This window comes from Haliotis rubra, unplaced genomic scaffold (assembly GCF_003918875.1).
Source record: "Haliotis rubra isolate DU_JTF1 unplaced genomic scaffold, ASM391887v1 Scf100, whole genome shotgun sequence".
NCBI classification, from domain to species: domain Eukaryota; kingdom Metazoa; phylum Mollusca; class Gastropoda; order Lepetellida; family Haliotidae; genus Haliotis; species Haliotis rubra.
The window spans coordinates 830228-902316 of record NW_025764893.1 but is presented as its reverse complement, the minus strand read 5'-3'; the positions used below and the strand labels follow the sequence as shown (position 1 = coordinate 902316).

At 38.5% G+C, this 72089-nt stretch overlaps 2 protein-coding genes and 2 long non-coding RNA genes across 4 annotated transcripts in view; 3 read left to right on the top strand and 1 right to left on the bottom strand.

The window, feature by feature from the left end:
- The first annotated feature begins 13681 nt into the window (after positions 1-13681).
- LOC124266896 (protein ZINC INDUCED FACILITATOR-LIKE 1-like) lies at positions 13682-49635 on the top strand. Its single transcript, XM_046701738.1, has 14 exons — positions 13682-13873; positions 19888-20102; positions 21059-21115; positions 26900-26982; positions 28882-29033; positions 30409-30531; positions 37437-37596; positions 39134-39313; positions 39711-39731; positions 42041-42147; positions 45336-45454; positions 46065-46138; positions 46934-47095; positions 48616-49635. The coding sequence occupies exons 1-14, from the start codon at positions 13828-13830 to the stop codon at positions 48797-48799; spliced, it is 1683 nt and encodes a 560-aa protein (XP_046557694.1). The 5' UTR covers positions 13682-13827; the 3' UTR covers positions 48800-49635.
- A 2652-nt stretch (positions 49636-52287) lies between these two features.
- LOC124266616 lies at positions 52288-53153 on the top strand. Its single transcript, XR_006895801.1, has 2 exons — positions 52288-52444; positions 52479-53153. It is a non-coding gene; the product is annotated as an uncharacterized LOC124266616 (long non-coding RNA).
- A 414-nt stretch (positions 53154-53567) lies between these two features.
- Positions 53568-66944, top strand: LOC124266621. The gene is made up of 3 exons (XR_006895802.1): positions 53568-54478; positions 59608-59610; positions 66935-66944. It is a non-coding gene; the product is annotated as an uncharacterized LOC124266621 (long non-coding RNA).
- A 3672-nt stretch (positions 66945-70616) lies between these two features.
- LOC124266887 (vicilin-like seed storage protein At2g18540) overlaps positions 70617-72089 on the bottom strand; it is a 28043-nt gene continuing 26570 nt past the window's right edge. Inside the window, exon 3 of the mRNA XM_046701725.1 lies at positions 70617-70774. Coding sequence (XP_046557681.1) covers positions 70617-70774 — 158 coding nt within the window. The remainder of the gene's footprint in view (positions 70775-72089) is intronic.

Genomic DNA, 72089 nt, shown 5'->3' with positions numbered 1-72089 from the left:
CCAAGTTGCGCGAACCTATTTCACTGCGCACGTGCTATGACCGCAGCCCAGCTGTTGAAACCACTTGAATTCCCCCCAAACGCTGGGGGGAAATTAGTGAATCTTTAGAACTACGATTTCGCGCGTTATTTTTCAACTTTATAAGTTGAATTTGCATTTTTGATGATTTGTTTCGGTAAGTCCATACCGAAAGGTATCAGAATCTGCAAAGTTGTGTTTTACGTTGCATGTGACCTTTAAGTCATTATTCAGTTTGAGAACTACATGGTATTATGTTAATGGCTAGGCGGCATTTGGGAGGCGATGGTCAGCCAACCTGCCTAGCCGCTGTCCGAGGGTCAAGTCCCGACTAACACAAGCATTCCCTCTTTATCCTCAAGGGGCGAATCCTAATCCTGATTTGTGACAGATGTCTTGTCAGCCTGCAGTATTTTTTACCTCATCCACAATGTCACGCTTCAGTGGTCAACCGCCATTGTCGAACTGATTAGAGGAAGCTCACCTGCAAATGACCCTGTGTTGGTGGCCATGATAATAACGGTCAAGCTGCGTTGATTTCAAATCTATTGATATGAAGGTGTAATCATTTAGAAAGATATAGTCAATTTACATATCCCAGAGAATATATTGTAATAACCTGATAAACCCTGCGCCAAAATGCCTACAATTACCTGGTTTGCTGAAGACCAATTGTAACCCGGATGTTCCCGGGTTGTTGCGGAATGACGTGCGCAGATATATATTTGTACAGAGAAGCTTGTAAAGGATTGCTCATGCCTGTGTCCGGAGACCAAAGTGACCGTATTGTCAGATCGGTGGCCAGTTTGGGATAAACCCGTGGCAGGAGATACGGCTGACATGGTTGTGACACAATTCTTGCCAGGTAATGATACTCAAACTAGGAAACTATTTCCAGTACAGTGAAGTGAGTCCGTTATATTGATTGACGTGTATGAAAGACCGATGCAACCAAGAATGCGTAATATCACGCGTACGTACGTGTGTGTGTGTGTGTGTGTGTGTGTGTGATCTGGGTAGCATGATGACGTCATTTCTTAATGACGTAACTCAAAATGCGTTTTTATCGCAAGATTAGGTACTGTCGGCGCCTTTGATCGCTTAGAGAAGCAACTTAGAATAATAAATAACCTTGTTGGAGAGCCAACTTTTCATATACTAATGAATTTATTACTGACCAAGATGGATGTTTTGTGTAAGACTACCAGGTGGTTTAATTCATCTAATTGTGTGTAAAACACACAGAAAGGCTTCAATTTGGCCAGTTTACTCTGATTTCATAATAAACGCGTTGTTTGTTTGTTTACAAACCAGAGACATTTCTAGATACATGACATATTAAGCCTGTGGCGGTGGTGTTGTGCTAAATAGAACCAAGGAGTGCTCAATCACCATTTTATATAAACATGTTGCTTGCAGGTCACGTGGTGGATTAAATCTTAACTATAATTCTGTCAAAAATCAATATTAAATGAAAATTCATTTATATTGTTGAAAAAGTAAAACCGCTAAAAATCTCCCTGTGTAAATTTAAAGTCGCGAAAGGCTTTCAACGTGATTGAATCTAAGTAGCTGCTGAAAAGAGGCAAAAACCGCAATGTTTCGAGTAATCATATCAGGTGTAGGATATTTTACGGCCGCTTTGCCACTCAGTAATGACAACAACAAAAATACAGTCATGGGACATAAGTATTCGTCAGGCGGCAAAATTCTCATAGACTTGTATGTTATTTTAGTGAAGCTGTAATGATTTTCATTAATTCAGTTTTCGTTATTTGGTTGTCAAATTTTGCAGGTTGTTAGGAAATCATCTTGGTCACGGATACATAATTTCCATGTAATGTTCCTTCAAGTGTTTTCCGCATCGTAGTTACATGAGCAACATTTATACAACATTGTGTATTCTTTCCCCATAGACCGCCATGTTAAAACTTGTCATAACCATGACACGCATCGAAGTGCAGTCATTCTTGAAATACTGAATGGAAAATAAAACGGAAATTATGTCTTTGCAGCTGAGATGATTCATGACACATGTGCAAAATATGAACAAGATCAAACGACAAATAAATTCAAGATAATTTTTCTAGCTGCACCAAATTAACATGTAAGTCTATGGAAATTATGCACAGTGACGAATACTTATGTCCAATGACTGTAGGTTGGGAGTGCTACCGCTAAACTGATTTCTTGCTTGGGAGGACAACAAAACAAGAGTTACCCCGCTTCAATCAGAGGTCGAAAGCGGTCTGGAAATGTACCCAGCTGCTGTTGGCTGACGAAATACAGCCAGCTGATTGAGTGTAGCGTACAAACTGATTCAATACAGGATGTGAGCGTTGTAATGAAAATGTACAGCAAGATCAGACGGGAAATCTTGGTGTGCTAACAACTTCACCAAAAGGAATTCTCCACCTACATCAGATCTACGTTTTTCGGAAAAATCCAAGAAATGTCAAAAGAAGGTGCGAAAATAATTCGCGTGGATGACGGTAGGAAATTTGAAAATTATTTATTAAATCTGTCCGTCCGCGCTGGTAGATATACAATACGGCAATGTTAGAAATATATACATATTGATGACTTGAGTCTTGACACAGCAACACGGTTAGTTTGATAGAAGTTTCATAATATCATGTGTCGATAAATAAACACCATTGTCATATGATCCGACATTGTTAAACAAGTATCCCATGAAAGAACACGACGATTTAAAATTGCATGTTTTATCATTAGAAAATACATTCATTTATGTAATGGGTTCTAACACCCACAAGGGGTATTAAAACAGAACCAACTAAAGAAGACTTCAAGAGGCAACACAATCTCCCAACTATAAGACTTAAAAACTTCATAATGTCTTTCAGTCAAGGATTGAATATGTAGACCTCTTTTATGTTGTTGATGCTGCTCAGGAAGTTGGCACTAATACAATTCATGCCGGCTAGAACAATGTTTCTAATTGAACAGCTATTTCGGTAATTCGTGGATATTTATCTTTACCTATGCTAGCACTGTTTTTGACATCTAACTCTCAGAAGCCATTGACAAAGAATATTCTTTGTTATAACCGCATGGGATAGAAAATAATATATTTTCAAGTGTCATCACTGCACCCATACAGATGTTCAGGTGTGGTTTAGAATTGTATTTTAAATTGAACTGTGTCCAGTTCAGTGAATGTCACTTCACTTCCCTGTCATATCTAACATAGGTTATGTTAGGCAATTGTACATGCCTCACTAAGAGAGCGTGAGTTGAAATTATTGCTAGTTACATTGGTATCAACCTGTTTCGTCTAATTTTTAAAACAGGTAAACAGTAGCAGTTAGACAGACAGACAGACAGACAGACAGGTTTATTATAGTCTCACTCGTAGTACATATAAAACATATATAACTTCATATATATATACATTATAAATAAAATATGCTATGACCAGTCGCTCAGCGACTTATGAGAGAAATCTTAAGCATTATTAAAATGAAATATTCATAAAAAATATATTTACAAAATACAGCTATATAAAATGGTCATGTAAATTAGCCATATAAAATTTCACGTCTTTTAACTAAAAGATAACTATATTAGACGACCCAGGCATAGTCAGGGTTGAGTGACTTTGCTTGTTAGACGAAGTGGGCATGTGTACCAGTCCATTTCAAACTTAACAGGGGTGTTACCACAAAATAAGAACAAAGACAACATAAATATATTTCATCGTACATTTTTATTATTTATTATTTTACAGTACTTATTTGCATATATCTCTCACACATATATAACATTCACAAATATATAGAAATATATTTTATCATATATTTTTACATATATTATAGTTAGTTGCACAAACATCTGCAACTCATCACCAAACACACATATATACAAATCATATATATTTCATTATTCAAATACATACATAAATATATTTTATCATATATTGACTTATATTATAGTTGCACCTTATTCATCTTATCACCACTTTTCACATGTAAATATCATATCACCACAGACAGTTTGCCCTCTTCTGTCACAAATTCATCAATTGTGAAAGATGATACCCTTATCAGTTTATGAATGTCCATTTATTTTTAATCACACTGTGTTTTGTATGTGAGGGAGATGTGATACATATAATGAATATAGGGTAATGATTACCATGACACATGTATTTTTACTTATATGTAGTGAAACAGTAGCAAAATAACTTTTTGACCTGTGTTAACCATGTGAGCATGTGTAGTCAAAATAGATATACAATAGTGATATAGTGTTTTCCTGCCTTAGATATATTCCTTTCTGCAGGGCGGTGGGGTAGCCTAGTGGTTAAAGCGTTGGCTTGTCACGCCGAAGACCCGGGTTCGATTCCCCACATGGGTAGAATGTGTGAAGCCCATTTCTGGTGTCCCCCGCCGTGATATTGCTGGAATATTGCTAAAAGCGGCGTAAAACTAAACTCAGTCAGTCAGTCCTTTCTGCATATTCCGCTTTGATAAATAACACCCAGATTCTAATAAAAACAAAAATCTTATACAATTCATGATTATTCAATGCTAGTGGTAGCAAATAGTTAATTCAATTCATGAAGGGATTAGGTTCGACTCACTGAATATGCGAGTGAATTGTAACAGCCTTTAGTAGACACAACTGCACCAGAATCATGACATCTTGAAATTGACTGGAAATAGCACCAAACAGAACTATTGTCACTCCATGTCAACCTATCAGTGATTTAACATATCAAAATGTTCTAAAATATCAGAATAAATTTTCTTTTATGTCACACCCTGTATGTATTCATTTTATTTACCTCAATATATTTGTATTCATTTTATTTACCGGGAAGGTAGGGTAGCCCAGTGTTTAAGCATTCGCTCGTCTTGCCAAAGACCTGGGTTTGATTCCCCACATGTGGCACAATTTGTGAAGCCCATTTCTGGTGTTCCCTGCCATGATATTGTTGGAATATTGCTAAAAGCGGAGTAAAACTGAATAAACTCACTCACTCACTCATTTTATTTACAACAATAATTTATGCATTCATTTCATATTTTATTTATTTATGTAATCATTTTATTTTAAAAAGTTATGTTCTTATTTAAAATATTCATCATATTTCAACCCATGAAGATCTGGGTTAGAATGAACCATCTATAACCCTTGCTCGTTGTAAGAGGCGACTAAAGGGATCAGGTGGTCAGGCTCGCTGGCTTGGTTGACACATGTCATCGGTTCCCAATTGGGCAGGTCGATGCTCAAGCTGTTGATCACTGGATTGTCTGGTCCAGACTCGATTATTTATAGACCGCCGCCATATAGCTGGAATATTGCTGAGTGCAGCATAAAACTAAACTCACTCACTCACTCACTCATCATATTTAAAACATTTATGTATATATTCATTTTATTTCACACTATACATGTTCATTTTATCATGTTTATTTCTCATAATAATGTATATATATAATCATTATTGTTCACATGGTAATCAGATACTGGTTACACTAACTGTATTTCACACAATAACGTGTGTATTCATTTTATTGCAAACAGTACAGTAAATATTCATATTATTTCACATAATAATCAGGTAAAGTAACCACTATTTCACAAAAAAATATTCATATTATTCCATGCAGGAATCAGATAATGTGTACATTCATTTTATTTCACAAACTTGTTTATTTATGCATTATATTTTACACGATTATTTATTATCCCCCGCAACACGTTTTGTAGGGGGTATTATTTTGGACTGTCCATCAGTGCATCCGTGCAAATTGTCTTTTCCGGAGCAGAACATAAAAACTGTTAGGGCTTCCACGGGTACTTGAGGACGAGTCGGGTTTAGCTGGACTCGAGTCCATTTTCTGGGACTCGAAAAGGGGAGATAACTCGAATTATTGGGTTACGTTGACAGACTGTCTGTCTGCCATGTGCTAAGCATGAGCGGCCGTTTACATAATAAAACTAACTCGATATAATACAATTAACCAGATAGGTAAAGAGGCTGAACTATCAAATCTAATGTTAGTTACCTTTTTGACAATCTGGCGCTCATAGATAAAGGGAATATACTTGAAAGACACTCCAGCAATTTTGCTGGCAGTATTAACAATTTTGATAATGTACAAAGTTTGTTTTTGTTGCGATCAGACAGACCCCCATACCAACATAGAAAATTGTTGGTCAACACACGTTGAACAAAGGTTTGATAAAAAAACTGTCATTACGGTTTGTCAATGCCTTGACGATAATAATGTTCAGAATCAGAAATTAGGCCAGTAACAGTGGCGTCATCTGCAAATTTCACAGTAAACACATCATTTAATGACAAGTAACAGTCATTGGTATACAAAACGAAGAGTACGGATGAAGGAACACAGCCCTGTGCAGCTCCAGTAGAGGTTGAGAGAAAAGAAGATTGATAGCCATTGACACTGACATACTGAGTTCTATCTACCCTGAATTCTTTAACCCATCTGATAATGTTTCTATTAACGCCTAGATTAAATAGTTTACTCCTCACAAGGTGTGGCTGTATGGTATTAGTTGTTACAAGTCTGCAGATGAGAGTAAATATTATACATCGTTTGAGATTTCACTTCTTAAAATGATTACATAACTATCTTAATAGACATGGAGAATGACATTAATCAAATGTATGGGCGTATCTTGATCTGGATAGTGAAAAGAGAAAAAATAACCAAATGCCGCCTGTGCGGTATATCACTGCGTTATGCAGTCAGTACAACCAGTATGATGAAAAAAACATTTGGCAAGTAAACATCCAAATACTGATTCTGACCAATAGGAAATGTTAGTCACACGACGATATGAAGTCGGAATGAAGTAAGTGTTCACTTGTGTGATCGGAACACATCTCATGCCGGTTACGCTATCGTTTGCTTGAAAGGTATGAATTTTTCGAGTAATCGGGTCCGAGTCGAGTACTCCTCGAGTCCAAGAAAATGGACTTGTTGAAGCCCTAAAAATTGTTCAATATTTCTTCACCACACTTGGCACAAGGATAGGTCTGGTTGTGGACTGGTGCCTTTTGATAGAGTTGGATTTCTGAAAAAAATAATATTTCCATGACAACAACTCTGACTTTAACTGAAATTGGTGGAAGTGCTCCTTTCTACAGCAGAACCTTAAAACCTTTAAATACTCTCCTTCCACTTTGTGGGTATTCAAGAACCTAATGACATAAATCAACAGTACCCCTATATTTCCAGTATCAACATTTCTGAGGAACCTCAAACAGAAGCGCTCAGGCAGTCTGTTGATGATACAAGCATGCTAGTAGTAGTATATGAATAGTTTATGTATACAAGCATGCTAGTAGTAGTATATGAATAGTTTATGTATACAAGCATGCCAGTAGTAGTATATGAATAGTTTATGTATACAAGCATGCCAGTAGTAGTATATGAATAGTTTATGGATACAAATTCGCTAGTAGTAGTATATGAATAGTTTATGTATACAAGCATGCTAGTAGTAGTATATGAATAGTTTATGTATACAAGCATGCCAGTAGTAGTATATGAATAGTTTATGTATACAAGCATGCCAGTAGTAGTATATGAATAGTTTATGTATACAAGCATGCCAGTAGTATATGAATATTTATGAATGCTGTCAGTTAGCGTATGTATACAAGCATGCTAGTAGTAGTATATGAATAGTTTATGTATACAAGCATGCTAGTAGTAGTATATGAATAGTTTATGTATACAAGCATGCTAGTAGTGGTATATGAATAGTTTATGTATACAAGCATGCCAGTAGTAGTATATGAATAGTTTATGTATACAAGCATGCCAGTAGTTTATGAATAGTTTATGCACAACAAGCATGCTAGTAGTAGTATATGAATAGTTTATGCATACAAGCATGCTAGTAGTAGTATATGAATAGTTTATGTATACAAGCATGCCAGTAGTAGTATATGAATAGTTTATGTATACAAGCATGCCAGTAGTAGTATATGAATAGTTTATGTACAAGCATGCCAGCAGTAGTATATGAATAGTGGTAGTATGAATAGTTTATGTATACAAGCATGCCAGTAGTAGTATATGAATAGTTTATGTATACAAGCATGCCAGTAGTAGTATATGAATAGTTTATGTATACAAGCATGCCAGTAGTAGTATATGAATAGTTTATGTATACAAGCATGCCAGTAGTAGTATATGAATAGTTTATGTATACAAGCATGCCAGTAGTAGTATATGAATAGTTTATGTATACAAGCATGCCAGTAGTAGTATATGAATAGTTTATGTATACAAGCATGCTAGTAGTAGTAGTATATGAATAGTTTATGTATACAAGCATGCCAGTAGTAGTATATGAATAGTTTATGTATACAAGCATGCTAGTAGTAGTATATGAATAGTTTATGTATACAAGCATGCTAGTAGTAGTATATGAATAGTTTATGTATACAAGCATGCTAGTAGTAGTATATGAATAGTTTATGTATACAAGCATGCCAGTAGTATATGAATAGTTTATGTATACAAGCATGCCAGTAGTAGTATATGAATAGTTTATGTATACATGTTTTCCTTACCAGACTGACTGAGTTTGGTTTTACGCCGCTTTTAGCAATATTCCAGCAACATCACGGCGGGGGACACCAGAAATGGGCTTCAGACATTGTACCCATGTGGGGATTCGAACCCGGGTCTTCGGCGTGACGAGCCAACGCTTTAACCATTAGGCTACCCCACCGCCCCTGTTTTCCTTAGATCAATGTGAAGAACAATATAACATTTGGCATAGTCATAACTAGTTAACATATTCATCAAGAGTATTTTACCAGAGATATTGATGACTCTGGGTCTTGTGTATTTGATATTTTTAAACCAATCAGCATGATGTGTAGACCATTTTTAAAAAAATGACTGTTGAGCTGTTTTAGTTGAGTTAATCTGCATGTAGCCATTAGTGAGTTTAGTTTTCTGCCTCACTCAGCAATATTCCAGCTATATGTCGGCGGTCTGTAAATAATCGAGTCTGGACAAGACAATCCGGGGATCAACATCATGAACATAGATCTACGTAATGGGGATACGATGACATGTGTCAACCAAGTTAGCGAACCTGACCACCTGATCTCGTTAGTCACCTCTTATGACGAGCATGGGTTACTGAAGACCAATTCTAACTGCGTAATGGCTGTTTGATGATTTGTATAGTTTATGCAGATACGCACCATATCTGTTTAATTTTTGTTAGAGAAGGGTGTTGTTTGGTCGCTACTTGAGAACATGCTTTCCTTTTCTGTGAAAGGAAGAAATGTACATTAAAAAATTCTATTATATTTTTGTCATAGGTAATTTGGTCACTCATTTTTGCAAGTTTAGATGGTTTTGTAGTCTATCTTTTGTATTTTTTGTATAGCAAATCTATTTTGTAATAAACTTGAAAATCCTCATTTACAAAGTAATTTTCAGCCTTTGTACTTTGTAATGATTGTAGGGTTGACGATTCCAGGAGTTAATCATATCCATCTTACGAGTCTAGATGTTTATGTTTGAAGTTTCATTGGGATGTATTCTTGTCACATGATATTATAGTTCTGGAAGTCTTTTGCTAGTGCTTGATGATTATCTCACATGCTTCCTGAGGATTGATTGTGGGAACAGTCAGTTCATAATAATATTTACTTTACATGCACACTACCATGCTCAGGCGGAGGAAATCTAGAGCATGTGACAATGTAGCAATTTTAACCCGAAAGCACATGTGGGCAAACTGACGATAACCTATTGTGGTTTGACCTTGAAGAAACAGATACTAAAAATCAGTCAATATTGAAAACAAATAACTGTAAAATACAAATGAAAATGACAAAGGAGAAATAAAACCATTACAGACAAGAAATGGCTACAAGTATAAATACATATTGCCAAAATATCAGAGATTTGCATGATAATGTTTCGAACCCTGCGGTTACTGAATATGGGGCACCTGCATGTCAACAAGTGGTTGTGTTTGCTTTTCAGACGGGGGACATGTTTGCTTTGCTCCTGTATTTGCCATTGGGCTTTTCAGATTCACGGTCATGTTCTAACACACATAACTGCTTGTCTTTCACCAGAGGTTAAGCTAGCGACACCGAGACACCTCGTCTGTACTGTGTCATTCTTATTCTTATACTGTAGCAATTCTTACTATTAGCATGATTAGGCTTTTCACATTCGCGGTCATTCTCTAACACACATAACTGCTAGACATAACTGCTAGTTTGAGCTGGCGACACCGAGGCACCTCGTCTCTACCGTAGCAATTGTTATTAGACATGGTTTGTAATTGGTTCCATGGGTCTCAAGGTGATATACTCTCCTGGTGTCCTTGACATTGCAATTTCATCGTCACGAAATCGTGAGATGATGATAATCTGCTGATTCCAGAAGTTGAATTTAAGTGCAAAGGACTGCTTTCTCTTAATTAAACAAAGAAATCTTGGATATATAAAAACTAAAATCGAGATTTTACTTTATATGATGCACCTTTTGAATTACCGTAGATAAGCCGAATTTAGAGGACCCCAAAAAGCAGTTTATAGAAGGGAGTTGGGAATCTATGGGTTACATTTTGTCAAACTTTTTTCAATGGGTAAAAAAGAGGTGTTGTATGGCTTCGCATGAACAAACAAGAGAAGACTTTGTCAGTAAAGATGTCATATTTGCAATTAAACATCACAAGACAAGATGATTTACCTTTTCAGTTCTAATTTGTTTTTGCTAGGCATTGTCTTATATGCAGGATTAAAATTACCGTGTGTATTTGTCTTTTATACAGAACCGGAAATAGCAATCAGCTGTGCACACATCTCCCCAATCTGCTGGCGATTTAGTTAAAACATACCCAATATTATATACCGAGATGAATTCTGATAGAGTGATCAGAACAATAAAGTATCTGAAACTATAATTTTATAAAGAGAAATATATTCTAGCATTGCATCATTTCAATTGCAGGTTTTGCTCTATAAATGTCAACTATTTATGATGATAACTAAGGTTATGTGACAGCACTTATGTGTATTGCCGGATAACTTTTATGTATGGAACAATTTGACCTGATACCTGTCCACGGTCATATATGGTACATGCGAGCCCCTGCGTCATAATCAGCATGGTCTGGGTCAGCATGACCTTACGGGTGTTGAGTAAATACCGAAAGAAACAAATAAGGTAACACATGAACGTACAAGTGTTCCTTTTATTCTTTTTCATGTTTCTTTGCAGGTTTTTTATTGCACTGTTGGTGGAAATCTGGAAATAATTAAAGAAACACTTGCAATTGTTTATTCGTGTGTTTCCTTACTTGTTGCCATCAGTATATTTGTATTCCCTTCTGCATGTTGGGTATTTGAAAACCAGTGTTAACATCTTTAACAAAAAATATTCTGCCCCAGATATTTTCTGCACCTAAGTTGCATCTGTTCTCATGTGTGCCACATGTCGCAGTATCTTATGGCATTGAAATGTGTGTAATATTCGCCTCAAAGTCTGCAGCTAATAGGAATTAAGCATCTCACAGATAACTTCACAAATAAAAGGACCAAAATAGAGAAAGGCTTTGATATTTAGTTTAACATTATTACTTTTAGTACTGAGTTAAAATGAAATGATGAAATACCTCTGAAATTTGTTAAATAAGAACTTTAAAATAAATATAAAATATCAAATTTATCCCTAAATACATCCCTAGATAAGTGAACAACTTATTTTTATTTCAGAGACTGTGTTTAACCTAGGCACTGCTGATACACCTAGTAACCTTTTGAAGAACATCCTGGCCTTGAAATCTGTATAGACACAAACTGTGACATGACAACGTAACAAGACACTGCACATGTTTTCAGGTCATGGAAAAAAAGGTTATTTTCTGCAAATAGAAACCAAAAAGAAACATGGCAATTTAGATGCCATGTTTTAATGTCTTCTCTAAATGGCAGGTACCAGGCAATTATTTTTCAGTTGACAGATATCAAATCTGTGGCTTGTATACTGGGCAGCAGCTGGTTTGCAACAGATTGTTTACAGGGGTCAAGCAAGGGTGTTCTATCTGTCCATGAATAAAGGTCACGCTGTAGAGAGAGTTGGGAAGAACTTGTGCTTTCCAGTTACAGGTATTTGTTTTATAATTGTACTGCTTAATGTCAGGTATATATCTCTTTCTTGTGTATCTGTTTTTCACTGGTCCCTGGGGCTTTCATTCAGCTGTACAGATGTGCCGTGTGCATTTAAAGTGGGCCAACAAGAAGAATGCATTTCTTTTATATGTATTATCTGTGAATCAGACATTTCACGATGAGCCAGATAATAAATGGTTGTAGTTGTCAAAGTTGGCCCTCTGCTTTTCATTGACACAGAAAATGATATTTTGTTTTGTGAATCGGCAAAAGGGATGACTTAAGGGACTATTTTTAACGATTGTCATTATTTCTTTAAGTGTCATTTTAGAAGTTGGGAAGTACAATATAGAACAAACTTTATGGATAACAACTTCTTTTTATTCATGCTTGACAACGGTACAAGATTCTGTATCGAAACGTTGCACTCATGAATAAAAAGAAGTTGTTATCCATAAAGTTTGTTCTACATTGATTGTCATTATATTGCAAATTTACCATTATCACAAAAACATTTCTATAATTGTCACTTTTTCAGTAGTATTGTGGTGGTATTAAACCAACTTTAATTCTTAATGAAAATATTGGTTAGTGTAATAGAAATGAATAAAGTATTATTGAAAATGTCAAAGTTTGCATTATCCTCTCTGTTGCTTAGTTACTCAAACCCAAGGGAAGTAATTCTAATCCAAAATTGGCATATGACTGCTAATTACCACATGGCACATTGAAATATGGTTCAGAGGTGTCTCATGCATAATTCATGTTTAATTTAAAACTAATTGTGACTTGAAGCGATCAGTTGTCATTATGGTTATATGTACAACCAACAGTGCCTTTTGGGGTTTTGAATTCCTGTGAATATAGTACAATCATATGGCACACTGACAGCACCAGCAGTAGTGATAGCCTGATGTATCATGACTCTCTAGAAATATTCAAAATGGAAAATGTTCATACTTATATTCACAGTTTAATTTTTTAAAAGACGTTTAGTGTGTGAAAAGGATATGGCCAATGCAAATTTAAGAAAACTTAATTATCACCATTTTGTTGTTATTTTACGATATGTTTTATAAAACAACTATCTCGTGATTCTGGAACCACTTCTCCTGAATGTCAGACAGTGATATATTCAACACGAATATCATGTTATTCTCATTTGTATACACTCTGAAGATCTAAGGAGTCATTATATCCCATCTGAATATATGTGTCCCATGAAGGTTAGAAGATTGGTCTTCAGTAACCCATGCTTGTCATTAGAGGCAACTGGTCAGGATCTGGTGGTCAGGCTTGCTGACTTGGTTGACACATGTCATCGGTTCCCAGTTGCTCAGATCGATGCTCATGCTGTTGATCACTGGATTGTCTGTTCCAGACACGATTATTTACAGACCCCCGCTATATAGCTGGAATATTGCTGAGTGCGGCGTAAAACTAAACTCACTCACTCACTTAATATATTTCTCGACATCAGTTAACAGAATTTATGTACTAATGTTTAGAGAGTATACCCAGCTGTCACAGAATGTGGCTATGTTTATACACCTGTACAGTCAAAGTGTAAACTTGAATGTATCACTAGCCCATTATAATTGTTTTGTGTGAGGCCATTATAGGTGTCCACACTGTGATATTGCTGGAATATGGAAGTCGTGAAACCCTACTCTCTCAGAGTTAAACAGAGACCAGGTATCATTACACGCCTTGTCTCATGTAGGGTTGGTTGCTTGGTTGGTTGTTTTAACACTGCAGCTACCAATAATCCAGTTATATGGCGGCAGTCTGTGAAACATCAAGTCTTGGCCAGACAATCCAGTGATCAACAGCTTGAGAGCCAATCTGAGCAATTGTGATACAATGACATGAGTCAACCAAGTCAGTGAGCCTGAGATCACTGCATTGTCTGGTCCAGACTCGATTATTTACTAATAACTAGGTTTCTGATTGTGTCCTTCAGGCATGATGACTGCGTTGTAAATTGTGCAGTTATAATTTCAAACTAAGCCATTAGTACTGCAGCTAGGTATTTCTAATTTGTAGGTATTTCTGAGTTTTCATTTGAGAATTAATTGCCATTCAGTATGAATAAACATTGCTGCTAGATTGCATAGTCATGGTTTTATGTGACGTGCAAATGTAGATAATGGACTCAGAAAATTAATTCACTGCGTCCAGACATCTATGACTGTGCTAAGTGTTTGGCTGTTTCTGTCACTCAGAGCAGTTACATGCAACCCTGTATGGATGCATTAGGTATCTGCAATGACTCAGACTTGGGAAGCTGGAATATCAGAATATTGTATGGAAGTTTGTATTGCAGTGTGATACTCAATAGTTGATGCTTAAAATTTCGGCTTAGTGTATACTGTGTGAAATTTTGATGAATTTTTTCACTATTCAGGCAGAGAATTAAAATTGTACACACTTATGTAACTGTCATGATCTGACATGTGTTTGAAATGTGGTGCCTTAAAATCATGTTTGGGAGTTATTGCCTTTACTGACTTCACCATTTAGACCTGACAGAATAAATAACCTTCACGATTAAGTCTGACTTTACCATGTAGACCAGACAGAATAAATAACCTTCACGATTAAGTCAGACTTTACCATGTAGACCTGACAGAATAAATAACCTTCACGATTAAGTCTGACTTTACCATGTAGACCTGACAGAATAAATAACCTTCACGATTAAGTCAGACTTTACCCTGTAGACCAGACAGAATAAATAACCTTCACGATTAAGTCTGACTTTACCCTGTAGACCAGACAGAATAAATAACCTTCACGATTAAGTCAGACTTTACCATGTAGACCTGACAGAATAAATAACCTTCACGATTAAGTCTGACTTTACCATGTAGACCTGACAGAATAAATAACCTTCACGATTAAGTCAGACTTTACCATGTAGACCTGACAGAATAAATAACCTTCACGATTAAGTCTGACTTTACCATGTAGACCAGACAGAATAAATAACCTTCACGATTAAGTCTGACTTTACCATGTAGACCTGACAGAATAAATAACCTTCACGATTAAGTCAGACTTTACCATGTAGACCTGACAGAATAAATAACCTTCACGATTAAGTCTGACTTTACCATGTAGACCTGACAGAATAAATAACCTTCACGATTAAGTCAGACTTTACCATGTAGACCTGACAGAATAAATAACCTTCACGATTAAGTCTGACTTTACCATGTAGACCAGACAGAATAAATAACCTTCACGATTAAGTCTGACTTTACCCTGTAGACCTGACAGAATAAATAACCTTCGCGATTAAGTCAGACTTTACCATGTAGACCAGACAGAATAAATAACCTTCACGATTAAGTCAGACTTTACCATGTAGACCAGACAGAATAAATAACCTTCATGATTAAGTCAGACTTTACCCTGTAGACCTGACAGAATAAATAACCTTCATGATTAAGTCTGACTTTACCATGTAGACCAGACAGAATAAATAACCTTCACGATTAAGTCAGACTTTACCCTGTAGACCTGACAGAATAAATAACTTTCATGATTAAGTCTGACTTTACCATGTAGACCAGACAGAATAAAATAACCTTCACGATTAAGTCTGACTTTACCATGTAGACCAGACAGAATAAATAACCTTCACGATTAAGTCAGACTTTACCCTGTAGACCAGACACAATAAATTTTCTTCACGATTAAGTCTGACTTTACCATGTAGACCAGACAGAATAAATAACCTTCATGATTAAGTCAGACTTTACCATGTAGACCAGACACAATAAATTTTCTTCACGATTAAGTCTGACTTTACCATGTAGACCAGACAGAATAAATAACCTTCATGATTAAGTCTGACTTTACCATGTAGACCAGACAGAATAAATAACCTTCGCGATTAAGTCAGACTTTACCCTGTAGACCAGACAGAATAAATAACCTTCACGATTAAGTCTGACTTTACCCTGTAGACCAGACAGAATAAATAACCTTCACGATTAAGTCTGACTTTACCCTGTAGACCAGACAGAATAATTAACCTTCACGATTAAGCCTGACTTAACCATGTAGACCTGACAGAATAAATAACCTTCATGATTAAGTCAGACTTTACCCTGTAGACCAGACAGAATAAATAACCTTCACGATTAAGTCTGACTTTACCATGTAGACCAGACAGAATAAATAACCTTCACGATTAAGTCAGACTTTACCCTGTAGACCAGACAGAATAAATAACCTTCACGATTAAGTCAGACTTTACCATGTAGACCTGACAGAATAAATAACCTTCACGATTAAGTCTGACTTTACCATGTAGACCTGACAGAATAAATAACCTTCACGATTAAGTCTGACTTTACCATGTAGACCAGACAGAATAAATAACCTTCACGATTAAGTCAGACTTTACCATGTAGACCAGACAGAATAAATAACCTTCACGATTAAGTCTGACTTTACCATGTAGACCAGACAGAATAAATAACCTTCACGATTAAGTCAGACTTTACCATGTAGACCAGACAGAATAAATAACCTTCACGATTAAGTCTGACTTTACCATGTAGACCAGACAGAATAAATAACCTTCACGATTAAGTCAGACTTTACCAATTTAAATGGGCTTGTTTGTTACTATGAAAATTATATATATTCAGAGACTAAGCGTTAGTCTAACTGGTGATGAATGCTGTGTCTATTTCAATGACACAGTATCCTTTCTTGTCCACTATATCATTAGACTAATGTCTAGTCTCTGAAATGAATATTTTACAGAAAATAAGTTCATAGTAAAATAAAATAAAATATAATGAAAGGGAACCCTGAGACTTTCTTCATTTGACTTGCCATATAATCTAGACTTGCATGGGCTTTCTTGGATATGTTTGCTTCAGGGTCTGTATGACAGACTACTATATCATCAGATCATTATGATGATGATTATGCTGAACATGGTGGTACCATCTGCCACCATAGCTTTGTTTTGAAATTGGATTGAAGTGATGCAATGCTATAAATAGATATACAATCAAATCACATGATTACAATAAGTGTTGATGTCATCAGGTTTCTACCCACTGACCTTTGTGTCCCATCTCACCGGGTTTTAACATGATGGAATCACGCTCGTCATATATGTCTTTTTCCATTGAAAGTTATTAATTTTTGTCGTCTGATTTGATTAACTATATTGAGGGCCCATTCAAATGAGGTTGCATTTAAATATAGATTTATGCGAAAATAGTAATTCACATCACAGGAAGGTGTTGAAAGTATTTGAACACTACGTGGAATACATTTTTGTTATCAGTCATAATGTCAGTTGTACTCACAAAGGATGAACCTTTCTCCTTTTTAATAGTTGTTACTGTGGTACAGGTACTGGTACTTGGGTATTATACTACTCACACTTTGCTAAGGATCACAAAAATTAAACGTTACTTAAATGTAGATTTACAATTTGAAATTGTATTCATTTACAACTAGATAAATAATTATATGGAAGCCCCTCCTTAGGCAAACACTCACTTTTATCTAACCTTATACACTTGATACATGAGTAACCACAAAAATGGTTTCATGGCCCCAATAAACCATTTTGCAAATCATGGAACGAGTCATTGGCGAGTACACAACACCTGTCAATAGCAGGTATGGGATCCACAAGATGCAATGACATACTGAAACCTAGGATCCATGCTTACAATAAACTTAGATATTTAAACCAAATTTGACCCCACATCATAGTTTTCTGTTGAATCCATGATTTGATCCTTAGCAAAGTGTGAATAGTATACATACCTGTTTATATATTTTTATGATTTTATATTAGACTTGTTAACTGATTTGTAAATAGATACATATTTTATTATTGGTAGTTTAGATTAGTAACTGAGATTGTTAGTGGCTGTTCCCTCAAAGGGGGGTTGAAGTAGTGTAAAATTATTGTCCTCCTGAGAGGGTATGTAAGTCCCAAAATGTTCAAAGTCAATTTGAACTTGCCAGGATATTTAATCGTAGCATTCTTGTCATTTTAATTTTGGCTAACATTTCTTACAATCGCCAACAGCTGAAGGGGTGGTGTAAATCCAGCTAGGGTCCATGCAGGTAGCAAAGGTACTGTGAGTCCCCATGGTCCCTAGTATGGTGATCTATAGCCTGTTTTTATATTGTATTGTCCAAATAGTGCTATCAGTTTTAACTCTCCACACTAGTTTTAGTTGTAATTGTGATATTCTAGTTGTTTTACTGTCCTTCGTTGACAGGTTTTTTACAATATGGCTGCGATATTGCCGATGTGACATTAAATATTAACTCACTCACTCACTTATGGTTTATGATAATTTCCTATGGTTTCAGGAATCTGAGACCTAACACACAGTAACAGGTGGTGTCACATATCATCACTAAATCAAATAAGTTATGCTTTGGTGATAGGAATTTGCTATAGTGTGAAGTTGAGAGAACCATTGTTTGTGATATTATTTTAAAATTCTGTGTTCATATATTTTAGAAGAACATTTTTCAGATATGCCCACCATGACAAGTTTTAGTTTTCTTAAATATATTGTTCAATTATAAAACAAGTTACTGTTATTCGTATGACACAAAGGTGCGGTGGGGTAGCCAAGTGGTTAAAGTGTTTGCTTGTTACGCCGAAGATCCGGGGTTTCATTCCCCACATACGTACAATGTGTGAAACCCATTTCAGGTGTACCTCACCATGATATTGCTGGAATATTGCTAAAAAGCGGCGAAAACTAAACTCACTCACTCTTACGACACAATGATGAATTGTTTTGTATGTAAACAGTGAAAGTTTGATTTACTATTTTGATGGTCATGCTAGCTAATCTGGTTGATTTTTGTCATCATATCCTGATTACATTATCAATCCCCATGATGTCTTCCTTAAGTGGCATTTACACAGGATGTCAGTCACAGGATTGTCTGGTTCAGGCCTGTATATTTCCAGACAGCCATCATATAGCTGGAATATTTCTGAGTAAAGTCTTACACCCAAAAACAAACTAACAGCATATGGCCAACTACTGTGGTGTTTCTTTCTCCGTCGTTTAACTCCGCACTCAGCAAGATTTCAGCCATAACCATTGATCAGGCAGTCACGCAAATGAGTGACCCCCTCTCAGGTAGTCACTTGTACGCGTAACGGGGGACCGTCTCGTATACACATTTCATCCTCTACTGATAACAGTGGACTGTAAATAATCGACTCTGGACCAGAAAATCGAGTGATTGACACCATGAGCTTTGATCTATGCAACTGGGATACAATGACAAGCATCAACCAAGTCAGCGAGCCTCACCACCAGATTTTGTTAGGGACCGTTCATAATTTATGGCTAGGGAGGTGATGATGATTTTAAGGGGGGGGTCACCCGCTTTGGTCGTGGGGTGGGGGTGTTGTCATCAATTTTGTACATAAAAATATTTTTAAAATATGCTAAAAAATTATGGGAAGGGAGGGGGGTCATTGATTTTGTACATGACATGCAGGGGGTCACTTACTTTGTCCATATATTTAGGGGGGTCATTCACATTGTACATGCTTCTCCATCAATTCATCATCACCCCTAGACATAAATTATGCACGGTCCCTTAGTCGCCTCTTACGACCAGCATAGTGCGCAATATTTTGCATGTTTAGAATGTTGAGCTCTAAACATCCATGTTTATTCCAGCCATGCAGCAGGAAGGTGTGGACACAGTGGCGGAGGGGGCAGTCATTCGGAATGACACTACTGACCATCAACTAGAGAGTGAGGTGACGAGTGCAGAACCTAGTCGGGAACTTAGTCAAGGGAACTGCTGCAAAGGATTATCCTCCAGGTTCAAGCTAAACAAAGAGACCACACGACCTAACTACAAGAACTTAACGCTGATGTTTGTAGCTTTGGTATGTATTGGAATCTGTAAAACTCAAAGTTTTTATCACTGCCTTTATGTCTATGATAGAGAGAAGCCAGTATAATGTTATTGTTTTCAGCCTGAATCTGAAGAAATTTAGACTTGCCAAAGTACAGTCGAGCACCATTGTGTCGAACTCTGATAACTCGATATCTCGGTCCCGGCATAATCTTTCCTAATTTATCATTATTCAAGCTCTTTTAACTCGATACAGATGTGTGGATATTTCGGATATCTCGATATAATTTCATAGTCCCAACGACCAAATTTACCCTTTTAACTCGGTATTTGTAAAGAGACTCGATATTCACCTACCTTTCATTGGCAAGTATCCGTCTGAACTGAGGTTGTTTCCACACCTTTACACAAGGTGCGGAATGAATCAAAGGGATGCGGTAATGTAAACTAATTTAATGGGGATAATTGAGTTGAAGGTGTCACTTGTCTGTTATTCAATTAGGATTAATAAAGACAGATTTAATGCCCTCCGATAATTTGAAAATGAATGAACTAATTCATTCAAAATATAGGATAAGGGGACACAACTCTGCACAACGAATTATAGCATTTTAGACTCAGGTACTTCGACTCTGGTCACTTTGAAAGTGTTTTCAGTGATCATAGCTTTTGGGCATGCAATATTCCATCTATATGGCGACGGTCTGTAAATAATCGAGTCTGGGACAAACAATCCAATGATCAACAGCATGAGCATAGATCTACACAATTGGGATACGATGACACGTGTCAACCAAGTCAGCGAGCCTGCCCACCTGATCCCGTTAGTCGCCTCTTACGACAAGCATTGTTACTAAAGACCAATTCTAACCCAGATCTGCACAGGTCCAAAATATATTAATTTCCGAGGAAGTATCATCCTGCTTTTGTGTCTCATGTTAGTGATTGACTTTTTGTTTTATTGATGTCAGTTTTGCTTCTTTTCAGATATCAAGTTCGTTCACCTTGACCTTCCTGTTCCCCTTCCTCCCGGACATGGTCAAGGTAAGGTCATGCAACAATACACAGTGACACCCAATACACAGTGACACCCTGTCAGGAACCATCACTGTCCAGTCAGTGGTTTGATTCCATGGTTATGTCAAACCAAACGACGTTGTGGTTTGTGGTCCTGTGCGTAGAGCTCAGGTCATAATCAGTTGCAGTTAAGCAACGTTGGGCATGGAGACTCCTTGGATGGGAGACCGTGTTTGGCATGTTGAGAGTTTCTAGGCCTTCAGTCCTGCCCCACAACGAAGCACATGTGATACATGTGGTCTCACCTTAGGCAAGTGAGTTTGTTCAAAATTGCCTCTGTTCAACCAGCAGAAAATGGGTACCTGGTGGGACAAGTCATGTGACTATTAACCTTCTAGCGCCTCACAGGCAGCTTGGGTTATCCGGGGTGATAATGTGTTAGTGCTTTGAGCATGCACAAGTGTGTGGAAACAGGCGCTTTATATATGGCCATTATTATTATCTCATTGAGGAGTCTGCGGTTTCATTCCATGGCCATGTCAAACTGAAAGACGTCAAAAGATTTTACTTTTGGTTAACCTGCTTGGTGTTCGGGGTTTAACTCCCAGTTTTCCTTTGGTACCACTTGCAACAAGTTCTGTTCAAATGTTACAGATTTCTTACACAGAAAATATAAATTTAATTTTTAAAAACACGAAACATCATAAATCCACATTTTGATACTCAAGTCTTTTACTTGAACTAGAATTCATTTATAAAACAATACTTTGAACCAGTGCCTTGAGATCCAATATGACTCCAGAGCCAAATGAAGGGCGGTGGGGTAGCCTAGTGGTTAAGGCGTTCGCTCGTCACGCCGAAGGCCCAGGTTCGATTTCCCACATGCGCACAATGTGTGAAGCCCATTTCTGGTGTCCCACGCCGTGATATTGCCGGAATATTGCTAAAAGCGGCGTAAAAACTAAACTCACTCACTCACCCAGAGCCAAATGAACATAAGACATTCGTTATATAAGTATCCCATGTTTTCCTACCAACTCTGTCTAACATCATAACACTGTTTAGGATATCTGTGGCATAATACTTACTTAGACCACTGCCTCAAACATGCATCATATGCATCTACGTAATGACTGCATTTGCCTAAAATTGCAACATTTGGAGTCTTTGATCCTATTCCTAACACAAACCATTTCTCTTAAAATTGTTAAGAATGTTTCAGTTTCGAGTGAACCCTATAATGTGTGCAGTTTTGATATCTGGGTTTTCACAAGTGGCTTATACTTGATCATTTCCATGATCGATTCTGCATAGTGAGATTATACAGTATATTTCTGAGTGCAGGTTTAAACAACAAAGAAAGAAAATAAAATTATTCCACACACGAGGTGTATGTTATGTCATGATTTGAATTGCAAATGTCTGCATACCACAACATGTTGTTGTATTGTGTTAATGAAATCATGCATATTTTTGTCTTGCTGGTTGAGATGACGTAAATTACCAAATAAATGCATGTAATAGACCGTGGTATTGTAATGAAGGATTAAACTGCGATGCAGACATCTGGCCGAGACCCACCACTACTCCACAAAGTCGCTCTGGCCTAACATACGATGAGAGTATCTTTGTCTGTCCTGTCATTAGTATTTACGCTGATAACAGCTGTTGTTCATATCTCTCCAACTGTTTCTCATATATTTGGTATCATTTTCATCTGTTTTCTTATTTTGTTCGTCTTCTTCATTAAACATGCTTGGAAGATACACAGATGGGTTTTCTGCATTGGTATTAATTGCAGCCATTGTTCCTGAAAGCTCATACAGTCAAAGTTAAATACACATAAGCCAGCAACTCACTTGACATGCTCTGATTCCACCTAAGTTGACATGTTGGAAATCTTTTAGCAAAGAATCTCACCGTATATATTGTCTTGTGCCTTGTCTAGCATGTATGCTTAAACAGTATCATAGTGTTCTCTTGCCAACCCTTTCTTTAATAGTAATTCAGTTGGTGACTCAGAATGAAATTCTTCAAAGTTTAACCCTGAAATACCAATCACTGGGTCTTGGTTCTTGGTTTATTTAGCTCTTGAAGACGCACTGATAATGTCTCTATTGAACAGCCCATCACTTGTTTTTGGTTCCTCTATCTATGGAAGAAGCACTGATAATGTCGCTATTGAACAACCCATTTCTTGTTCTTGGTTCCTTTCCCTCTGGAAGAAGCACTGATAATGTCTTTATTTAACAACCCATTTCTTGTTCTTGGTTCATTTTTCCCTCTTGAAGAAGCACTGATAATGTCTTTATTTAACAACCCATTTCTTGTTCTTGGTTCCTTTCCCTCTGGAAGAAGCACTGATAATGTCTTTATTTAACAACCTATTTCTTGTTCTTGGTTCCTTTCCCTCTGGAAGAAGCACTGATAATGTCTTTATTTAACAACCTATTTTTTGTTCTTGATAATGTTCAACCTTTTCTTGTTCTTGGTTCCTTTCCCTCTGGAAGAAGCACTGATAATGTCTTTATTTAACAACCCATTTCTTGTTCTTGGTTCCTTTCCCTCTTGAAGAAGCACTGATAATGTCTGTTCTTGGTTCCTTTCCTCTTGAAGAAGCACTGATAATGTCTTTATTTAACAACCCATTTCTTGTTCTTGGTTCCTTTCCCTCTTGAAGAAGCACTGATAATGTCTTTATTTAACAACCTATTTCTTGTTCTTGGTTCCTTTCCCTCTTGAAGAAGCACTGATAATGTCTTTATTTAACAACCCATTTCTTGTTCTTGGTTCCTTTCCCTCTGGAAGAAGCACTGATAATGTCTTTATTTAACAACCTATTTCTTGTTCTTGGTTCCTTTCCCTCTTGAAGAAGCACTGATTATGTCGCTATTGAACAACCCATCACTTGTTCTTGGTTCCTCTATTTTGGTGACCTTGACCTTATTTTCAAGGTCACCATGGCACTTTAAACACTTTTCAAACTCTTGTAAATGCGACATCTCATGGACTGTTGTACCCAATGTCTTCAAATTTGGTGACAGCCTACATTAGGGGAATTCGCAGACACCAGTCGATTTGGGTGACCTTGACCTATCTTCAAGGTCACCATGACACTTTGAACACTTTTCAAACTCTTGCTAATGCGACATCTCATGGACTGTTGTACCCAATGTCTTCAAATTTGGTGACAGTCTACACAGGGGGATTACGCAGACCCCAGTTATTTCAAGCTTCTTTTATGTGACCAAAAAATTAAAAGTAGTAAATATAGATATTCCATTCTTTAGCGGCTGGGGACATTGCCATATCAGTGGCAAACACTTGTTGGTTCTTGGTTCCTCTAGCTATGGATGAAGCACTGATTATGTCGGTTGAAGAAGCCATCGATGGTTCTTGGTTCCTGTAGCTCTTGAAGAAGTTAGGCTGTAGGCTGAGACTGTATCATGGTTCATATCATATCTCACAGGACGTCACTAGTCAGTCAATATTGATAATGTGAGATCAGATTGATGCGAACTGACATTTGGAGTGCCACAGTGGTCTGTTCTTTGCCCAGTATTTTTCACTATGTACACACAGCCAGTTGGAAGAAAATTAATATCTTATGACCTCAGCTTACATCCGTACACTGATGGGGCGGAGGGGTAGCCTAGTGGTTAAAGCGTTCGCGCTCACTGATCATGCTGAAGACCTGGTTTGATTCCCCACATGGGTACAATGTGTGAAGCCCATTTCTGGTGTCCCCCGCCGTGATGTTGTTAGAACATTGCTAAAAGCGGCGTGAAACCATAACCACTCACTCTTCACTGATAAAAAATACTAGCCAGGATTCAAACTATTGTTAGAGCGGTGGTGTAGTCTAGTGGTTAAAGTGTTCACTCCTCACCCTGAAGACCTGGGTTCAATTCTCCACATGGGTACAATGTGTGAAGGCCATTTTTGGTGGTCCCTCCCACCCACCATAATATTGCTGGAATATTGCCATAAGCAGCATAAAACCCAACTCCTTCACTCACTCACTCAAACTATTGTCATCAGCAGCAGCTTGTTAGATACTTCACAGAATTCAGTCTACATAGGTTGGATGATGACGAAATTCCCTATATTTAATGATTACCAATCTTAAATTTTGATCATCAGTTCAACACTATTGTGGCACTACATTAAGATTTAATCTCGCAATATGCAAATTGGTGGCAGTATTATCAGCCACCACAAATACAAAGATTCATAGGTATGATTTATAAATGCTTTAGGAACCAGTTATTGCTAGCAATTGAAGATGATGTCATCTTTGATTTATTTCATAAACAGTTTTATGTGATGTCATTTCAACAATGACTTTATTAACTGAACTGATAAATTAACTTGAGATTCAGAACCCACACTTTTCTGGATTTTCTGAGAAAAATGAAATGAGTCACTCTCCATGGCTGAGGACATTGTATTTTTAAGACAGATAAATGTAGACCTTGGTTTGACTTATGTGTTTTGAGACTTTTGAATTCTCTCAAAACAACTTTTTTCCCCTGTAAGCATTTTTACATCAAAGACTGGCAGACTGAGAAATGTGAAGATTAGGATGTTTAATCGTCTTGTGAAGATGCATAATTTGTGCAAATTGTAGGTATTATGGTGTTAGTTTATTGTTCCCAGTGTCTGTACAGGAAATATATGTATGTAAGAGACAGTCCAAACAGAACCTTTGTTACGGGTGTCTATTTTACCTGTTGAGTACATATCATGGTGAGCTGCAATGCTGTGGCACTCATTCAGAATTGAGTGAGTGAGTTTGGTTTTACACCGCTTTTAGCAATATTCCAGCAGTATCATGGCGGGGGACACCAGAAGTGGGCTTTACATATTGTACCCATGTGGGGAATCGAACCCGGGACCACTAGGCTACCCCAACGCCCCTCTTTTAGCAATATTTCTTCACTTGTTATTTGACCCCTCTCTTGGAAGCAGAGCAATAAGATCTGACATTAGAATAATTATAGCTAAATGGAAATCTTTCAAAATAGGTTTGTTAGGATTATCGTTTCATCATTTGAGGTTCAGTTTAATCTGTAAACAAAGTGAGAAAAGTATTCTCTCCTTCAGAGTCCTAGGTTTCCTTTGTTTTAAGGATGTTTTTGCATTTGTTGATTCATGGACAATTTTCTGCCTTTGTTTCAAGGTGTTTTTTGTATTTGTTGATTCATGGACAATTTTCTGCCTTTGTTTCAAGGTGTTTTTTGCATTTGTTGATTCATGGACAATTTTCTACCTTTAGTTCAAGGACGTTTTTGTATTTGTTGATTCATGGACAATTTTCTACCTTTGTTTCATGGACGTTTTTGTATTTGTTGATTCATGGATAATTTTCTACCTTTGTGTCAAGGATGTTTTTGTATTTGTTGATTCATGGACAATTTTCTACCTTTGTTTCAAGGATGTTTTTGCATTTGTTGATTCATGGACAATTTTCAGCCTTTGTTTCAAGGATGTTTTTGTATTTGTTGATTCATGGATAATTTTCTACCTTTGTGTCAAGGATGTTTTTGTATTTGTTGATTCATGGATAATTTTCTACCTTTGTTTCAAGGATGTTTTTGTATTTGTTGATTCATGGACAATTTTCTACCTTTGTTTCAAGGATGTTTTTGCATTTGTTGATTCATGGACAATTTTCAGCCTTTGTTTCAAGGACGTTTTTGCATTTGTTGTTATATGGACAATTTTCTGCCTTTGTTTGAAGGACGCTTTTGTATTTGTTGTTATATGGACAATTTTCTGCCTTTGTTTGAAGGATTATTTTTGTTTCAGTGGCTGGGCTACTCGGAGGAGGCGAAGGGATATTATGTGGGACTAATTGCATCGTCAGTGTTTGCTGGAAGAGCATGTGGGAGGTAGGTAAACTTGATGGTAACACATGTGGATGTTTCAGTATCCCGCTATGTCAGCAGACTGACAGCTGATGGTGGTCAGGTATCACATTCAGGGATAAGGCCAACCTGCAGACCCTCCATGGATTTTGTTACATCGAGGGTAATTTTTGTGTAAATTTATGCATGAATCATAAAGGTCCCAGACCCAAGAATGACTTTCAGTTGTTGTTGTTTCAACAACATTCTTCTCCCTGCCTATTGGACCGCCTCCGTGGTGTAGTGGTTAGAGCGTCCGCCCGTAGAGCGGAAGGTCGCGGGTTCGATCCCCGACCGCGTCATACCAAAAGACGTTAAAATATGGTACTTGTTGGTCCCTGCCTGGCGCTCGGCATTAATAGGTACAACAAGGACTGGTCGGCTCGGAGTCAGTATAATGTGTCTGAGTGGGGTATTCATGCTTCACTGCAGCATGGTATCTCAGTGGGCTAGCACTATAAAACCAGCTTCAGTCTGGGCTAGTACAAGCAGCCGCACATACACATACGCATGCACGTCGTCATATGAGCGAAATATTCTCAAGCACGACGTAAAACCCAATTTCACCTCACCTCACCCCTGCCTATTGTGTCATGTAGAGTCGTGTTGTGTCAAGTCATGTTGTGTCGTGTCGTGTCGTGTAGAGTCATGTCCTAATATTTCTGTATCATTACATCTCTAGTCGAAAATGAGGCTGGCTAAGAAAGTAAATGTTTCCCCAAAGTGGGTGATGGTGGGACTTTTTAATGCAATGATAGATGAATACATTTTGAAGCAGACTGTTATTTGTGCTTGATACCTGACAATGTATAAAACATGCTCTTGTTACTCATAATCGACACCTGATTGTCACAGTATTAAGTAGTGGTGTGACGAGTCATCGATACGCATCGATGCATCGATCAATTCGCCGCCGATACAGTGAAATCGATACAAAGCTTTACATTGTCGTATATCCCGATACGATACTTTAAATCGGCCACGATACATTTGTATATTGCCGAATCTCGAAATCTGTCAAGAAAACAGACTTACTTTTGTCGGATGATTAAAATATATGCTGACTTATTTTGCCTTCAAAGGTAAACGTTTTCTCGGATATCCTTGCATCAAGAACTGTGTCAGACAGAGCACTCACATGTTATCAACATTCACAAAGTCCGTGTAAAACTTTAATTATCTCGTTTCCGAGTGAACATTGAAAAACGCTGTCGGAATTTGACGAAATAGTTTTGTTTTGATCTTAAAGTGTTTTATAGTTGGTGTTAGAATTTACAATGTTAGTATCGTGATATGTATCATATCGCCACCCTTATATCGGGATTCGTATCGTATCGCAGCTTCAGTACACAATACTTTGGCAATATATCGTCGTGACGAACATTTTAGTATCGTGATGAATCGTTTTGCAAGTTGTATGCCAATACCAGCTCTAGTATTAGGCAGTCTCTGTTATCAATGCTTCTTCATGTATCAAGCACAACCTGCTTCATTCCATGTTAGGTGTCAAGCATAAACAATACAGCCTGCTTCATATGACGCAAAATTGTAGAATATCTTATATAAAATTGAAAACTTTATCAGGATGAACCAGGATTGAATCAATAATCATAAGTCTCTGGCTCACGTAAGGGAGGTAACTCTACATAGCAAGGTGAACTCCTTATACAACATGGAAAACCATTCCTTCCAATAATTTGAAAATATATGAACTAAATGATTCAAAATATTTTGAAAAGAAATGACCTAACTGCTTTAGATACACATATAAGACAATTAAATCATGCATACACTGAAGTTGATATAAGCATTATCTATTGTTGACCATTTCAGAAGGAATGCAAACATAAGCGACTTGTAAAATGGAAATTCATCTATTTGCAGCTTCTTCTGGGGCTGGTTGTCGGACGTCAAGGGGAGGAAAGTGGTGTTGTTGCTGACGATTGCAGGAAATGGCATATTTTCCTTGTTATTTGGGTTCTCTGTCAACCTGCCGATGGCCATGTTCCTCCGCTTCATGTCAGGCCTATGCAATGGTGAGTCAGGGATAAGATAAAGGCTTGGCTGAGTTCATGGCCCCTCAACCCATACACCTGTAAAGATCCAGGTTAGAACTGGTCTTCAGCTACCCATGCTTTTTTGTCAGAGGCGACTAGCTTGATCAAGTGGTCAGGCTCGCTGACGTGGTTGACACAAGTCATCGTATCCTAACTGCATAGATTGATGCTCATGATGTTGACCGCTGGATTTTCTGATGGAGACTCAATTATTAACAGTTTATTTCTCAATTGGAATATAGCTGAGTATGGCATTAAACAACCAAAAAACAAAACCTCAACCAATACACTAAAGTTGTCTGAAGATTATTGTTTACTTGGACATATAAGAGTGAGAAGGAATACGAACAATAGCGACTGTTGCATAACCATGGCAATAGTTTTGTTATTGGTTTCATACAGTATATCACATGACTAACTACAGGACCAGACAATCCAGTGATCATTATCTATCTACATAATAGGGATAAGATGGCCATGTCCAAGAGCCTGACCACCCAATCCTGTTCTTATTTGTTGTGAGAACCAGTTCTAACCCTGATCTACCTAGAGTATAAATTGATGTAATGTTGCCTATTAAATACAAAATATTCATTATGATCCATCTGACCATTGGATGGTCTTCATTCCCATTCATGCTTGTTATATAACTGAGGATTGGAAGGACACAATGTGTAACCAAGTTGCTTTGTTCTCCAATCCACACTCCATTATTTACAATTTTTAATGCTAATTTTTTAGTAGTGTTCTCATTAATTGAAATAATCGAAGCCTGGTCCCAGCGACCAAACGACAAAGGAATTGATCATATTTTCTCCTAAGCGGACACAAACGATTTTGGAACTACTGTTTTTGTTGTTGAAACACTTGACGATGGAACATATCTAAAAAGTTGTCAGGGCCTGAAAATGTGTTTAATTCTTAGAAAACTCACTTCACTTACTGAAAAGTCATGACTCAACATTTCTAAATGACTCAGTTGGTTTACGTTCATTCCATCTTAGTCATCACTTTAAAGTAGCAAGTTGCATCATTTTGCATTGGATGTGAAGTTTGCAAATGGAATTTGCAGTTTCTAAAAAAAAGAAAAAACAACCCATAGAACCACATTATACTATCTGGAATAACAACCTAGATAGGAAAGTCTGAATAATGACGCTACCCAATATTTTTCTATGATGAACCAATCATCAATTTTGAGATTTCAACCAATTCCCAATGCTAATAATGTCCAATGTTTGTGGATCAATTCTTCCAGCCTTATGATCCAGTAATTTCACAATTTACATTTAATTTCGAATGTTGACATATTCTTCATCTCAGTCATGTTGAATTATTCTAATACTGACTACAGGCACTGTGGGCACGGCGAAGACTGTCTTGTATGAGGTCTCAGACAACACAAACCAGGCTATTGGCATGTCGGCCATTGCTCTGGCCTGGGGAACAGGCCTGATTCTGGGACCTACCTGTGGAGGTAAGAGCATTAGTCCTGTTAGAGTTACCTCCCTTTAGTTGTGTAGCCCCTGAATAACAGTGTAATGGTTCTTGACAGAGATATGAGTTAACGTATGTGTATATATATTTTGACATATTACAACAATCTTATCAATATTTATTTAATTCGGTCAGATTAAGACACAATTATCTCAGATTTAAAAATAAGTACTTTGCAAACTCTACTAGTTTTGATGAAACCAAAAACTCATTGTATAAGTTTGACAAAAAATCTCAGCATCATAAGTATTTGTCTTGTGTTATTTCTGCTTCCTGCATGAAAGCCTCATAGGATTTACACCATCCACCATCCAGAGGCAGTTGTCTACCCATTTATTGAAACACAAACAATATTGTAAACAAAGGAAGATTGGCCTTAAAATTGTCCCCATCTTTGTTGCTGCATTCAAATCACATCTTCAAACGTATCTCTTTTCACTGCACTATTAACTCTACTCAAACATTATTATTTTGTAGCGCTTTGAGCACTCACCTAGTGGTTGGATTTAGCGCTATATAAATTTTCAGTATTATGATGATGATTATCATTATTATGCAAGCATATTTTTTCGGCTACCTGATTGGTCTAGAGGCGGTCATGTGACTGTCAACAGAAAAGCATATTGACTACAACCCAGGTCCGACCAAAAGTCATATTGACCTGAGTTACTATGACGTCAAGCTATGACGTCATTCACGTCAAGCTATGACATCATTCTATTGTTTACATGTCACAGTATTGTTGACATAACGTTATTGGTGTGTAGTGAAAATAAAATTGCTTTTCTTGAATAAATGGACATGTTTTGGATTTTAGAAGCTGTTTTTTCGGTAATTACATAATAAAACAATTACAGACTGGCGAATTTGGTCAATACCTGTTTTTATGGACCAGTCACCAGTCTATACTTGTATATTATTAAGTGCTAAACATGCAACAGACATTAAAACACTCCAAATATGATGAATTTATTAGATTATTCAAAAAAGAGTATAGATTTCAGGAGAAATATGACAGCTGTTGTACAAGTTTAACACACTGAGGACATTAGGTTGATCTTGTCGATTAATTAACATGCTTATCTCACAGATAGGTGAAACTGATACGTCCACGGATGAAAATTGTTATGAGAGTGTGTTTTTTGTAATGTGTAATTTGTAATATCACATTGATTAAGTGATAGTTATTATGGGTCACATTCCGTGAAGCGATCTGAACACAAGTAAGATATCGTTTCAGGCTTCAACAACGCTCGCTTCTCACTCACAAACATAACCAATTTAGCACGAACTTTGGGGTCCTGTGGAATTCTGTGCATGGTGACACCATCGCCCGACCCCTAGGAGCAATTGACGACAACGCAACGATTCGGCATCTCTTCGTTGATGTCGAGAAATCATCAAAATGACGAGCTTGCTGCACACTTTATATACAACTAACTGAAAATCCTTCCTCATATGACTTCACTGCAGTGCTCTGGCGAAAGAGTTACGTAACCTGTCTGTGGTTTTGTTGGCGAGCAAGAGTGAAGCAGGCGACTTTTTGGCAACTTTTGATCTCTCGGTATTAATTAACCACAAGTTTTTTAAGAATGAAATTGGTGTTCTGCATAAGACTAACCACAAATTTTTCATATGTAATGGACCGCCTCTGTGGTGTAGTGAATAGAGCGTCCGCCCGGAGAGCGGAAAGTCGCGGGTTCGATCCATGACCGCGTCATACCAAAAGACATTAAAATATGGTACTTGTTGGTCTCTGTCTGGTGCTCGGCATTAATGGGTCCAACAAGGACTGGTCGGCTCGGAGTCAGTATAATGTGTCTGAGTGGGATGTTCATGCTTCACTGCAGCATGGTATCTCAGTGGGCTAGCACTATAAAACCAGCTTAAGTCTGGGCTAGTACAAGAAGCCGCACATACACATTCATGCACGTCGTCATATTAGCGAAATATTCCCAAGCACGACGTTAAACCCAATTTCACCTCACCTCATATGTAATGATTAAAAGAGTACAAAAAACAAGTGTTTTTTTTTCTTTAATGAAATAGAAGGGTAACTGTGCTAAATTATGTATCGACAATACAATATTGACAAACTTTAAAGATAGCAACATCTTCTATTTTGTGAATGTGACGCTTTGATACAGATTCTTGTACCGTTGTCAAGTTCTGCAAGTATCAAAATCTCACATTCACGACGTTGATGTTGTTATCTATAAAGTTTTCCGATAATATGAAAAGCTGTGTTTAGTTGCAAGTACACACTTTAGTTGAATTAGGACCACAAATGTTAATTTTTAAACTTATCCTATCTCACGATTTGCACTTCTCTCTCTTGCTTCGACGCTGAGTGGAACGAATGAGAACTTTTCCTGTAGGGGAACGTGCTGCACGCTTAGCCTGGGACTAGCGACCTGTCCTGGGGAACACGGGTGGGGAACACGGGTGTATGGACAAGAGAGGCCTACAGGAAAAGTTCTCATTCGTTCCACTCAGCGTCGAAGCAAGAGAGAGAAGTGCAAATCGTGAGATAGGATAAGTATATAAATATACAATTTATATTAAAATTTTCAAGTTCATGTAAGATCCAGAAGTACCACGAATATTGGTGAACAAGAACGAAAAGTAAAGTTCATCTTGCTCCAATCATCCTCGATAATCTCCAAGCCATACGTTCTGATAGATCTCCACTAGTACCCTGGATGCATCCACGGTAATTTTATCATATCCCTTTGCTGGCTTTTTATCCAAACAGGTGTCTACGCTGGGAAGTTGAGTGTACCAATCACAAGGCTTCTATCATAACTTTTGCTTCTTTTATCTAAACGATTAAACTTGGCAACACAACTGTTACAGAGGCACTCTGAAAGAGGTAGAAGGAATTCTTGCATATGTATTTTGTAGAGCTGAGACCTGTCAATTTGTATGCATGATATTTTCCCTAAGTCTGAATCACACAGGGGAGAAAACTTTAGCGTCTGTGGTCACTATCTTTGTTCACACTGGCAAGGTTGGCTGTAACGGCTGTATATGATTGGCTGCTGTGAGAAGGCGGACAAAGCAAAAGAAGGTAATAAAATTATTGGGCCAAGCCGTAGATGCATCCAGGGTACTAGTGAAGATTTATCGGAACATTTAGCCTGGAGATTATCGCGTATAGCTCCAGTGAGTGTAAATACTACACTACTATTGCATTATGTGTTCTGCACATGCAACAAATGTCTCAATATTCTGAGTGTTTTTCCCCAAAGCATGTTGCCTGTATGAAGTATTCAGGTGATATGAACTGAATCCCAAGTTTCTATTACCTCTCCTCAACAGCAAAGTAAACATTTTATTGAAACAAATTTTACTGGATAATCGTCCCAAAGCAAGACAGTAAACTGACTATAAGACCAAACCAATTGATTGAAAACATGAACAGATTTTGAAAAATATTTCCCAGAGCACAGTTTATGGTAATCGTGATGTGAAAATCCTGCAATCGACTGAAATCTGTATGGCCATTTATGAACTGGATGTTGATTTTGTAATGCAATATACTTGTACTGTGCATAGACTTGTTATCTAGCTGAAACCTCACTCGAAAATTCACACCAATTTCGGGAAGAGTGGAAACTGGAGTTTTAAAGTCAGTAAACTGCTTCTCCTTAGGGAGATGAGTGGACTGTCTCTATCGCTTCCTTAACAGTAGCCATTACTTGATATTTATGTATTTGAAAATTCAAACAAAAATGAAAAATGAAAATAGTGTGTCACAGTGACGTAAACAGATAAACTCTTGTCATGAACGGTTAAAAAATCATTGCCTTGGTAACAAATTTTCCATATACATTTGTGATTATCGATAAACTTTCTCAGTTAAGTACCGATTTTAGTTGTTTTTCGCATCTGGGATTCGAACCCATACCCTCAGTGTCAGCCACTGCACCTTCCCCCTAAAATGTCCGAGACTTGTGAAGATCAGGGTTAGAATTGATCTTCAGTAACCCATGCTTGTCGTAAGAGGCGGCCAACAGGATCGGGTGGTCAGGCCCGCTGACTTGGTTGACACATGTCATCGTATCCCAATTGCGTTGATCACTGGATTGTCTGGTCCAGACTTGATTATTTACAGACCGCTGCCATATAGCTGGAATATTGCTGAGTGCGGCGTAAACCTAAACACACTCACTCACTCACCCCAAAATGTCTGAAAACTGGTACAGATGTGCACTTGTCTGACCAATTGTTTTTATGTTTGAACTCAAAACCTAGTTTGTCTCAGAACATTATGTATTTTGATAGTCTGGTTAAAACTGATCCAACCATTTTGCACTACATAATGACAGTGTGAAATGCCAGTCGGTGAAATATTAGTAAGACATGAACAGTATTGTACTTGCCGACACTTATTGTGTTACAGTTGATGTTTTACATATTTTCTGATTGTATTTATACAGAGGATTGATCACGACTGATTTTTAATGAGGGAAATATCAACCAAGTCATAATTAATTGATATTTGCCAAGAGATTAGCAAATGCCGATTATCGGGATGAGTTTTATATTTCCCACATTAAAAATCACTCATCCTTGTATGTATAATGTTTTGATATGTCCTTACACGTATTGCTGTACATAAGTCCTACTTACATGTATAATGTTTACATGTTCTGTTGACATAAGTTTTACATATGTCCTCTGTATGTTTTACACATCCTCCTTATGTGTATAGTCCTCCTTATAAATGTTTTATATCTGTTCCCCTTACATAAGGTTTACATGTGTTCCCCTTACATAAGGTTTACATCTGTTCCCCTTACATCAGGTTTACATCTGTTCCCCTTACATAAGGTTTACATGTGTTCCCCTTACATACGGTTTACATCTGTTCCCCTTACATAAGGTTTACATGTGTTCCCCTTACATAAGGTTTACATGTGTTCCCCTTAATAAGGTTTTTACATGTGTTCCCCTTACATGTTTTCCCCTTACATACATGGTTTACATGTGTTCCCCTTACATATGGTTTACATGTGTTCCCCTTACATAAGGTTTACATGTGTTCTCCTTACATACGGTTTATGTGTTCCCCTTACATGTGTTCCCCTTACATAAGGTTTACATGTGTTCCCCTTACATAAGGTTTACATGTGTTCCCCTTACATAAGGTTTACATGTGTTCCCCTTACATAAGGTTTACATCTGTTCCCCTACATACATAAGTTTTACATAAGTGTTCCCCTTTTACATGTTTCCCCTACATAAGTTTACATCTGTTCCCCTTTACATGTGTTCCCCTTACATAAGGTTTACATGTGTTCCCCTTACATAAGGTTTACATGTGTTCCCCTTACATAAGGTTTGCATCTGTTCCTCTTACATAAGGTTTACATGTGTTCTCCTTACATAAGGTTTACATGTGTTCTCCTTACATACGGTTTACATCTGTTCCCCTTACATAAGGTTTACATGTGTTCCCCTTACATAAGGTTTACATGTGTTCCCCTTACATAAGGTTTACATGTGTTCCCCTTACATAAGGTTTACATGTGTTCCCCTTACATACGGTTTACATCTGTTCCCCTTACATAAGGTTTACATCTGTTCCCCTTACATAAGGTTTACATGTGTTCCCCTTACATAAGGTTTACATGTGTTCCCCTTACATAAGGTTTACATGTGTTCCCCTTACATACGGTTTACATCTGTTCCCCTTACATAAGGTTTACATCTGTTCCCCTTACATAAGGTTTACATGTGTTCCCCTTACATACAGGTTTACATCTGTTCCCCTTACATAAGGTTTACATGTGTTCTCCTTACATAAGGTTTACATGTGTTCCCTTACATTACATAAGGTTTACATGTGTTCCCCTTACATACATGTGTTCTTTTTACATAACGGTTTACATGTGTTCCCCTTACATAAGGTTTACATCTGTTCCCCTTACATAAGGTTTACATGTGTTCCCCTTACATAAGGTTTACATGTGTTCCTCTTACATAAGGTTTACATCTGTTCCCCTTACATAAGGTTTACATGTGTTCCCCCTCTTTACATGTGTTCCTCTTACATAGTTTACATCTGTTCCCCTTACATAAGGTTTGCATAAGGTTTACATCTGTTCCCCTTACATAAGGTTTACATCTGTCCCCCTTACATAAGGTTTACATCTGTTCCCCTGACATAAGGTTTACATCTGTTCCCCTTACATAAGGTTTACATGTGTTCCCCTTACATAAGGTTTACACCTGTTCTCCTTACATACGGTTAACATCTGTTCCCCTTACATACGGTTTACATGTGTTCTCCTTACATAAGGTTTGCATGTGTTCTTCTTTATGAATGTCCTCATAATGGATGTGTCTGATGTAATTTTGGCTTGAATTTGAAAACTGTAAATTTTACTGACATTTGCTGTGGACCGAGGCCCCTGTTGTAATTTTGAACACATGAAGTATTTATGTATTTGTTGGATCGGCTGCGCTATCACTCTTCCTCCTGTAGACATATACATTCGCCTCCAGCCATACTAGAGTTGCCTTTCCTTGAAGTACCTTGCTCTCCAGAATGTTTCAAATCCTTAGCTTGAAAAAGGATTCTGTACATAAATTCTGTTCCTCAAAGCAATCAAGTGTGATGCCCCCTGGACATGAATAACAGCCTCCAAGAATATCTAAATTAATTTAATTCATTAAAGGCGGTGCGGGTAGCCGAGTGGTTAAAGTTTTTGCTTGTCATACCGAAGACCCAGGTTCGATTCGCAACATGGGTACAGTGTGATGCCCATTTCTGGTGTCCCCTCACCATGATATTGCTTGAATATTGCTAAAAGCGGCGTAAAACTAACCTCATGCCCTCACTGTAATTCATGATCCTATGTATATTGTATATTTCAGGCTATTTGGCGAGTCCGGCCATGAAGTACCCCAGTGTGTTTGACCCCGAGGGGTTCTTCAGTCAGTACCCTTTCTGCCTGCCTTCCGTCGCGGTGCTTGTCATCTGTGCAATTGGTTTCTTTGTCGTGCTTTTTAAGTTTGAGGAAACCCTTCAAATCAAGTAAGTAAAAAGTTGGAATATATTGACAGTAAGGTTAGGCAACTTTAGTCACATCCGAAAGTCGTATCAGAACAAACAAGACATAAGTAGGGCTGCAACGACTCACCCAGACCTCTATTCGATTTTTATTTTTGATATTGGACCCTTGATTCGATCATTTTTTATTCTATTCTTCATACAAGTAAAAACATGAGATTTTATTTAACTCTCAGAGTCGGCTTTTTTCGAGTGATCTCCATCATCAGTATGGCGATGTCTACTAACAAGTCTCATTGGGTAATTACCCCGGCTTCAATCAATCCTGTTTCGCATTATGTCAGCGCTTGAAACTGCTCAAGTTGGAATCAAAATTACATTCTCACTGTGTAGAAATAATTTAAATAGATATTCATATATCGAATCTAAATAGTGATAATGGTTATCAAACATCGAATCGAAATAATGATAATGGTTATCAAACATCGAAACGATTCAGATTTGATTTTTGATGAATCAATCTGAATCATTGCAGCCCGAGACATAACAATGTCCTAATTCCCTCCACATTCTTAATTGTCTCACATTGTCAGTCTTATGGCGTCAAACCTGTTATTACTTGAAATTGTATTTGAAGCACTTAGATATACTTAGATATGTCTTGATATACATAGATCTATGGTATGAGATGCCAGAACTATGAAACAAAGGATGCAGGTATTGATATTGCGACTGTTTTGTACCAAACGTTTTGGGATTGCATATTGGAAATAGATCGTTAAACCACTTTTCCTCTTGGGCATCATTGAGTTTGAATATCTTTTTGAATGAAGTCTTAATCAACGTGTTAAAAACACTGCTTGTTTTTGTTTACAATTGCAAGTTATAGATTTCTGACTTTATGAAATACAAATGCCTAACAAAACTGGGTTAAAAAGGATAATTTTATCAACTTCTTGGAAATAAGTAAGTAAGCTTGAGAAAAGTCTGTTTTGTTCTTAAATAATTGTTTGTTTGTTTGTTGATTGGTTATGCTGCAATATTACATCTGTATGACAGCTACTGTAATTACTGGAATCCAGACCAGACAATCCAGTGACTTATATTATGAGACCTGTCACTGCTCTGACCATTCAGTCTATTTACAGGATTCTTACTAAAACTTTAGACCCATTTTAAGCTTGAATCTCAACAGGGTCTTCAGTCAGGCAGACCATGTGGACCAAAAAGGGCTTTACTGTACCTTTTTATTAACATTCCTTCTCAAATCCGTGTCAGAATTGTTCAGTAACCCATGCTTGTCGTAAGAGGCAACTAATGGGAACGGGTGAACAGGCTCGCTGACTTGGTTGACCATGTCATCATATCCCAATTGCATAGATCGATGCTCATGCTGTTGATCACTGGATTGTCTGGTCCAGACTGGATTATTACAGAACGCCGCCATATAGCTGGAATATTGCTGAGTGCAGCGTAAAATTAGACTCACTCACTCACTCTCAGGTGGAGACTATTCATTGTGACTTTTTCTCAAATGTTAATGTGGTGGTTTCTTTTTCAGGAAGGATGTGGTTGAAATATCTGATCCTGAAGAAGATGCTGATGAGGTTAAACCCCTGACAGACAAAGTCTCTGTGTCAGCTAGTCACAATAACATATATAGATCACGTGACAGTCTACATTTCGGACCGCTGTCGGCCATGTCTATAGAGGACATACACTGTGTGTCAGAGACGGAGCCGTGATGACGATGATATATCTAAAAACAGACACATCAAAGAAAGAGAGATAATCATGCATCCCCAAATATCAATGGTTCAAGAAATCTTAAAATTGATAATCATCTTATCGGCAAAAGTGACCTTGACCTTCACAATCACGAACAGACAGCTTTGTTAGAGGAGACAGAAGCTAGGAATGTTATCAATGCACAGAAAAGTAATTTGAAGACGCACCCAATGCTGAGTTGACCTTGAAATCCTGACCAAGGTGTCAGAAAGAGGCTTGTGGTATCAGGTAAGAGCATAGAAATGGGAATTCGTTTCAAGTGCAAGTTCTGTGACTAAATTGATGATTCACCTTAAAACCGATTCTGGTACTGTGGAGCCGTGAATGAGAAACACAAATCATATGCTCAGTTCTTTGGTGTCATTGTTATGGTAAGAACGCTTTTACACAAATATCACCACATGGTACAGATCACAATATATGCTCATTACATGCCTCCAATTGCATTAAAATCAGATCTTTTTCTCTGAGACTCTCAGACTGAACATCTAAGGAGACTTCCCCTTTACGGAGAAAATGAGTTAGTGAGTGAGTCGAGTTTTATGCCACTTTTAGCAATATTCCAGCAATATCACTGCGGGTGCGCCAGAAATGGGTTTCACACATTGTACCTATGTCGGGAATCGAACCCAGGTCTTTGGCGTGACGAGCGAACGCTTTAACCACTAGTCTACCCCACTGCCCCTATCTTAGGAGAAATATATTGTTTAATAAGGTGAGGTGAGGTAAAATTGGGTTTAACGTCGTGCTTGAGAATATTTCGCTCATATGACGACGTGCATGCGTGTGTATGTGTATGTCCGGCTGCTTGTACTAGCCGAGACTGAAGCTGGTTTTATAGTGCTAGCCCACTGAGATACCATGCCGCAGTGAAGCATGAACACCCCACTCAGACACATTATACCGACTCCGAGCCGACCAGTCCTTGTTGTACCCATAAATGCCGAGCATCAGGCAGGGACCAACAAGTACCATATTTGAACGTCTTTTGGTATGATGTGGTCGGGGATCGAACCCGCGACCTTCCGCTCTCCGGGTGGACGCTCTAACCACTACACCACATAGGCGGTCTATTATGGGATATGAGATGAACGTAATCTGGGCAACCCTGGGTGAAAGAGGATAAATTGTTTGCCGAATGTCATCTGCCACTAATGGGATCGGGTGGTCAGGCTCGCTGACTTGCTTGACACATGTCATCGTATCCCGATGTCGTAGATCGATGCTGATGCTGTTGATCACTGGATTGTCTGCTCCACACTTGATTATTTACACACCCAGGAGCAAATATTTCTGGCATTACCAGGGGAGGCAACTCTGCACGGCCATTTGCCATGCCATGTGTTCAATCCAAGAATAGATTAAGAGTGTGGGTTTAATTCCTTATAACAGGGGCAGTGGGGTAGCCTAGTGGTTGAAGCAGCCGCTCGTCACCTGAACACCCGGGTTCGATTCCCAACATGGGTACAATGTGTGAAGCTCATTTCTAGTGTTCTCTGCGGTGATAATGCTGGAATATTGCTAAATGCAGCGTAAAACCCAACTCATTCACTCACTCACTCACTCACTTGGGGAAGCAACTTTTTTAACCATTTCTATTCTTTTTTCCATGTTGCTTCAAACTGTCATGGATGATTAAAGTCTTTTTTCAATTTCACTTTTTAATTTAATAATGTTATCAGTGGGAAGAACTGGTTCATGTTCTTCTGACTTTGTTCTTCAGCAAGGTGTTGTTATGGACGCTCACTCACTCACTCACTCACTCACTCACTCACTCACTCACTTCGATTCCATATGTTGATATGATATCCCTGTCTGATATTGCTGGAAAACTGATCATAAAGCCAAATAAAATCAAGCTCATTCATTCTTAATTTGTCTCTCCGGGGCGGTGGGGTAGCCTAGTGGTTAAAGTCAGTCAGTAATTTGTCTCTCCATTTTGATAAAACATGACTTCTGATCTTCATCCTATTTTGTTGCAGCTAAACTCAGTCAGTCAGTCAGTAGTGACATCAGGGACAGCATACTTCTGTACACTGTGTTTTCCTTTGGGGGTAGCCTAGTGGTTAAACTAAATCAGTCAGTCGTCAGCGAGAGGACGTCTTCACCATCTTCCTGTCTACAGAACCACACTACAGTGAGTCTTCTAATCATTTAATTGTCCATATACAGTTCAGAGCTATTTCAGAAATGTTTTTAGCCTAGTGGTTAAAGCGTTGAATTGTTTAAACTAATGCTTTACTCCGGGTGATGGGGTAGCCTAGTGGTTAAACTAAACTCAGTCAGTCAGTCAGTATTTCAGCTATATCACAGTGTGTTAGTCAGTGTCAGTCAGTAATTTGTCTCAATAGAAACTCAGTCAGTCAGTCAGTAATTTGTCTCTCAAAGACAATCCGATGATTGTTGTCATGAGCATCAGTGTCAGTAATTTGTCTCTCGGTGGGGTAGCCTAGTGGTTAAAGCGTTGGCTCGCCAGTCAGTAATTTGTCTCTCGGGTGATGCAGTGGTTAAACTAAACTCAGTCAGTCAGTCAGTAATTTGTCTCTCCGGGCGGTGTAGCCTAGTGGTTATTTGTCTCATCAGTCAGTAATTTGTCTCTCCTAGGTGATAGCCTAGTGGTTAAAGCATTGGCTCACATGAATTTGTTCTCCATTTTGATCTTCATCCTATTTTGTTGCAGCGTCAGTGACATCAGGGACAGCATACTTCTGTACACTGTGTTTTCCTTTGGCGTGATTGGCGTAGAGGACGTCTTCACCATCTTCCTGTCTACAGAACCACACTACAGTGAGTCTTCTAATCATTTAATTGTCCATATACAGTTCAGAGCTATTTAGTAAATGTTTTTCCTTTGAATTGTTCTAATGCTTTACTCCGCAGTATTTCAGCTATATCACAGCAGTGTGTATGTCATGACATGCAATCCTCCCACCTACAATGTGATGATTGTTGTCATGACATGCAATCCTCCAGTTCCTACCCAGTGTGTATGTCATGACATGCAATCCTCCAGTTCCTACCCAGTGTGTATGTCATGACATGATTTCCTCCAGTTCCTACCCAGTGTGTATGTCATGACATGATTTCCTCCAGTTCCTCCAGTTCATGACATGCAATCCTCCAATTCCTACCCAGTGTGTATGTCATGACATGCAAATTCCTACCCAGTGTGTATGTCATGACATCAACAGTGTGTGTATGTCATGACATGATTTCCTCAATTCCTACCCAGTGTGTATGTCATGACATGATTTCCTCCAGTTCCTACCCAGTGTGTATGTCATGACATGCAATCCTCCAATTCCTACCCAGTGTGTATGTCATGACATGCAATCCTCCAGTTCCTACCCAGTGTGTATGTCATGACATGCAATCCTCCAATTCCTACCCAGTGTGTATGTCATGACATGATTTCCTCCAGTTCCTACCCAGTGTGTATGTCATGACATGCAATCCTCCAGTTCCTACCCAGTGTGTATGTCATGACATGATTTCCTCCAGTTCCTACCCAGTGTGTATGTCATGACATGATTTCCTCCAGTTCCTACCCAGTGTGTATGTCATGGCATGATTTCCAATTCCTACCTCCAATTCCTACCCAGTGTGTATGTCATGACATGCAATCCTCCAGTTCCTACCCAGTGTGTATGTCATGACATGATTTCCTCCAGTTCCTACCCAGTGTGTATGTCATGACATGCAATCCTCCAATTCCTACCCAGTGTATATGTCATGACATGATTTCCTCCAATTCCTACCCAGTGTGTATGTCATGACATGCAATCCTCCAATTCCTACCCAGTGTGTGTGTCATGACATGCAATCCTCCAATTCCTACCCAGTGTGTGTGTCATGACATGATTTCCTCCAGTTCCTACCCAGTGTGTATGTCATGACATGCAATCCTCCAATTCCTACCCAGTGTGTATGTCACGACATGCAATCCTCTAGTTCCTACCCGTGAAGGTCCGGGTTAGAATTGGTCTTCGACAACACATGCTTGTCATAAAAGGCAACCGACGGGATCGGATGGTCAGACTCGCTGACTTGGTTGACACATGTCATCGTATCGAATTTGTGTAGTTAGATGCTCCTGCTGTTGGTCACTGGATTGTCTGCTCGATTATATACAGACTGCCGCCATATAGCTGAAACATTGCTGAGCGCAGAGTAAAACTAAACTCATTCACTCCAATTCCTGATCAATTATTCTTACCAGGATTCCACATGGCTTGTGTCCATTGAAGAAAGATACATCCTTTCTCATGTAGCATTGACCTGTGAAGCTCTGCAAGGAGGCAAGGAGATGGGGGTGGTCAGGTTCGCCGACCTGTTTGAGGTCAAGGTCATTGTGTAGGTCAAGGACATGTCAGTCACTGCATTGTTGGGCTGTTTCATGTAGCTGGAATAACAGAAGAACAACTATACAGTCAGCTCTCGTTAATCCGACACTCATTAATCCGACAATCATGTTAATCCGACAAAAAATTAGGGAACCATTTAAAACAGTGTAATTACTCTCGTTAATCCGACATTCTCGCATTCCGACTCCGACACACCAATCTAGCAGCTGATTATTGTAAATACAGTGTAAAAACATTCGTTAATCCGACAATCAACACAGCCGGTCGGATGATCCGACCGTATATCCGACCGTATACAAACAATCACACGTGAGTGATAATTAGCGTGTGCCTTACTGGCTGCTTGACAGCGGCGTCAGTGAACATCAAACTTGTTAATTAGGAACACAGGATAATTAATTGAGACGATTTAATCAAGAAATAACAGTGGAGCGAGCTGTATAAAATGTTTATGATACAACCAACATGAGTTTTCATCACAAGATATTGGTCACGAGTACACCACCTGCTAAGCGACCCCTTGTAGAAGTTACGCCATTGATCAAGAAAGAAATCTCCTTTGAAGAAAGACAAACCCCAGACAACAAAACAAGAAGTCATCACTTTTGCTGAGCAGAAGTTTGATGTGAAGATTGGACGATCAACCGTATCTGACATCCTGAAGCAGTCTGCTTAGTGGTTGAGCATCTCTATGACTGATTCCAATGCTTCAAGCTATCTGAGGCCAAAACATCGTTGAACACTTTGCAAACATTTCTGACACACCACTTAGATGTGTTTGATGTTAATGACCATCAAAGATTTTTTCAAGTTATAAATTATATATGTTATGATACACGCCTGAGTGTACATTAGACGTCCACATGTTATTATGGAATTAGTTGTATGGAAACTGTAACATCCGGGTCATAATGGCAGCTGATATGCGGTAAAAACAAACGTGAGTTTTGTGCCAATGTGGTCATGAAATAGATATGAAACTGTTCGCTTATGTGATTGTATATGTATGTTATGCCATCTATGAATGTTAATAAATGAAAACAAGTATGTATTGTTAGTATTTTTTATTTCTGTGAATATTTTTACATACGATGAAGATAACTAGATCTACCATTTCTGATATGCATGCAACAGTATGACGATCATGACATTTAGTAAACATTGATATTTTCACACAAATACATTAATCCGACATTTTCATTAATCCGACATTTTCGTTAATCCGACATATTTCTCTGCAACCACAAGTGTCGGATTAACGAGAGTTGACTGTAGTCCGTGTTATTTATTCATTAACCTGTGCTGTGCTGTCTCCATCCATTCTCGAACACCTGGCTGTCCCTTTCTCTGCACTCCTCCCTCGTAACAAGTAGTGAACTGTGTCAATATTTTAATGATAGTTTGTTAAACAACTTTTTTATTTTTAGGACAAAAATTCTGCAAACATCTCACAGAGTGGGTATGATGTTTTGATTATGATCAGCGTTTCATTGAGTATTTTATGTTTATTAGTTTTCGAGTTAGATTGCAATTCATCGGTCCGCTTTTGAGCCAAACGGACTATAACGAACAAGCAAAACATAACATGATGTTTCTGATTACTTTTTGCAGATGGCATGGGGTTCACATCCAACGAGATTGGTCTGGCGCTGGGCGTGGTCTCGGTGCCAATTCTGGTCGTTCAACTATTAGTATATCCAGCAATGGTTCTCAAATTTGGAATTAAGAAGGTAGGACAGATGTCTGCTTAATTGCAGTGAATATTTTATAATGTCATGTCAGCGTTCTTCTTGCCTCATGAAGACGGACTATTAATAATAAAGTCTTTGTTAACCCAGAGACCATATAATAATAATCTATTATATGCTCTCTCGTTAACCATAGGTGTATTAACATAATACATGTCTCAAACACTGATGAATGATGTATCGTGACAGCAGTGGCAGAATAGCTAAATTAATGGTCCCTGTGGAGGTATTTAGGGAGGACTCCCCCAGCACGCATGTGTAGAGAGCTAGCAGAATGGCGACCATGTGCTCAGTTGTGTACTCACACGTTACTATGAATATGGGTTTAACCACACAGAAATAGCCAGCTTTTCATAAGTTGCTTTCCTTTCAAATAAGGCTGACTCACCATGACATAACTAAACTATTGAAGGTGTGATCCCTTCATGCCCTAAAGTAGCTGAAGGGGTAGACCAGTGGCAAAACTCCTGATACAGACTATCTCGGAGGCCGGAGATGTGATGTCTCCATATTAGTGGGAATTTCGTCAGATTTTAACAGATTTCGATAGAATTTAATAAGATCTTTGAATATTTGAATTTTGCTCTTGCAGACCTTCCTGATAGGAGGAATGGTGTTGGTGGTGACAGTTCAGACGCTGCCCATGCTGCACCGGCTTCATGACAAGTAAGTGACTGAATGTTGTTTTATGTACACTCAATATGCAGGTCCCCGATTCACAAAGAAATCGTAACGTTACGACTGTGATAACTGCAATGGTTTATCATATACTTACGACAGTTGTAGCGGTGTGTTAGCTTTGTGAAACGTGGACCAGGGTCCCGTTCCTCAAAGCGTTCATAGAGGTATGATGATCGCAACTCCCATGCTTTAACATAGACTTATTACTGTCGTAGAGCTACGATCGCTTTGAGGAATGGGGCGCAGGCCTATAACTCATCATTTGGTTTGTTGTCTAAATTGATTGTCAGATCCATAGTCAAAATTTACAGGTGACCATCAAATTGCTGGATTATTACTGAATCCCGCGTTAAATGACAAACAAATTAAATCAGAGCTTTTAAGCAGGAATGGCATTCTTGACTTTCTGACTTTGGCCCCAACGTTGTTTTGAGTACTTGGAAAAGCGGGGCAGTGGGGTAGCCATGTGGTTAAACCGTTCGCTCGTCAAACCAAAAGCCCAGGTTTGATTCCACACATGGATACAATGTGTGAAGTCCATTTCTAGTATTCTCTGCCATGATATTGCTGGAATATTGTTAAAAGTGGCGTAAAACCATACTCACTCACTCACTTGGAGAATCAACTTTTTTAACCAAATCTTTTCCCTTTTCCATGTTTTCTTTTCCACGGTTATGGATGATTAAAGTCTTTTTTCGATTTCACTTTTTATTTTCTTTGTAAAGTCTAATGTTATCAATGGAAAGAACTGGTTCATCTTCTCCTAACTTTGGTCTTCAGCAAGGTGTTGTTATGGACGCTGTTGATGTTGATTACGTTGCCGGAGAGACTGGCCGTCAACTGCTGCTTTTCTGGTTCGTCCTTGATGATAAACAACTCCGCCAACCCACTGAATGCCGGAACAGTCAATGGTATAGCCATGACCTTCACTGCTATAGCAAGGTCAGTGATACCAGAAGAGTCTACTAGAGGCTGAACTGTAATCAGAAACTTTTTGTGATCAGTTGTGATTTCATCAACTCCATATTGTTGTAAGCTTTAAGAACAATCCTGCGAGTAGGATGTACATGAACAGTGTGTATCAACTTTATGTTCATGTGGACACTGTATGGATCCTTTGTATGAACATTTAATTTAAGTGGACCTATGTAGAAACCTTTAAGTGGACCCTGTGAGAAAACCTGTAATTTAAGTGGACCTACGTAGAAACCTTTAAGTGGACCCTGTGAGAAAACCTGTAATTTAAGTGGACCTATGTAGAAAGCTTTAAGTGGACCCTGTGAGAAAACCTGTAATTTAAGTGGACACTATGTAGAAACATTTAAGTGGACCCTGTAATTTAAGTGGACCCTATGTAGGAACCATTAAGTGGACCCAGGGAGGGAAGCTTAAATGTAAGTGGACTCTACGTAGGAACCTTTTGAGTAGACCCTGTGTATTGACATCTAATTAGAGTGGGCCCTATGAAGGAATCTTTGAGTGGATCCTGTGAGGGATCCTTTATTTTAAGTGGACCTATGTAGCTACCATTAAGTAGACCTTGTGTATGAACATCTAATTAATGAGGACCTTATGAGGGAACCTTTGAGTGGATCCTGTGAAGGAACCTTTAAGTGGGCCCAGTGAGGAAACCTTTAATTTAAGTGGACCCTATGTAAAAATGTTTTTTGGACATGGAACCAATGTATAAACACTTTATTGAACATGACTTTGTGTAAATACAGTCGGGCACCGTTGTCTCGATATTTATGGGACCAAGAAAAAATATCGAGTTATCCGAACTTCTAGACATCCGACCAGGGCATATGAAAGGAAACAATTCCGCAATTTCAACAGTTTCATGATAGTCACGTGATTACACAAAACCCTCATTGGATTCTCTCTATAATCCGTTGTCAGTAGTGTTTGGTCGTAACAGTGAGTACTTCCGAATTAATTATAATTTAATAACAAACAAGTGGCACCTTCATCTCAATTAGGACTAATTAGTTTACACCAACACACCCCTTTGATTCATGCCACACCTTGTGTAAATGTGTGGAAATACCCTCAGTTTAGAGGGATACTTGCCCATGAAAGGTAGGTGAATATCGAGTTCCTTTGCAAATATCGAGTTAAAAGGGTAATTTTGCTTGTTGGGACCATGAAATTATATCGAGATATCCGAAATATCGAGACATCCGTATCGAGTTAAAAGAGCTTGAATAATGATAAATCATGAAGGATTTTGCCGGGATCGAGATGTTATATCGAGACAACCGAGATATCGAGTTATCAGAGTTCGACACAACGGTGCTCGACTGTATGTAGCAAACATCCAACTGGTTAAACCTAGAAACCAATTTATGGTTTCCCTTACCAATATATAAACTCAGCATAGCACTTTACACACTTGTCCAAAATCTGTGGTTAATAAAGGTCATATGAGGTGAAGGTCATCACTTGTATTCTTCTGTTTACAGGACTCTAGCCCCTACAGTTGGAGGGAGTGTTTATGCCTGGTCAATCAGCTATGGTGCGGAATATCTCGGGCCACCATTTGACCACAATCTGGTGTTCCTCATCTTCGGCTTAGTGTTTGCTATTAGCATCATACAGTGCCTTGTGCTACCAGAGAGCCTCAACAAGCAGACCAAGAAATCCTGATTCACTGTCAAGATTTCCTTGTTTTATTTGAATGGAATAGGAAAGACCTATGTTTGTGAAATCCAGAAACATGACAAGAATTCCAAATACAGAGGCATTTGCCAGAACTTGTGTTTTTAAGGGATTTGTTAAGTTTGTTGTTGTATTTCTGAACATTTCCATTGTGGCAGCAGCAATAACGTCACTGGCATACGATCCAAGCTTCGTGTTCACGGGGGATAATGTGGAAATTATTGCCGTGTTCCTGATGATGTGCCAGACAACACCATGGTAGCCCCTAATACCTGATCATGGGCCAGCCCGAAATACCTGACAAGAACACGTTATGGAGAGAAGCTGTTGTATCTATTGATGTGTTCCTTATCATGTGCCAGCCCGAAATACCTGACAAGAACACGTTATGGAGAGAAGCTGTTGTATCTACTGATGTGTTCCTGATCATGTGCCAGCCCGAAATACCTGACAAGAACACGTTATGGAGAGAAGCTGTTGTATCTATTGATGTGTTCCTTATCATGTGCCAGCCCGAAATACCTGACAAGAACACGTTATGGAGAGAAGCTGTTGTATCTATTGATGTGTTCCTTATCATGTGCCAGCCCAAAATACCTGACAAGAACACGTTATCCTGACAAGAACATGTTATGGAGAGAAGCTGTTGTATCTATTGATGTGTTCCTTATCATGTGCCAGCCCGAAATACCTGACAAGAACACGTTATGGAGAGAAGCTGTTGTATCTACTGATGTGTTCCTGAACATGTGCCAGCCCAAAATACCTGACAAGAACACGTTATGGAGAGAAGCTGTTGTATCTATTGATGTGTTCCTTATCATGTGCCAAGAACACGTTATGGAGAAATACCTGATGTGTTCCTGAACATGTGCCAGCCCGAAATCCTGACAAGAACACGCTTATCCTGACAAGAACACGTTATGGAACAGTTAGCTGTTGTATCTACTGACGTGTTCCTGATCATGTGCCAGCCCGAAATACCTGACAAGAACACGTTATCCTGACAAGAACACGTTATGGAGAGAAGCTGTTGTATCTATTGACATGTTCCTGATCATGTGCCAGCCCGAAATACCTGACAAGAACACGTTATCCTGACAAGAACATGTTATGGAGAGAAGCTGTTGTATCTGATGTGTTCCTGATCATGTACACGAGACAATAGTGGCAGTTCAAAATATGACATGAAGATGTCATGAAGAGCTTCTGCTGCATCTGTTAATGTGTACCTTCATTGTGCAAGGAACACATCAAGTTTGTGTTCATGGAAAGTAGTTCTGTTAATGTTTACTGATGTGTTCCTCATACAGAGAACGAGTCCAGCATGGCAGCCAAATATCATCACAGGCATATGTCCTTAATCAGAGTTTTGTGTTCATGGAAAGGTAGCATGGAAACAACTCATTCATTGTTGATAAACTGAATCGATCATGTCAGACTTTACATATGTGTTCTTTATGGACGAAAAATGTGGAAAGGTTATGAGGAAATTGTTGATTAACTGAATCGATCATGACATAGTGACAAAAATACATGTTTTCTTCTTGGACAAGAAATGTGGAAAGGTTATATGGAAAAACCTGGTGCATTGTTGATAAACTGAATGGATCGTGACAGGAATATACATGTTTTCTTCATAGACAACACATGTAGAAATTATATTTGGAAACCGCCTGTATCACTGACACTAATCCCAGCATGACAGCATGACAGCATGACAAGAAACTATATCTGTTCTTCATGGACAAGTAAATGTGGAATTCACAATGTTCCCGATGAAGCGGTTGTGGTGACTATGGCAGTTTAAGGACCATGACAAATGAACCATGTATGTGAGTGAGTGAGAGGTTTTACGCTGCTTTCAGCAATATTCCAGCAATATCATGCCGGGAGGCACCAGAAATGGGCTTCACACAACCATCTATGGAGTCCAGCTACTGTGTCTGGTTATTGCATGTTATGGCTACTTCTATGTACAGTCGGGCCGGTGGGGTAGCCTAGTGGTTAAGGCGAGGATCCGGGTTCGATTCCCCACATGGGTCCAATGTGTGAATTGCCATTTCTGGTGTCCCCCGCCGTGATATTGCTGGAATATTGCTAAAAGTGGCGTAAAACTAAACTCACTCACACACTCACTCACTCTATGTACAGTCCCCATCAAGTACAGGCGCACCAGGGAAAATTAGCAGACAACAACCAATCAGCATCCACATAAATGTGAATCATATGACAACTTACCACATTATAAATGGAGATCCCATCAAACCAAATGCAATTGGCACACCTTGTTTTTCGCTGTCTACATGATTTACTGTATAATTCCACTGATTATAACTACACTGTGTACATATTCACCTGTTTGGATGCTCTCTGTTGTTTTTATTGGTGTGCCTGTACTTGAATGTTAAGAATCAATCCAGGGTCTATTAGTGGTGTTCCGATTAATTGAAATAATCGAAGATTGGTCGCAGTGACCAAACGACCAAGCAATCGATCACATTTTCTCATAATTGAACATAAACGATTTTGGAACTACTGTTTTAGTTTTTGAAAAATACTTGACAATAGAACGTATCTTAGAAGTTGTCAGGGCCTGAAAACGTGTTTATTTCACTTCACTATCTGAAAGGTCATGACTGAATATTTCTCTAAGACTCCAGGAAATTTATGTTCATGACATATCAGTCATCACTTGAAAGTAGCAGGTTGCATCATGTTATACATATCTGCAATAACAACCTGGATAGGAAAATCTGAAAAATGACGCTAACCAATTTTTTTCGATGATTGTTCGTTGGCAATGAAGCTATCATCAAGTGTGATATTTCAACCAATTCCCAACGCTAGGGTCTATGATGGCCCAGTTGTCAAGGGTGCTACAGTTTGTTGTGATATCCTGAGTTTGAATTCCAGAATTGCTCTTGATGTTTCTTGTACTAGTTACGTTGTTACCATGGTTACGGGGGTATCTATACACTCTAGATTATGCATGTTTGAGCCAAAACAGTTACCTTGAAGCAGTGTTTAAAACTCCCAAAATTCCAAGCTCGACAGCCGGACTGGTAACTTAAAAAAATTATCAGTCTGGATACAAACTTGCCTGTCCAGTTTTCAACAATAAAAAAAGAAACCAAATCAGGTTTCTGAATTCTTTACTGTTTGTAGGCATCGCAATGAACTACATAGCACTAACAGGCAATGCACGAGTTGAGGTACACTGAAAGTACACGTGTTGTGATTGGTTATCGTAACATGAACTGTCCAATCGTAAATAGTTTAACATAATTATCATAATACCTTAAACACCTCAAACTGACGACAAGAGAACCTGTCTGATATGAAATATTTACTTTTAGGAGTAAAAATATCTACCAGACCACCGGACAGGCTACTTTTCAAATTTGACCGTCCGAGATGAAAATAGACCGTTCTGGACGGTCGGGCAGGCGGGAATTTTAAACGCTGCTTGAAGGTTGACATGAACATCCAGCATTTAGTCCGATGCCAGTGGAGTTCCTCATAGTTAAACACAGGGACAGGGGCTGGGTGTGTGTTGTGGTGGGGTGGGGTGAGGGTTTTGAGAAAAGTGGGTCTATAACATTATTTTCAGTACATAAAATACCCGGTCTTGTCATTAGCCATGTTCTCAGACTACAGATGAAAGTCTGACACAAACAAGTCAGATTGTTATCAAACAAAAATTAATTTTCGGTCCTGACCCATTTTTGGGGACGGCCATTTTTAACATTCACCATGTGTTCTTTCCATGCCATGTGCATGCACATGTATATATTGGAGGGGGGATGGGTCATTTTAATCAAAATCATTTATATTGGCATATCCAAGGAAGGACACTCCATGTGGCTTCTTTGTCACTTCCGACATATGCTCTCGGTGCCAAGGGAATTTGTGCACACGTGAGCCTATGAAAACATGGCAAGTGTGTGTATGTGAGATTTTGTTATTAATGTGAGAAAACAGCTTAGTCATTAGATTGTGTGTTAACAAAATGTTAAGGTGCTTCCCAAACTTACTAGTCTTATAACTCTCTTTTTTTTATTGCTTATCCAAATATACCGGTATTATGGAGATATTCAGAATGGTTTTTAGTCAAGAAACCACAGAGGACACATATTGTATGGTTCAGATTATGTATTTGTAATTAGTTCATGTTGCTTCACTCCTAACTGCCGGCTTAAACGATCGATAATCGGAAATTTCATTGATGGGAAAAATTATCAATGAGTATTGATATGAAAATGGTGTCATCGATAATAACATACATATACTTTGTGATGAAATAAATTTTGGTATTTATGCATTCCAAAATTATGTTCAGGATGATGTTTTGTTTGTAATCCATGCATAATGTGTCACCACTCACCAGTGATGTGGAATATGTTGATTCCTTTCAGACTGTTTTGGCATTTACAAAGTTACATTTCCAATATTTATCGATAATCGATCGATATTTAATTGCAATTATTGTTCTCTATGATCCATATCGATAGCCAGCTGTAGCTACATTTACTTATAATTCCTGGCAGTGTGGTCCGTCCATTTGTCTCATACCCACAATTTGACGTGCAGAGTTATCTCCCCTATATTGGCATCCCAGAAACAAAGAATTATGGGTTTTAGCCTCGTCTGTCTCACAGCCCCCGAAACCACAATATTTTCCCTACTGCCCAGCCCTCCCTGCAGTGCTAAATCCCTAAATGAAGCAAGTCTAGATTTCCTCAGGTTCTTTGTCACGTCTTACTGAGGCTCCTTTTCAATTTAAATGGATTATTTGTTACTATCAAATTTGTATATATTCAGGGGCTAAGTGTTAGTCTAGTTTTAACCCTGTAACCCTGACTATGTTTCTGGGGTAGCCAGCATCACACTTTGCTCACAGGTATCACCATAGTGGTACCTGACTTCGACCAGCATCACATCAGTTGTTTATTCCTGATGAAGATGACAAGCATACCATTGAAGGCAGCACAGACCAAGACAGTCTGTGAGGATTATTAATCAGCCTATGCAGTTGTGCTTAAGAACTAATTACTAAATAGAAGCAAAATTTTGGTGGTTGTGCACAGATAGACATGATAGATATTTCAATAATTGTAGAAATGTAGATAGAGTTGTTGTTTTGTCCTAAAGGGTAGTTGTCATGTGTAAACAACTTGTCCGATATTACCTGCTGATGAGTTGTCTGCAGATGGTTGTGTTAATTACAGGTGTTCGTTGTGCAGGTGAATCCAGTTACCTGCTTTGTGATATATACATGTAAATATATGACTGTGTCAGATTTATTTCCTGACATTTTCATAATTATATGATACATATACGAAGTAATTTTTTTATACAACATGGTATGACTAAAGCCTGTTATTTTTGTCCAGAGTCACTTTACATAAGTTATTTTAAGATAACTTTAGACTGAATAATGCCAAGGTGTTAAAAGGCTAAAGTAGGATCAGAAATTCTACCAGTGGAGACTCCGATCGCAATCTCTACTAATTCTACCAGATCGCAATCTCTACTCAGATATATATAATGTTATTTTGATTAATGTGCAGCTGTTTGTGGTACAATATAAGTAGTTTTTTGTGGGTTTCTGAATTGTGGTGTGATAGAGAATTGTTTGAAGTAAGAGGGATGATGATGATGATGGTTTTATGGGTGCTTCTATGGCAGTCAAGTGGACATTTTCAACGTATAAATATTACTGTTGTATATATGATGTATGTTTGTGATTATTTGCTGACCAATCAGAATCAGGTATTACTGTTTTGTGATTCGATCCTTTTGTTTTGATTGGTTGTAAGCGTGATTGTATGCGTCATTTCTACCAGGGGCATAATGAAATAGCCACAGAAAAGTCAGTGAATATATAAGTTGTTTCAGTATCGTCTCAGTTGGTTAAGGAGTTCTCTGCCCCTGAACTTCTTGTTTTTGTTTGTTTTGTCTGTTTTGTTGTTTTTATTGAAAACAGCTGTTGTTTTTTTGCATGTTTAGTCAATTTTACTTTCATGATTATTTTTCGCAATCTCATGACCATGTTTTAGTAATCGCATAAACTTTTTTTAGGAATAGCACGCAGGGGCATTGCACGAATGTCTTATTTCAATAAACTCATCAACTTGTTTAGTTATCTCATGAACATGTTGTTTTAGTAACATCATGAGCTTGTTGTTTTAGTAACATCATGAACATGTTGTTTTAGTAACTTCATGAGCTTGTTGTTTTAGTAACATCATGAGCTTGTTGTTTTAGTAACATCATGAACTTGTTGTTTTAGTAACATCATGAACTTGTTGTTTTAGTAACATCATGAACTTGTTGTTTTAGTAACATCATGAGCTTGTTGTTTTAGTAACATCATGAGCTTGTTGTTTTAGTAACATCATGAGCTTGTTGTTTTAGTAACATCATGAGCTTGTTGTTTTAGTAACATCATGAGCTTGTTGTTTTAGTAACATCATGAGCTTGTTTTTTAGTAACATCATGAGCTTGTTGTTTTAGTAACATCATGAGCTTGTTGTTTTAGTAACATCATGAGCTTGTTGTTTTAGTAACATCATGAACTTGTTGTTTTAGTAACATCATGAACTTGTTGTTTTAGTAACATCATGAGCTTGTTGTTTTAGTAACATCATGAGCTTGTTGTTTTAGTAATATCATGAGCTTGTTTTACATCATGAGCTTGTTGTTTTAGTAACATCATGAGCTTTTAGTAACATCATGAGCTTGTTGTTTTAGTAACATCATGAGCTTGTTGTTTTAGTAACATCATGAGCTTGTTGTTTTAGTAGCATTTTGTTGTTTTAGTAACATCATGAGCTTGTTGTTTTAGTAACATCATGAGCTTGTTGTTTTAGTAACATCATGAGCTTGTTGTTTTAGTAACATCATGAGCTTGTTGTTTTAGTAACATCATGAGCTTGTTGTTTTAGTAACATCATGAGCTTGTTGTTTTAGTAACATCATGAGCTTGTTGTTTTGTTTTAGTAACATCATGAGCTTGTTGTTTTAGTAACATCATGAGCTTGTTGTTTTAGTAACATCATGAGCTTGTTGTTTTAGTAACATCATGAGCTTGTTGTTTTAGTAACATCATGAGCTTGTTGTTTTAGTAACATCATGAGCTAACATCATGATCATGTTGTTTTAGTAACATGAGCTTGTTGTTTTAGTAACATCATGAGCTTGTTGTTTTAGTAACATCATGAACGTTGTTTTAGTAACATCATGAGCTTGTTATTTTAGTAACATGAGCTTGTTGTTTTAGTAACATCATGAGCTTGTTATTTTAGTAACATCATGAGCTTGTTATTTTAGTAACATGAGCTTGTTGTTTTAGTAACATCATGAGCTTGTTTTAGTAACATCATTAGCTTGTTGTTTTAGTAACATGAGCTTATTGTTTTAGTAACATTATGAGCTTGTTGTTTTAGTAACATCATGAGCTTGTTGTTTTAGTAATATCATGAACTTTTTTTATGGTAATATCATGAACTTTTTGTATGGTAATATTGTGAACTTGTTTTACTAAGCTCGTGAACTTGTTTTAGTAATATCATGAACTTGTTTAATAATCTCATGAACTAGTTTTTGGTTTATCATGAAATTGTTGTTTTAGTAATATTATTAACTTTTTGTACAGTAATATCATAAAATCATTAGTTCCAACTACACCTCTTCTCATATATTGTAAATGTTTTTGATTAAATAGCAATGTGTATTTTTGGCCATTTTATGTGTAAATACCGGTGTGCAGAGAAACCAGTGACATTATTAAGGTCAATAATGCAAGACAAGCCACACCCAGTTAAAAATACAGGAAATGGTTAAAGCCAAACTTGTTCTGTTTATTGACATATAAATGTAAAATTAAGTTTTTGGTTAACTAATTGTATGCCACAAAATCACTTACATTTTAATCATTATGAATATGATTTTATAACTGACTTGCAGAGAGACCGGTCCGATTTCTGTACTGATACTTAGATTTGTGTTGCCAGCTTTTTACTTAAAACAATATTGTTCTTTCATTAGGTTAGTTAATGTATAATTATCTATATGTTCCATTATCTTACAAAATGTCTTGGATATTGTTTATTTCAAAATCAGGAAATAAACTGAAAATCCCAATTTGATTTTTATGACATATCTGTGATTATCTTTCACATGTTTTAGAGGGGAATTTCACAATGGCCTACAGTCATTGCTCCAATCAGAGACAATGTGTACCAATGTATGGCATCGGCTCCATTCAGGCAGCTGAGGTACCAGACTGCCAAGGCATAAATATTTGACCTCTCATCACTTACCTCCCTTGGAGTATGCACTTGGTTGTTTAAATACTGGTAATTTTGCCTCCCTTGTCTCAAATCTGATATTTTGGAATTTCTGTCTTTTAGCCATGAAAACTATATATATATCGAGTAAATCATTTTTATGGATGTCAGCTGGTATGACTTTGAATTGAGTTCAAACTGCCACAGTGAAAATGCTGGATAGAATTGCTCCTCAGTAGTCTGTGCATGTTGTAAAAGACAATTAAAGGGATTGTAGGTCAGGCTCACTGACTTGGTTATTGCCTGCCGGTGATCCCAATTGTGTTGACTGATGCTCATGATATTGATCACAAGTTTGTTTGATCCAGACTTGATTATTTACAGACCAGCATTACCCATGAAGATGCAGGTTAAAAAATTGATCTTCAGCAACCCGTGCTTGTTGTAAGAGGTGACAAATGGGATCAGGTGCTCAGGCTCGCTGACTTGGTTGACACATGTCATCGGTTCCCAATTGCATAGATCGATACTCATGCTGTTGATCACTAGATTGACTGCACCAGACTCGATTATCTACAGACCACTGCCATATAGCTAGAATATTGCTGAGTGTGGCATAAAATTTAACACACTCATTCACTCACGATAGACAAGCATGATACATCGTGGCAATATTGTTGAGTGCAGCGTTAAACAAATAACAGATAAACAAACTTTAAACTACATACAACTCAAACTGCCGTGTACTGGCATACTGTAGGTCAACATGTCATTGTCACCAACATGAACTGATCTTGCCAATATTTTTATATACCCTCAATTATATGCCAAAATATTCCAAAGAAAATATGAATTAATTCCCATTTTACAACTCACAAAGTCTTGCTTTAAATAAAAGAAAATATGTGGAACTGCATTGTTCTAATACTACGACATCACTATTGTCATGTGATCGGATGACTTCATGATGCTGTATGACATCATCAAATAAATAACGCCGCTCATTACCAATTGGTGAAAAAACGTAAACGTACAAAATATGATGCAAGGATACTGGTGTAAAAAGTATGATGTTTACTTATAGATAAACCTGTCATCAAGATGTGTTAAAAATATTTTTTAAGATATATACTATTAATTATTCTTTTGACGGAAACTATTAATCAGACATAATTTCCTTGTATTCATGTGTTAAAAAGTGTGAATTCAGTAAGGCCCAGTGCAGTAGAAATTATACCATAACTCCATTTTCAATATTTTCAGTTTGACATTTTGATCAAATCATCAAACTTTTTTTAAATACTTATCTTTAAAATATATATTGTTCTTAAGACCAGCTGACATCCTTGAGACAGGTAGTGTATTGAATGTACAGCCATTGTGCCTACTTTGTAATATATGACTCAAAATAAGTTAAGGAACTCGCACTTTTTCAAGGCTGTGTGTAATACTATCCTTAACAGATTACCTATGAAGTTAGTCAAATGAGATAAAAACTGGTGTTCTACCCGTGAAGATCCAGGTTAGAATTGATCTTCAGTAACCCATGCTTGTTGTAAGAGGTGACAAATGGGATCAGGTGGTCAGGCTTGCTGACTTGGTTGACACATGTCATCGTATCCCAGTTGCATAGATCGATACTCATGCTGTTGATCACTGGATTGTCTGGTCTAGATTCGATTATTTACAGACCGCCGCCATATAGCTGGAATATTGCTGAGTGCGGCATAAAACTAAACTCACTCACTCACTCACTCACTAAAACAGGTGTTCCTTAACGTCCTTAGAGTAGGATACATTGAAACACAGTAAGTGAGTGAGTGAGTTTAGTTTTTAAACCCGGACCTTCACGGGTATGAAACACAGGAAGAATAGAGCCTACTAAAGGACCACTGATGGGAGCATATGTATACATGTTATATACCTCTCAATTTATGATAGGGATACCATAATTCACAAAACTGATTCATATCTAAACAGAATGGCCCATGTGAATATCCCTGTCATAATTTGAGTAGAATATAATTTACCATTATTAAATGATCTTTGCATCTCCACTTTGAATATATATTACTTAAAAGAAGTTAAGGACCACATAATTATTTTATACTATAGTTGGTCAGTCATGCCATATTATGTTTGGTAACATGTAAGAATCTAGTTGTTCTTAACTGCTTTGAGCCAGATATGCTGGAATGTGTGCGAGTGAATCATATCATAAAATCATAAGTAAAATGTCTTTTTCTGAAGGTATACAAAATTATGTATCTTAAACAATATTCATTGTTGCCTAAGTTGTATTGTAACATGAATGTGTGATCCAATTATGTTTTAAACTTTTCGTTTGCCTTTACAAAACTGATTCTACTAATATTTTGTAACAGGTGTAAGTTGTGTCTGACATTTACATATGTTGTGTTTATATTTCGACAATGTTGTATTCTACAAGCATCATATTTTATGGTTGGTTTCTCATATGTTTTGTAACCACTTGGAATAAAGATGGTGTCCTACTTTTACTGGTTGTTATTACTTATGAAAATCCGGGCCGAATTGGCCTTCAGCAACCCATGCTTGACGTAAGAAGTGACTAACGGGATCGGGTGGTCAGACTCCCTGACTTGGTTGACGCGTGTCATCGCATCCCAGTTGAGTAGGTCGATGCTCATGTTGTTGATCACTGGATTGTCTGGTTTACTGACCAGCATTATATACCTGGAATATTGCTGAGTGTGGAGTTAAACAACAAACAAACAAACAAATTACATGTCTGTGTGAGTGTCATCACATCAGTGGAAATTTACAAACAGGTTGTTGATTAGTTAACTTGTTTATTGTTTTAATTTGTTGTAGATATTATAGTTGAAATTGCAGTGACAGTGAAAAAAGTGTTGTCTTTTGCTCTGTTGGGATTCTGGAGTAGAATTGGAGTGAGTAGGGGAGTATGGTTTTACACGGCTTTCAGCAATATTTCAGCAATACTACTGCGAGGGACTATTAGAATTTGACTGCTGCAATCAATGACTCGGTGACTTTGCCGATTGATGTTGTGGTACCTGATGGTGTGGCAAGTGTAAAACAACATAACATGAGACCCGTGAAGATCCGGGACAGAATTGATCTTCAGTAACCCATGCTTGTTGTAAGAGGCGACTAACGGATCGGGTAGTCAGGCTCGCTGACTTGGTTGACACATGTCATTGGCTCCCAATTGCGCAGATCGATACTCATGCTATTGATCACTGGATTGTCTGGTCCAGACTCGATTATTTACAGACCGCCGCCATATAGCTGGAATATTGCTGAGTGCAGCGTAAAACTAAACTCACTCACTCACTCACATAACATGAAGATACACGTTGGAACTTGTCTTCACCAACCCATGCTTTTCGTAAGAGACGACTAACATAATCGGGTGTTTAGGTTTAGGTTCACTAACTTGCTCGATGCCTGTTGTATTCCAGTTGGCAAGATTGATGGTCATGAGGTCAATCACTGGATTATCTGGTCACCACAATGCTGAGTGCTGTGTTAAGCAACAAACAAAACAGGAACTATGTTAATATATCTAGCTGGCATCATGCAACTTGGCATCAGTCTCAATGGCCTAGTGGATGGAGCATCTGGCAACAAAACAAGTTAAAGCGTATGCTTGTTGATGCCCAGCCTGGGACTCTGCTTTGAGAAGATGGAACAAAATCTGGTCAGCTGAGCCAGCATTACGTGTCTGTGTGGTGGTGTCTGTACATAACCATATCTTGACAAGAGAAACCAGTGGTTGACAACATGAGCATTGGGGGGAATCTAGTCTTGAGGATAGTATTAATACTGACTGAAGATTAAGGATAGTGTCAGTACTGGTTGGTAGGTGTATTGAGGATAGTATTAGTACTGTTAAGTAGATTAAGGTTAGTATTAGTACTGGCTGATAGAGAGACTGAGGATAGTATTAGTACTGCTCAGTAGATTATGGGTAGTATTAGTACTGGCTGGTAGACAGACTGAGGATAAGTACTGCTCAGTAGATTAAGGGTAGTATTAGTACTGGCTGGTAGACAGACTGAGGATACTGGCTGGTAGACAGACTGAGGATAGTATTAGTACTGCTCAGTAGATTATGGGTAGTATTAGTACTGGCTGGTAGACAGACTGAGGATAGTATTAGTACTGCTCAGTAGATTAAGGGTAGTATTAGTACTGGCTGGTAGACAGACTGAGGATAGTATTAGTACTGCTCAGTAGATTAAGGGTAGTATTAGTACTGGCTGGTAGACAGACTGAGGATAGTATAAGTACTGCTCAGTAGATTATGGGTAGTATTAGTACTGGCTGGTAGACAGACTGAGGATAGTATTAGAGTACTGCTCAGTAGATTATGGGTAGTATTAGTACTGGCTGGTAGACAGACTGAGGATAGTATTAGTAGGATTGCTCAGTAGATTAAGGGTAGTATTAGTACTGGCTGGTAGACAGACTGAGGATAGTATTAGTACTGCTCAGTAGATTATGGGTAGTATTAGTACTGGCTGGTAGACAGACTGAGGATAGTATTAGTACTGCTCAGTAGATTATGGGTAGTATTAGTACTGGCTGGTAGACAGACTGAGGATAGTATTAGTACTGCTCAGTAGATTATGGGTAGTATTAGTACTGCCTGGTAGACAGACTGAGGATAGTATAGTAGATTAGTACTGCTCAGTAGATTATGGGTAGTATTAGTACTGGCTGGTAGACAGACTGAGGATAGTATTAGTACTGCTGGCTGGACAAGACTGAGGATAGATTAATACTGAGGATTAGTATTAGTACTATGGTAGACAGCTCAGTAGATTAGTATTAGTACTGGCTGGTAGACAGACTGAGGATAGTATTAGTACTGCTCAGTAGATTAAGGGTAGTATTAGTACTGGCTGGTAGACAGACTGAGGATAGTATAAGTACTGCTCAGTAGATTAAGGGTAGTATTAGTACTGGCTGGTAGACAGACTGAGGATAGTATTAGTACTGCTCAGTAGATTAAGGGTAGTATTAGTACTGAGGATAGTAGTACTGGTAGACAGACTGAGGATAGTATTAGTACTGCTCAGTAGATTAAGGGTAGTATTAGTACTGGCTGGTAGACAGACTGAGGATAGTATGACTGCTCAGTAGATTATGGGTAGTATTAGTACTGAGACAGACTGAGGATAGTATAAGTACTGCTCAGTAGATTAAGGGTAGTATTAGTACTGGCTGGTAGACAGACTGAGTACTGCTCAGTAGATTAACAGACTGAGGATAGTATTAGTACTGGTAGTATTAGTACTGGCTGGTAGACAGACTGAGGATAGTATTAGTACTGCTCAGTAGATTAAGGGTAGTATTAGTACTGCTCTGGTAGACAGACTGAGGATAGTATTAGTACTGCTCAGTAGATTATGGGTAGTATTAGTACTGGCTGGTAGACAGACTGAGGATAGTATTATACTGCTCAGTAGATTAAACTGAGGGTAGTATGCTAGTACTGGCTGGTAGACAGACTGAGGATAGTATTAGTACTGCTCAGTAGATTAAGGGTAGTATTAGTACTGGCTGGTAGACAGACTGAGGATAGTATTAGTACTGCTCAGTAGATTAAGGGTAGTATTAGTACTGGCTGGTAGACAGACTGAGGATAGTATTAGTACTGCTCAGTAGATTAAGGGTAGTATTAGTACTGGCTGGTAGACAGACTGAGGATAGTATTAGTACTGCTCAGTAGATTATAAGGGTAGTATTAGTACTGGCTGGTAGACAGACTGAGGATAGTATTAGTACTGCTCAGTAGATTATACTGGGTAGTATAGTACTAGTACTGGCCTGGTAGACAGACTGAGGATAGTATTAGTACTGCTCAGTAGATTATGGGTAGTATTAGTACTGGCTGGTAGACAGACTGAGGATAGTATTAGTACTGCTCAGTAGATTATGGGTAGTATTAGTACTGGCTGGTAGACAGACTGAGGATAGTATTAGTACTGCTCAGTAGATTAAGGGTAGTATTAGTACTGGCTGGTAGACAGACTGACTGAGTAGATTATGGGTAGTAGTATAGTACTGGCTGGTAGACAGACTGAGGATAGTATTAGTACTGCTCAGTAGATTAAGGGTAGTATTAGTACTGGCTGGTAGACAGACTGAGGATAGTATTAGTACTGCTCAGTGTAGATTATGGGTAGTATTAGTACTGACTGGTAGACAGACTGAGGATAGTATTAGTACTGCTCAGTAGATTATGGGTAGTATTAGTACTGGCTGGTAGACAGACTGAGGATAGTATTAGTACTGCTCAGTAGATTAAGGGTAGTATTAGTACTGGCTGGTAGACAGACTGAGGATAGTATAAGTACTGCTCAGTAGATTATGGGTAGTATTAGTACTGGCTGGTAGACAGACTGAGGATAGTATAAGTACTGCTCAGTAGATTATGGGTAGTATTAGTACTGGCTGGTAGACAGACTGAGGATAGTATTAGTACTGCTCAGTAGATTATGGGTAGTATTAGTACTGGCTGGTAGACAGACTGAGGATAGTATTAGTACTGCTCAGTAGATTATGGGTAGTATTAGTACTGGCTGGTAGACAGACTGAGGATAGTATTAGTACTGCTCAGTAGATTATGGGTAGTATTAGTACTGGCTGGTAGACAGACTGAGGATAGTATTAGAACTGTATTAGAGAATAATTGAAAACTGATAGTGGTTTGATGTCGCCATTTTAATACCAGTATATGTTGCTTATGTTAAATGGATCAGTGAGTGAGTTTGGTTTTACACCGCTTTAAGCAATATTCTAGCAATATCACGGCGGGGGACACCAGAAATGGGCTTCACACATTGTGCCCATGTGGGGATTCGAACCGGGGTCGTCAGCGTGACGAGTCGACGCTTTAACCATTAGGCTACCCCACCACCCTAAATGGATCAGATTGGTTCTTGTTACGCCTGTCTCACAGTCCCTGAAACATACCGTCCCGCCTTCCGCACAGTCCTTTCTGTTATGCAAAAGCCGTAAATGAAGCAAGTCTAGATTCCCTCAGTTCGACTGAATCTCCCCACTGGGCTCCTTTTCAGTTTAAATGGAGTTATTGTTTCTCCAAGAGTTTTATATTTTCAGGGACTAGTTTCTACTTCACCGACATAATTTTAACGTATTCATGAAGTGCTCAGTTGCCACTTGCGTAACACAACTAATGAAAAAGTAACATTGTCCACCATTTAAAGAACAGCTTTACTCATATCGGAAGTCATGGTGACTCGTTTCATTAACAGCTACTCGGCATTTACGTTCTTGCTCGAGGCCAAAATGCGTTTTCACGACTGGTATCAAGAGACCTTTAATCTTGTCTTTGATAACTGTTCGGTGTGAGGCATGATGCCTGTCACTCAATCTTATCTAGTATAGAACGAAACAATGGTTCTTCTGAGAAAAAGCTAATAAATTAGAGGATGGAATTCTATGCATTTACAAACTTGTCTCCCCTTGTCATTTTCAGTTTCCTATCAACCCACTCCTCTAATTATCCATGCTCTCCATACTTTTCCTTTTAAGTTTCTTTCGATACGACACGAGCCCACGAGCACTGCCGGCGACCTCTTGCCGGTTGTTTCAGGTTCCTGACATGTAGCCATTTGTATTTTGTGGCTAAATGCGTCAAGTTTCAGGGGCACGCACCCCCTTTTGTCCTGAAAGTTTATTAAATGTTACTAAAATGACCATTGAAACGGGTAAAAATGAAGTGTCCCCCCCCCCCCCCTTCTCAAGTGTGAGCACACGCACGCACGCACGCACACACACACACACACTTCTCAATAAGCTGTATCCGCCCCTGCTGGAATATTGCTAAATGCGGCGTAAAACTAAACCCACTCACTCTCAACTCAAACTTTTACCAGCAACCAGATGTCGGCTGTCATACCTTAATACGAACCTCAGCTGTCAGATTGTCTACATGCATCATAAAACGCCATATTTGACGACTGGCTGAACGTGATATTGTTATTCATATTGGAAGTGAAATATACTGCCCATCAAAAGTTTAGACTCACTAGTGTAAATGTAGCCACTTACTTCTGTCAATTGTTCTAAACTAGATTTTGCTAAATATTCCACACTGTTTAATGGTACTGTTTACACATGAATTGATGTATTGTAAAACAGAGTCGTAGTGTTGAAAAGAGTATTGTCATGAATTCAATAAAAGGTGAAACTCAGTGAAAATTAACGAATTCTTAACAAACCTTAACACCAAAACGCAGCTGTTCACATGCACGATATTTGCACATGCTTTTCAGCAATTTGATGCACGAGGATCATGCAATTCATCTGCATAAGGTTTGCAGTTGGTTCCCCAATTTAGTGGAGAATTCATCTTCAATGTAACCACATATGTCATATATATACATAACATATAGTGAATGCTTTAAGTGAGTCTAAACTTTTAATGGGTAGTATATGTCTAGCACTATACTATAGTATGTTTAACGCCGCACTCAGCAACATTCCAACTATATGGCGGCGGTCTGAAAATAATCGAGCCTGGACCTGACAATCTAGTGATTGACATCATTAGAATGGATCTACACAATTGGGATATAATGCATGTGTGTACGACAAGCATGGGTTTGTGAAGAGAAATTCTAACCCGGATCTTCATGGGTTTATCCATATAAGCGGCAACCGTGGATTTATGCGGGAAGAACAAGGTCGTCTGTATTTTATTAGGACAGCTTGTTCTTATTATTTAATTAACCTAGAAATTGTAATTTGAACTAAGACCTATTGCCTTAGAGGCTAGTGCAAGTCTTACAATGGTGCCACGCAATAGGTTATCGTTATTGTATAAATAAATAAAGCACAGGCAGACACAAAAATAACAAGGAATAAGTAATGTGTCTATAGTTGAAAAATGAACGCAAAAGTAGAGTTTTTTTTTAAATATCCGATTGTGTTTTACAGATATCTATAAAGTATGAAAGCCAAATATGAATTTCTAATGTCTGCGTGCATTGGGGGGTGATTTGCGCGGGTAAAATAAAGTACGGCCGAAAAATAACGGAAAAGTAAGGGAACGCAGAAACACAACCACGTGCGAGCGTGCCACAGTGGTCTAACACACCTACACGTAATGAACGTGCAACATGAACTGTTGGGGGATGAAAACGATGGGTTTTCATTTGTCTGTCATCACCATTGTACAGCTTGTGAAAAGTGAAAACATGCCACGAGGAAGCTCGGTGCAACCATGCCACCGGCAGGCTGCGGCCTGGTGTTCCCACGCATCGTCAAAAACCAGACGCGGTTCCACATCAGGGGTCAGCAGGTGACCTACCCAGATAAACTCGACTACGTGTCAAAACTGCTACGTATCAATGATTCATACGGTTTCGTCATTTTTACGTGACTTACTCGCCTCGGCCACCCCTAAAGCTACAGCTACAGCTACAGCAACAGCAACGCCAGGACTGCGTAGGATTTCAGCCCAGACAGTGAGGAACTGTGTACATGCAATAGGCCGAGACGACCAGTTCAAGAGGTCATTCTGACTGATCAGCATTGTCATCCGCGACGTCAATGTTGTCGAAGACACAGAGGATGGCCACAACAGCAATGGAGACGTGTCACGTTGTTTGTGCTTCTCCGTACAAATGTAAGACGTCGTGTTTACTTGCGTCATGGGGAAGGTTATGCTCGAAACTGCATACAGGAGGTGAACAGATTTTGTGGATGTGTAATGATGTGGGCCGCCATCTCCCATACCGGTAGGACAGACTTGGTACACGTCCAGGGCAAGTTACACAGCGTTACACAGATGATCTTATTCGGCCACACGTCCTTCCCATTATGGAACATCATATTTACAAACGTCATTTGAAGAATCACAACATCCAGTTTCTCCAGATCTAAACCCCATTGAGCATTTGAACAGTTTATTATGTTCTGTTGAACATTTATATAATACGCAACGTATACCTGTGAAAACCACTTTTGTGTTTCTTTTTTTTTTGCAGGGTATATTATTCCTGATTCAATAATAGTTCCAGCTACAGCTTCTTCCGATATGACAAATTGGGGAGATCTTGGAAGACTATTTTCAGGTGATTGCTATTTTCAACTTGTTTTACGAGATAATTACACATGCTTTTTATGTATTTACTGCATATATAACAATCACATAAAAATAATAAAAGCTGACACTGTTAATCATTATGTCCATTTCCACTAAGCTACTATAGCCTGTTCATTCATCCGAAGCGACTGTACCCAGAATATGCTAAATAATGGCAGCACATTATGCAAATACTAATTTGTGCGAATTATTTATACGGCGTTATATTTAAATTATGCAACTAGAAATCACTAGCAGGTATATCAGTTGCCGTACTTGGAAATATTCCTGTGCAGTATATGGCGGCACCCTGTACCTGTGGTTTTCCTCTATGGAAGGGAAGAGTGTGGATGTGGTGGTTATTCCTCATATCTGTCAAACTAGGGGCTCTGGTATTCAGAGTTCAAGGCGGTTTAAAAAAGGAATGAATTTGTGTTTTTGCATTGTTTGAAAACGAGGAAATACCAGTTTTGTTCCAAAGCACATTGATGTCTCATGACTAACTCAGAAATAAAGCATTCTATAATTTACATTTTATACATATATGATTTAAATCAAAGGTGCTGTAAGGCACACACACGCACAGGTACACTCACACCACACAGGCACGAACACACACAGAGGCACACTCACACCACAAGCGCGCACAGACAGTCACACCACACACACACACCACACACAGACACACTCACACCACAGACACACTCACACCACACACGCGCACATACACACTCACACAACACGCGCACAGACACACTCACACCACACGCACGCACAGACACACTCACACCACACGCACGCACAGACACACTCACACCACACACGTGCACAGACACACTCACACCACACACGCGCACAGACACACACGCACTGACACACTCACACACCACACGCGCACAGACACACCACACGCGCGCACAGAAACACACGCGCACAGGCACTCAAATCACACACGCACAGACACACTCACATCACACACACGCGCACAGACACTCACACCACACACGCACAGACACACTCACACCACACGCGCACAGACACACTCACACCACACACGCGCACAGTCACACCACACACGCACTCACACCAGACACACGGACAGGCGCACTCAGACCACACAGACGCACTGGCACCACACACGCACAGACACACTCACACCACACACACGCACGCACAAACAAGTGAGACAAGGTGTAAAGTCATAGGATGTACTTCACATTTCAACCTAGCTGTTACCCCAATTAAGGGGCCGTGTGGTAGTCTGGTGGCTAAAGCGTTAGCTCGTCACGCCGAAGACAATGATTCCTCAAATGGCGACAATGTATAAAGACCATTTCTGGTTTCCCCCGCTGTGATATTGCTGGAATATTGCTGTGATATTGCTGGAATATTGCTGTGATATTGCTGGAATATTGCTGGAATATTGCTAAAAGCCGTGTAGAACGCCACTCACTCGCTGTTACCCCATAAATACATTCATCATATTTTCTATGAATATTATGTCCTGTGATCTAGATAAACTGATTTAAGAAGGGTTTCTCCACGATTATGTTTCTACAGTCCGTTTGTCATCAAACGGATTCACTATCCTTTCATCTCCCCTAATAAATATTAACCCCAAATGTCACACTGACATTGGATCAAGCCTTGTGACTACGCACCTTGTGTATAGTTTCAAAATATTTGAACATTTTCTCCTGACAAGTCAAGCTGATCGTTAGGTATACATTACACCTGCTTAACAGGAAGTAAAACATCTACTTATTTTAAAGATGTTTATTATTGTATGTAATAATTTGACACAGTGTGGTACACATTTACAAAGCCATGCACTCACTACCTGAGTCAAGTACCACTGCAAGGTATCAACAGGTACTAAACAAAACATCACCTGTGTTCATCAAATCCTGCTCCGTCTTGCCTGAACTGATGCTTTCACCTCGACGCTGACATAATCAATATCTGTGTGAACATTGTAAGCGAGCCAGTGAAGATCGTTCATATTTGCAAAGATGTTGTTGTAAAATGAAAAGGTAACTGTTAATGACGTGTTGTAAAGGTGCTGTATGTATCCTTCACCAGTGAAGATCCGGGTTAAACCGCCACCGTGGTGTAGTGGTTAGAGCGTCCGCCCGGAGACCGCGTCATACCAAAAGACGTTAAAATATGGTACTTGTTGGTCCCTGCCTGGCGCTCGGCATTAATGGGTACAACAAGGACTGGTCGGCTCGGAGTCAGTATAATGTGTGTGAGTGGGGTATTCATGCTTCACTGCGGCATGGTATCTCAGTGGGCTAGCACTATAAAACCAGCTTAAGTCTGGGCTAGTACAAGCAGCCGCACATACACATCCACACGCATGCACGTCGTCATATGAGCGAAATATTCTCAAGTACGACGTTAAACCCAATTTCACCTCACCTCACCAAAGATCCGGGTTAGGAATGGTCTTCAACTTGTTGTAAGAGGAGTCTTACGGGATCAGGTGGTCAGGCTCACTTACTGTCAAACCAGGGGTTTGGTTGACACATGTCATTGCTTCTCATATCAATATTTTAGATGTCAATCACTTGTCTTTCTGGCCCAGAATAGATTATTTACATATCTCCGTCATATAGCTGGAAGAATTCTGAGTGCAGCGTTAAACAACCAACAAGTAATTGTATACACCTTTCACAGTTTCTACATTCCTTCGTGGGGATTCTCAAAGTAGATCCGCAATAACCCATCCTTAGGCCCAGGGGTAACTACATACATCGAAATCTGTTTGCGTTTTACTCATATGTACAATATATACATCAATATATACATCAAACATACCATATACCCAGAAGCGGGTGTAGACCATTGTCTATCGGATTAAGGAAAGACGTATATCAATATTTAAAGGAAATACTAGAAGTATAACTATTTCTATAATCATAGAAAGTTTTACGAATTACAGAGGCCATTGAACACAGTGTACAATGCGTGTTCTAACCTGGCTTATTAAAATATGAGGTACTAAAACCTTTTCACATTCTTTAGTAAACTAATGTTTTCCATATCGACTGTATCATGAGAAAGGATAACAATATATGGATGAAGAACTTCTTTATTACAGGGGGAAGGTGTAAGTTCTGATACCCTTGGGGCGTGGGGTAGCCTAGTGGTTAAAGCGTTGGCTCGTCACGCCGAAGACCCGGGTTCGAATATCCACATGGGTACAATTTGTGAAGCCGATTTCTGGTGTCCCCCGCCGTGATGTTGCTGGAATATTGCTAAAAGCGGCGTTAAACATACTGAGTCAGTCAGTCAGTCTGATACCCTTATACTGCAAGTGATGAACAGAAGGGCCTCGGCCTGGGAAAGCGCCATTTCAGTTTTTAGTATACCCGGTAAAGCGTCAAACCATCAGGTCATAGCCGACAGTCCTGCGGGGCCCAAGATCCTTGCCTTTATGGACTTCATGACTGCAACATGGGTTGAAGGTCAACAGTTCCTTCCTGGGATCTAGTATCACTACACCAACACCAGACATTGGACAAACAACAACGTTGGAGGCTGGAACCACAATCACATCAAACTAGCCAATAATAGTCACCCAAATATGTACGAGGTGATCCAGCTCTTCCAGCGCGAACAGTCGAACACTGAAGTTGCCATCCATCGTATCGATGCACACAGGACAGAACAAGTCAGAAAACGCAAATACCGCAATATTAACGCTCGACTCCAGTCCTTGAAGAATGACCTCATCAGCAACCAGTCCGGCAAGGCTGATTACACTGACAATGTAACAGATCTGATGCACTTACAGTGACACTGAACATGATTTGCAGTGAAATGATTTATCATACATTAAATATATCAGCTCAAATATATGCTGTATCAATAGTATTAATATATTTATATTAACTACGGTGTTTTCAAGAGAAACCTTTGTCTATGATAACTTCTTTGAGTGGCATTTTAGAAGTTGGGAAGTACAATATAGAACACACTTTATGGATAACAACTTCTTTTTATTTTTATTCGTGAGTGCGACGTTTCGATACAGATTCTTGTACCGTTGTCAAGCATAATGGAACATGAAGAAGGGGGAAGTATATATATGCTGGATGTAACAATGTAACAAAGAAAACAACATAATTAACATAATTGGCAAGGCAGAAAGTTGATGAAGCCAGAGAGTAGACAAAGGACAGGCGTGGAAGCCAATGATGTACAAATAATAATGAGATGTTATACAGCAGAGTTTATACAGTAGATTGAGCTTGGTGGATGAGTGCATCATAAGCAGATGGAATGAAGTATCCTTGGTCTCGGTTGATGGTGGGCTTTTGGCGTTTGATGTGGATGCCTTCGGTGAGCTTGCGTTTAGTGAAGTCTGTTTGTTTGTTAGAGAGAATGGAGATGTCAGACCACTCTATTTGATATATATACTTCCCCCTTCTTCATGTTCCATTATGCTTGACAACGGTACAAGAATCTGTATCGAAACGTCACACTCACGAATAAAAAGAAGTTGTTATCCATAAAGTGTGTTCTATATTTTTTCTATGATGTTCTTACTAAATGCCGGGAAAGCCTAAATTAAAAATCACTGAACCAAAAATAAAGCCCCTCTGTAGTCTACCTATATAATTTGAAATGTCGCTTTCCCGGCTATAAACCAACAACATGAGGACAGAGTGAGTGAGTGAGTGAGTTTAGTTTTACGCCACTTTGAGCAATATTCCAGCAATCTCACGGTGGGGGACACCCGAAATGGGCTTCACACATTGTACCCATGCATGTGGGGAATCGAACCCGGTTCTTCGGTGTGACGAGCGAACGCTTTAACCACTAGGCTACCCCACCGCCCCCATGAGGACAG

Excerpts from the sequence above, each read along its gene's own strand:
- LOC124266896 (XM_046701738.1), top strand. The coding sequence starts at position 13,828 with ATGGAAGTCGTGAAACCCTACTCTCTCAGAGTTAAACAGAGACCAG. Across the intron at positions 13,874-19,887 it reads CAGAGTTAAACAGAGACCAG|CCATGCAGCAGGAAGGTGTG; the intron begins GTATCATTACAC and ends TGTTTATTCCAG. Across the intron at positions 39,314-39,710 it reads TGTGTGTCAGAGACGGAGCC|TTCTTTGGTGTCATTGTTAT; the intron begins GTGATGACGATG and ends TCATATGCTCAG.